This window comes from Littorina saxatilis, linkage group LG9 (genome assembly GCF_037325665.1).
Source record: "Littorina saxatilis isolate snail1 linkage group LG9, US_GU_Lsax_2.0, whole genome shotgun sequence".
Classification (NCBI taxonomy): domain Eukaryota; kingdom Metazoa; phylum Mollusca; class Gastropoda; order Littorinimorpha; family Littorinidae; genus Littorina; species Littorina saxatilis.
Window position 1 is genome coordinate 25,405,559 of NC_090253.1, and position 72,089 is coordinate 25,477,647.

The 72,089-nt window shown below is 43.0% G+C and overlaps 2 protein-coding genes across 4 annotated transcripts in view; one reads left to right on the forward strand and one right to left on the reverse strand.

The window, feature by feature from the left end:
- Positions 1–5,046: 5,046 nt before the first annotated feature.
- LOC138975694 (sphingomyelin phosphodiesterase 4-like) lies at positions 5,047–43,082 on the forward strand. Of its 3 annotated transcripts, none has more exons than XM_070348434.1 (18): positions 5,047–5,085; positions 7,045–7,128; positions 7,675–7,890; positions 8,240–8,336; positions 9,906–10,128; positions 12,467–12,626; positions 13,007–13,078; positions 20,218–20,268; positions 22,723–22,871; positions 29,449–29,539; positions 30,993–31,117; positions 31,576–31,699; positions 35,862–35,901; positions 36,961–37,139; positions 38,837–39,034; positions 39,948–40,088; positions 40,704–40,832; positions 42,409–43,082. In XM_070348434.1, exons 1-18 carry the CDS (start codon positions 5,056–5,058, stop codon positions 42,724–42,726), a joined length of 2,427 nt encoding a protein of 808 aa, XP_070204535.1. In that variant the 5' UTR covers positions 5,047–5,055; the 3' UTR covers positions 42,727–43,082. The 3 variants fall into 3 exon arrangements, with proteins under 3 accessions (XP_070204535.1, XP_070204536.1, XP_070204537.1); XM_070348435.1 differs by having other exon boundaries at positions 20,221–20,268; XM_070348436.1 differs by lacking the exon at positions 20,218–20,268.
- A 16,674-nt stretch (positions 43,083–59,756) lies between these two features.
- The window catches only part of LOC138975692 (squamous cell carcinoma antigen recognized by T-cells 3-like), a 51,320-nt gene continuing 38,987 nt past the window's right edge, over positions 59,757–72,089 (reverse strand). The window contains exons 15-22 of the mRNA XM_070348433.1: positions 71,982–72,081; positions 71,568–71,686; positions 70,538–70,621; positions 68,820–68,930; positions 67,740–67,829; positions 67,326–67,409; positions 65,815–65,963; positions 59,757–62,417 (exon numbers count right to left, since the gene is read on the reverse strand). Coding sequence (XP_070204534.1) covers positions 62,243–62,417; positions 65,815–65,963; positions 67,326–67,409; positions 67,740–67,829; positions 68,820–68,930; positions 70,538–70,621; positions 71,568–71,686; positions 71,982–72,081 — 912 coding nt within the window. The 3' untranslated portion in view covers positions 59,757–62,242. The remainder of the gene's footprint in view (positions 62,418–65,814; positions 65,964–67,325; positions 67,410–67,739; positions 67,830–68,819; positions 68,931–70,537; positions 70,622–71,567; positions 71,687–71,981; positions 72,082–72,089) is intronic.

Here is a 72,089-nt window from a genome sequence, read left to right on the forward strand (position 1 = left end):
TAAATTGATTTCGAAAAAAAAAATTTGATAATAATTTTTATATATTTAATTTTCAGAGCTTGTTTTTAATCCGAATATAACATATTTATATGTTTTTGGAATCAGCAAATGATGGAGAATAAGATAAACGTAAATTTGGATCGTTTTATAAATTTATATTTTTTTTTACAATTTTCCGATTTTTAATGACCAAAGTCATTAATTAATTTTTAAGCCACCAAGCTGAAGTGCAATACCGAAGCCCGGGCTTCGTCGAAGAGTACTTGACCAAAATTTCAACCAATTTGGTTGAAAACTGAGGGCGTGACAGTGCCGCCTCAACTTTCACGAAAAGCCGGATATGACGTCATCAAAGACATTTATCAAAAAAATGAAAAAAACGTTCGGGGATTTCATACCCAGGAACTCTCATGTCAAATTTCATAAAGATCGGTCCAGTAGTTTAGTCTGAATCGCTCTACACACACACACACACACACACAGACACACACACACACGCACACACACACGCACATACACCACGACCCTCGTTTCGATTCCCCCTCGATGTTAAAATATTTAGTCAAAACTTGACTAAATATAACAAGTCGCGTAAGGCGAAAATACAATATTTAGTCAAGTAGCTGTCGAACTCACAGAACTTGAACTGAACGCAATGCCATTTTTCAGCAAGACCGTAACTATACTCGTAGCATCGTCAGTCCACCGCTCATGGCAAAGGCAGTGAAATTGACAAGAAGAGCGGGGTAGTAGTTGCGCTAAGAAGGATAGCACGCTTTTCTGTACCTCTCTTCGTTTTAACTTTCTGAGCGTGTTTTTAATCCAAACATATCATATCTATATGTTTTTGGAATCAGGAACCGACAAGGAATAAGATGAAAGTGTTTTTAAATTGATTTCGACAATTTAATTTTGATAATAATTTTTATATATTTAATTTTCAGAGCTTGTTTTTAATCCAAATATAACATATTTATATGTTTTTGGAATCAGCAAATGATGGAGAATAAGATAAACGTAAATTTGGATCGTTTTATAAAAGAAATATTTTTTTTACAATTTTCAGATTTTTAATGACCAAAGTCATTAATTAATTTTTAAGCCACCAAGCTGAAATGCAATACCGAAGTCCGGGCTTTGTCGAAGATTACTTGACCAAAATTTCAACCAATTTGGTTGAAAAATGAGGGCGTGACAGTGCCGCCTCAACTTTCACGAAAAGCCGGATATGACGTCATCAAAGACATTTATCAAAAAAATGAAAACAACGTATGGGGATATCAATCCCAGGAACTCTCATGTCAAATTTCATAAAGATCGGTCCAGTAGTTTGGTCTGAATCGCTCTACACGCACGCACACACACACACATACACACACACACACACACACACACATACACACACACATACACCACACCCTCGTTTCGATTCCCCCTCGATGTTAAAATATTTAGTCAAAACTTGACTAAATATAAAAAACAAGACCGAAAATTGGCAACACTTGCTGGGTCGTTAACCTTGTTTGTTTCTTCTCCTGCGCGAAGTTACAGAAATGAAATATGTGCACATGAGAGAAAAAGTGAGCATGAAATCAAATTTGTTTTAGAAATAAAATTACAAATAGATAAACCTTCCATGACCTCATAAGACATCATTCCGAGCTTGCACTATGCTAATTCTGCTCGGCTATGTGTTTATGTGTTTGTTTTCTATTTGTGTATTTGGTTGTCTTGGTTTGTTTGTTACAGCAATAGAGGCAACAAAATACAGTTAGTACAGCGGATCTCCCCTTTCAAGGCCTCTCAAGACGAGAAAACCAGGTCTTAAAAGTAAAAGGGATTGGAGTCTTAAAATAAAGATCTTCTTCTTCTTCTGCGTTCGTGGGCTGAAACTCCCACGTACACTCGTGTTTTTTTGCACGAGTGGAATTTCACGTGTATGACAGTTTTTTTACCCCGCCATTTAGGCAGCCATACGCCGTTTTCGGAGGAAGCATGCTGGGTATTTTTGTGTTTCTATAACCCACCGAACTCTGACATGGATTACAGGATCTTTTTTGTGCGCACTTGGTCTTGTGCTTGCGTGTACACACGAGGGTGTTCGGACACCGAGGAGAGTCTGCACACAAAGTTGACTCTGAAAAATAAATCTCTCGCCGAACGTGGGGACGAACTCACGCTGGCAGCGGCCAACTGGATACAAATCCAGCGCGCTACCGACTGAGCTACATCCCCGCCCAAAATAAAGATAATTTTATAGACATTATAAAAAAAACATCTGCAAAGAGAAGGTTTGAAAAGGAGGGAGGTACGTCTTATAAAAACTGGAGGGTTTTAAAAACAGGGTTCCATTGTATCAGTGTATGACAAGCAGCCAAACAGCAAAATATCTCCAGCAAATACATTTGATTACATGCATTAACAGGCCTCCGCACAATTAAGCCATTCGAAAGCAAGTAAATATTTTCTGTGCAAACAGGTTTTTGTATAAACATATAATCTCCTCATTAATCTTACGAGGACATATTATTATATCCCTCAGTCTAGCCGCTGCGGCTGACAAGGTTTTGGAAAATGCAGTTTAAACTATTTTCTTATACATCTTATATCAATCTGTCCTTACCTTGACACTCAATCAATCAATCAATATGAGGCTTATATCGCGCGTATTCCGTGGGTACAGTTCTAAGTGCAGGGATTTATTTATTTTATTAATTTTATTTTATGCAATTTATATCGCGCACATATTCAAGGCGCAGGGATTTATTTATGCCGTGTGAGATGGAATTTTTTACACAATACATCACGCATTCACATCGGCCAGCAGATCGCAGCCATTTCGGCGCATATCCTACTTTTCACGGCCTATTGTTCCAAGTCAAACGGGTATTTTGGTGGACATTTTTATCATGCCTATACAATTTTGCCAGGAAAGACCCTTTTGTCAATCGTGGGATCTTTAACGTGCACACCCCAATGTAGTGTACACGAAGGGACCTCGGTTTTTCGTCTCATCCGAAAGACTAGCACTTAAACCCACCACCTAGGTTAGGAAAGGGGGGAGAAATTTGCTAACGCCCTGACCCATGGTCGAACTCGCAACCTCTCGTTTGTGTGTGTTTATTACTGCTCGTTTTTGTCTTTAAACAAAAAAGTGGGCGTTTTTGAATATGTCTTTGACTTGTTCTTCGTCATTTGACGATATTGGTTGTGATTGTGATAACGATTATTATGTAATCAATGACTGAGAAGTGCGATGAGGTGGGTTTGTCGGGGCTGATGGTTGCTGTTGTTATTGTTGTTGTAGTTGCTTTGGTTGTTGCTGATGTTGTTGTTGCCGGTGTTTTTGTTATTGACGCTGTTGTTGTCGGCGTAGCCTCGGTCGGTTTTGTTGTATCTTCATTGTTCATAAGGGTAGGATTTCTGATTTTGTTACTAGATTTTTGGTGGAAGCGTCAGTGGGCAGTGTCATGACTGTTCGGTCGGGGAGCTCGATTGCGTAAGAGCACATGACTGTGCCCAGACTAGACAGGGGGAGGTTACTGCAGCTTCGAAGTTTTTAACAGCCGGGGTGTCTACACAGGCACCAGACATTGCCAGTTTAAAAAAACCAAAAGTTTTTACTCCCAGTAATGTTAATGAAAATGTACCTGCAAAACAACCCAACTGGCAGTGTATGGTGTGTTACGCCGTTTTCTTGTTGTCGGAAATACTCTAGAAAGATGGAACATTTTCCTCTTCCGACATTCATGTGCCGAGTTCAATATCGGGTGCCTTTGCCTCTGGCCCGTGTAGCTGCACATCATATCAGGGCCGGACCCAGGGGGGGGTTCCAGGGGTTCCGGAACCCCACCCCTGGAAAAAGCATGTACCTTGCTTTTTTTTAAAAAAAATTTTTTTAATAGTTTTAGCACCAAAACAATGCTGCTCTTAACCCTCAAAACAAGGCCCAGAATGCACCAGATTGCACAGATTTTAACCGTTTTTCAAAAATTTTCCGGGGGAGCATGCCCCCGGACCCCCCTAGTTCGCGCGCCTGCAAAGCAGGCGCGCGCTTGTGGCTTCGCCACTTCGCTGATTTGCCCCCCCAAAAAAGGAGGAACCCCCCCCTTACAACTCATTTGGTCCGGCCCTGCATATTGAAAGTTACCTGTAGGCGAAGCGAGCGATTCCTCTTTCTTCTCAGTGTTGGTTCCGGGTCACTGGCCACTAAGCAGTCTATCCCAGGGATGCATCATTACGAATTTTATTACCAGAATCCGCGGCCCGCTTATCATGAAGCCGGAATCGGTTTGATGATCAGTGTATAGTCAAGAGCGCATGTATCCAGGCTGCCGCGGCTCAGAGCGCTGTTCATTTTGGAGAAACAAAACCCCACCCACAAAGCATAACATTGTTTACAGTGAATTCTGCCACTGACGGCAGCGGTGGCAAAACATGATGTTTTCTCAGTATCTGTCAATCAGTCAGTCCTTGATTTTGCAAAACTGACCGTCCCTACTCGGACTGGTATATTCCGTTAAGTACTGACTCCATACACCCTTTTCTGCGTCGGAAACTGCGTGACGTGACACTTGCACAGGCAGTCAGTGACTCGCTGAGTGGTAGTAGTACTAAGAACGTCATTGCTGACAGAGAATGTGTATGGCTTGGCATATGATATGGCTTCAATCCTTTTTTTTCCGGCCCGGTTTTCATATTTCAGTGTATTACGTTTTTCCTCAGTTGTCACGTGCACAGCCTGTTTGTCCTTTTCCGACCTTTCCTTTCAGTCGGTCTCAACTTAGCCTGAGTTTCTCGTGGTCATTCTTCTGTTTTTTTTCTTGATTGAAAAATAAACAAAAGTTCCATCTTTTACTATTTGTAATCGAGTGTTGTTCAATGGACCAAACTGTAAGCTGTAACTGTGTCTGTACCAATACGGCACTGGCTCTGTGGCACACGGAAGGCATCCCAATACTGAAACCAGAACCAGAACCAGAAATGTGGAAGGGAGTTAACTCTGCTGCTCTTTTTATTTAGAAGACACGTTTAGTTCAGGCGTACGAAACCCAAATGGCGGCTTTCGGGCCTTCTTCCCTCATGGTAAATTGATTCTGACTATCGTTGAATGCTGACGTACACATTGGATCGATTTATGTCAGTTGAATGTTATTAAGCCTGATCGCTGTTCTTGATCCATAGATTGCTGTATTACCCCATTTTCATTCAATGATTCACCTGGTCGACAACTTCAAATGTTCCCTGTTCGGGGGAACAGCGTCAGCGGTGTTTCACTGTTTGTGTTGTTTCGTTTCAAATGCAGTGAGACAAGGTTGCGCCCACAGCAAACTGCATTTCACATAACTTTTTGCATGCTGTAATTTTGTTTCTTTTTGGTCACGATCATTATGTGAAAATTATGAAATTCGAGCGGCTAAAACTAGAGTCCTACGACTATCTACTGGCCGTATAAAATTTCATCTCACACGGCATCACTGCAGAGCGCCTAGAACTGTACCCACGGAATATGCGCGATATAAGCGTCATTGATTGATTGATTGATATATATAGCCGATAAGCTCTTGTAATTTCAGTTTAAAATTCAAGAGAACCGTTAAAAGTTATCCATGTCAGTGACTCAGTTAACAGAATTATGATCAGTATTAGTAATAATCACTAGCAGGCACGTTAAACAATTTTCAGAGGTTTTACTTTTAGAATCTGATTTGAGATGACCAGAAGGGTTTTGTATGATACAGTATTACTATTAGAAACTACTACTAATACTAGTACTGTACAGTACACCCATGCCTTTATGGTTGCACTAACTGACTAAGTAGACCCACTGCATACAGATAAACCTGAACACTGAATCATGGAGAAATCATGTTGGCAATGTTACAATTTACAACTGACCCAAAGCTGGTTAAATGATAAACAGCTAGGTGTCATTGGCACTGTGATGGGTGTGAGACTATGACCTCAGAGCAGTTGCACTTGCACTAATTGCAGACTGCAACAGTGTGAGGAAAAAACAGCAGCCCCCTACCCCCTTTAAGATATATATTAGAAAATCAAGTTTTAAAAGGAAAGAATTATAAATAAAAATGATTCCTTACACAAAGGTTTATAAATTTTTTCCTTATGGTGAAGAGCTGTCAGTATGATCTGATTTTGAGATGAAGCTTGTGGTTGTATCAATCTGTACTGTACAAACACAAGGTAACAGATGGGAGGCTGTCATTGTTGATTTTAGTTGTTCAAATGTTACTAAAGCAGTAAAGGGATTCAGTGGAAACCCCCTTTTAAAACAACCAGAAATCTAAGCAAATCATGTCTTAAAATAATGAAAAAGAGGGAGCTTAAAATGGGGTTAACTTTACAGTGGCTTAATAATGAACAGAAATTGGGTCTTACTCTTAACAGGGAGAGAGTGTTAAATTTGGAGGTCTTAATAAAACTAAGGGGGGTTCCACTTCCACTGTATCTCACTCTCTCATAACATTTGCTTTACAAATTCAGCTGCTATGGAGATAAATTGACGCTTGAACTTGAACTAGTTGAAGTTAATGTTAAAGACTGAGAAGTGTTCCTTGGTGATGAAACTCGCAATATGAATAGTACCTTTTAATGGCTGAATTGGGTGGTACTGATGTGACAGTGGTTTGACTTTAAACATGTTTCTTAACTATTTCAGTATTTGCATAGTCTTTAATAACTGGAAGAAAACAATATTTTTAGGAAGCTTTCAGTAACAAACTGTGGCATTCACATGTTCACTTTTGTTACTGTTAGTGTTAGACATGCGCACATACACGCACACTTCACAACTTAAAGTTAAAAGGTTCTAATTTGTACAGCCAAGATCTCGATCTATTGTGTCATTGGTTGCTTAATAAATCCGTAGCGAGATTCCGTAAGTACTTGTGCTGACTGAGCAACTGGTAACACTCGTGAGAAGGCCGAGTGGTATTAGAACAAAATACTGAAGGGTTGAGTGGTTCAAATTGACCATTATGTTTTAAAAATATATTGAAAATGCTGTATTCTGTTTGTTACCAGTATCAAATTCAGGGCCTACAGACAAAAACTGTGGTCCAGAAATGCAGAGAGACAGAAGACATACTAAAAAGGACAAGTACAAAGGTAAGAGTAAAAGACTAACAGTTCTTCTTGAGCCTTCGGGGCAAACTTCAGTAAAATGATTGGTTCTGCAGAACTACCTCTTAGTCTTAGCTTGTCAAAATAAGTGACGTATACATACACGTGTTTGTAACTAGGAGCACAGAATTATTTGCATAGAGTAAATTGTGTTGAGTCAAAATAGATGTTGTATGAGTGGGCACTCATGAGCATGCATGCATACATTGTGAAGCTTGTCGTTTTTCATCACAAAACTTTGGGCAATGATTGATATCAGAATGTGAAATAAGATTGACAGTAGAAGAGTCGATGTGATCAAGCATTGTCTTCACAAAGCTTTTTGCTTTTACTTTTGCTTTTTGGTTTCCTTTTTTTTGTGTGTCCTGAAGAAGCATCCATAGGCCAACATTTTGACTTTACATAATTTGTGATGTTCTTGTCTTGGTGAGTACAGAATTCTTTCGTTTTTCAACGGCCTGTGTCTCGCCCACAGTCATTTTCTTGTTTAGATTTGTCTTCACTGTACACATCTTCCTCTTTCTTCCCCAGGAGCTGCGTCTGGTGTTCCCAGCCCTCCTGCAGAGCATCTTTGGAGAGGAGGGGGAGCCTGGCTGGGGTGTGGACAAACTGTCGCGCTCGCAGCATGCCTATGACTTTGAGGATCTGCTCAAATTTCTGGGGCCTGAGGGGCCTCTGCTTCAGGCTGTCTACAGTCTGCAGGCCGACCCCTTCACTGCCTACGAGTTCCCCTTCAAGAACCTGCCTGTGAGGAAGTTTTGACGTTCATAGTGCACTTCCATCGAATTGCTTCTTTGTATACAAAGTATTATTCATATTTTATTGGAGACCCCATCCTCGGGTATTACTCAGGCGACACTGTTTGTGTGCTTAGTGTGTTTAACATGTTGCTCATTACAATGTGGAACCCAACACAATTTTATGACTGTAAAACATTCCAAACCATCCTTTTAGTTACAAACAGATGCATCTGACTAACATAACTGCAAGTCCACTGGTTAGCCATTGTTTATCTTGGAACTTTAAAAGAGCATGGATTTTTAGAATCATTGATTGAAGTAGCAGCTAGGTATACTATTTGTTTCTGATGTTGCAGGGTCCCTCTCGTCACTTGATAGAGGAAGGAGGGGTGCCCGTGTTCTACGTCAACAAACTGCAGACCCATGGATTCTCTATGCCCACTGTGTCACTCAGTATCCTGATAATGTGTTCAGTTTATTAAGTTAACTGTGCAGTGCTTGTTTATTCTGCCATTTGATTTATATGAGTATTTCACTATTTGGTACATGTTTCAAAAAAAGTTGTCTTTCAGATTTGTGTACCGTACTTTCCGGGTCATAAGGCGCGACTTTTTTCCTCGAGTTCGACCCCTGCGTCTTGTATAACGAAGCGCCTAATCCGTGTATGAAATACGAAAAAAATCAAAGAGACCGCTTGAGTACCAGTCAAACAACTTGTGATAATGCATGTTTCAGCTACTAGGTACTGCCCTGCCTTTGATCTGGCCGCACACACAGATTTCCACTCTGTTAAACTCTGTCACTGACCGGTCACTGACCCCCGTGCAGGAAGTGTTTCCTCTCTCAGATATGACAGGGGAACCACCTCTCATGGCAAAAACTGGGTCATTGACCCCTGGGAAGAAGGTCGTGTCTATAAACAAGGCCACCCAGCTATCACAATGCCTTTGATCTGGCCGCACACACAGAGCACACATATTTTCACTCAGTTAAAGTCGGTCACTGACCCCGGTGCAGGAAGTGTTTCCTCTCTCAGCTATGACAGGGGAACCACCTCTCATGGCAAAAACTGGGTCATTTTGGTGCGCCCTATCGGGCCCCCTGCGTCCAATGGGTGACTGGATTACAATTTTTTTTAAAAAGAAGGGGGTGCGTCTTGTATAACGAAGCGTCTTGTCACCCGGAAAGTACGGTACTTTTATGAGCAGTTTTAAGCTTTTCTTTTTCTCTTTTTCATTGTGTTTTACAGGCATGAGTATATCACTGCTATCATTTAGCCCATTTTGCCTAAACTTGAGTGTATCTGGATTTTTAATGTGTAAGGTGTGCATTTAGAGCAGTTCTTTTAGAAGGTATTGATTTGCTCTTCCAATTAGTATAACCTCTCTATTAAGTATTATCGCTGAACGAGGCATAAACCGATGTGGACAATGTGTTTCAAAGGTAAACTGTGGGTGTGGGAATGGAGATTTGCTGTTGTGCCCATCCGGTACGTACAGGCAGTTACAGCAGTTAAAGGTATGATACTTTAATACCTATTAACAGTTCTGAAGTTTGAAACTCTTGCTGTTCTGTCCATCCGGTACGTACAAGCAGTTACAGCAGTTAAAGGTATGATACTTTAATACCTATTAACAGTTCTGAAGTTTGAAACTCTTGCTGTTCTGTCCATTCGGTACGTACAGGCAGTTACAGCAGTTAAAGGTATGATACTTTAATACCTATTAACAGTTCTGAAGTTTGAAACTCTTGCTGTTCTGTCCATCCGGTACGTACAGGCAGTTACAGCAGTTAAAGGTATGATACTTTAATACCTATTAACAGTTCTGAAGTTTGAAACTCTTGCTGTTGAACTAGGACCCCATCTTAACTCATTCATTTTAATATTAATTAATTTTATACTGTGTTAACTGTTATCCCTTAGCTGAGAAATTCTGGTTGTTTCCTATATCGAAGACTAGATTAGTGTAGGGACATAGGACTTGGCTAAACTGCTATCTCTGTGTTCCTTAACCAAGTCAGATGCCTTTGAGATGTACATGTTCCACTTTGCCTACGCCCTGGTGAGCCCAGCATGGCAGCAGGGGGGCACTGGGTGGTCGTCACGGATGTACGACACGCTCTACCCGACACTGGTAGACGAGTACCTCAACTACTTCCTGCCGCTTGACCGCAAGGAACTGCCCGCCATGCCGCACGTGCCGTCGCCTGTCCGCAGTCCAGTGGCCCAGCTCCCCATGTCAGGGTGGGCCTTTAAAGCAAACACCTGAAATGTCTAACACCACAGCATTATCACCCCTAGTCATACACTCTGACATCAAGAACAAACACACACACACGTGCACACATTTCCATCAGAGCAGTTGGTAAGGCAACCAAAACAATATAGAATTAACTGCCATGTTTTGTTAAAGATGTCTTTTTTTCTGACATAAACTGTCCAGTCACCCATCACAAATCTGTCCACTCTTTTACATACATGGGAAAAGAGCATCCTTCCTCTTAGATGCATACCAAATATCAAGAGCGTGGCTGCTTTTTGACTCACATGCGAAGCAAAAGTGAGTCTATGTACTCACCCGAGTCGTCCGTCCGTCCCGGCGTCCGTCCGTCCGTCCGGAAAACTTTAACGTTGGATATTTCTTGGACACTATTCAGTCTATCAGTACCAAATTTGGCAAGATGGTGTATGATGACAAGGCCCAAAAAACATACATAGCATCTTGACCTTGCGTCAAGGTCGCAGGGGCCATAAATGTTGTCTAAAAAACAGCTATTTTTCCCATTTTCTCTGAAGTTTTTGAGATTTAATACCTCACCTATATATGATATATAGGGCAAAGTAAGCCCCATCTTTTGATACCAGTTTGGTTTACCTTGCTTCAAGGTCAAGGTCACAGGAGCTCTTCAAAGTTGGATTGTATACATATTTTGAAGTGACCTTGACCCTGAACTATGGAAGATAACTGTTTCAAACTTAAAAATTATGTGGGGCACATGTTATGCTTTCATCATGAGACACATTTGGTCACATATGATCAAGGTCAAGGTCACTTTGACCCTTATGAAATGTGACCAAAATAAGGTAGTGAACCACTAAAAGTGACCATATCTCATGGTAGAAAGAGCCAATAAGCACTATTGTACTTCCTATGTCTTGAATTAACAGCTTTGTGTTGCATGACCTTGGATGACCTTGACCTTGGGTCAAGGTCACATGTGTTTTGGTAGGAAAAATGTGTAAAGCAGTTCTTAGTGTATGCATGATGTCATTGCTAGGTTTAGCTGAAGCTCAAGGTCATGTAAAGGTCAAGGTCAAGCATGTGAGTCGTTTGGGCTTTGCCCTTCTTGTTCAGTTCTTGTGATGAATGTGGATTTTTTTTCTGAATTAATTGCGCATATTGGCTTTGGTGTCAGTGCTGTCATAAGTTTTGTGTGTGCTGAATTTATTTGTAATAAGAAGGATGCACTGCAGGCAGTTGATTGTTGATTTTTGGTGTGGTTCAAGTTGGTGGATGCTGTCAGAACTTGTAAAATCCCAGACCAATCTTTGATTGTTTTCATGATGGTTTTTGCAGAAAGGAGAGAACCTTTGACGTTTAAATTTGTCATTGATTGTTAATGTTAGTCTTGATTCCTTAGCATTGGAACTCTTGGATCAGCCATTTTCAGATTTGGCGGACTCGGATTTCAAAGACTGAAATTAAGTTGTTTCGTTGAAAGGGTAATTTTGTAAAGCTTGTGAAGTATTCTTGTGTAGCATGTAAGGGAATTATACCATGATGTAGATAAAACCCGAAAGGCTGAAATTAATTTTGTGAGTATGTTATTGCTGTCTAACTACATGACTGAAGCACGGTCAGGTAGGACAGGGGCAGTTCAATGTTACTTTTAAAATGAGTAAGGAGGTAGACTATTTATACCCTGGAACCCCCCTTTTAGGACACCACCACCCCCACCCCACCCCCCAATGTAAGACTTCTTCCCTTTTTAGACCCTGTTATGGGGCGGGGATGTAGCTCAGTCGGTAGCGCGCTGGATTTGTATCCAGTTGGCCGCTGTCAGCGGGAGTTCGTCCCCACGTTCGACGAGAGATTTATTTCTCAGAGTCAACTTTGTGTGCAGACTCTCCTCGGTGTCCGAACACCCCCGTGTGTACACGCAAGCACAAGACCAAGTGCGCACGAAAAAGATCCTGTAATCCATGTCAGAGTTTGGTGGGTTATAGAAACACGAAAATACCCAGCATGCTTCCTCCGAAAACGGCGTATGGCTGCCTAAATGGCGGGGTAAAAAACGGTCATACACGTAAAATTCCACTCGTGCAAAAAACACGAGTGTACATGTGAGTTTCAGCCCACGAACGCAGAAGAAGAAGAAGAAGAAGAAGACCTTGTTATCTCAGACTTTCTGTTGATAACCTGTGTAAATTGTACCCCCATTTTAAGACTCCCTCGTTGTAAGACCTGATTTACTCAGTGTTTTGGAGGCCTTTAAGGGAGGGTACCACTGTACTCATTTGTATTTTTTTATGAGCAGTTATTTTCTGACGTTGTGTTGCTAGATCAGATGCTATTGTGCAGGCGGCCAGTGCAGCGCTGTGCCCCCTACTCCCCGCCACGCTCACAGCACCCCAGTCTCTTCCAGCCAAGCTTTACATTGGCTCAAAAACTGCATGCTCACGCATCGCCCGTCTTTGACAGCACTGAAGCAGAAACGTGGCGCTCCGAAACTATGCTGCAGGTTTGTTTTCATAGTTTACCTTGGAGAGATGTTAGTACATTGAGCTGAAAACATTATTCCGTGAAATATGAGTGAAAGTACATTATTCATTTAGGCATGATAGTTTTGAAAACCAATCCTTGAAAGTATGAAAAACAAATTTAATTTCTTTTTTTGTTCACTTTGTAGTTGCACTAGACTTGAGTGTGTTGGTTGACCAAAATTTGAATATGTATGAGCCTACATTTAAATGTATTTTATTGTTCTGAAGCAGGTTTATTTATGCAAGTGACACTACATATATATCGTAAACATTGGGTATGAAGGATTGCTTTGCTGCAACTTTTTTGTCTCCTTTGATAATTTTTTTTCTATTTTCAATTTCTTTCCCTGGGCTGCAGGTTTTTGTGGAGTTTTGGCTGAATCAGAACTCACTGGTGACAGATATTCCAACCTTTGCTCATGGCGCTGTGGTGAGTTAGGTTTCTTTTCTCTTTTCCTCCTCCTCCTGTTTCAGAGCGTTTTTCTTGCACTAAATACAGTTGTGAGACTTTGGTATGAGAGAGACATTTCTTGAACCTAAACGGGAGGATAAATCAACAATGTGTATACAGTGAGGACAGGATTCTTCAGGCATGGGAATTGTCCGCCGAAAGGCAAATTTCCGCCGAATTTTGTTTTTGTTCCGCCGAAAAAGCAAAAGTGTCCACCGAAAAAATAAATGGGGGAGGCAAAAATGGTTCTAAAAACAGAATTGGCAAACTTGGAGCTCGGATGACACCAAATTGCCCCATTTGGGTTCTTTGGAGAAACAAATTCCGGTGGGGGGGGGGGGGGGGGGGGGGGGGGGGGGGGGGGGGGGGGGGTGGCATGCCCCCAAACCCCCCTAGTAAGGCTAGGCGCAAAGCGCCATCGACTTTGCTATAACTTCAACTTTTTCCGCCTTTTTGACTTTTTTTTTATTCCCCATGCCTGAATACAGTTGTTAGACTTTGGTATGAGAGAGACATTTCTTGAACCTAGTTGACATGTAGGGCAGCAAGGACAGGATTCTTGATACTGTCTAAACTTTCAGGTTGTCCGTCTCCTTTGTCTGACTGCTTTTACAGAATTTTTGCAGTGGAGATATATGCTTTTTGACTTCTTAAATATACTGAAAGCAGATAAAAGTGAGGAAAAGTGTTTCCGCTATTCAGAATTATTGTTTACCTGTGTATGTTTGTTTGCGTGCATGTGTGTGTTAGTACTGTCACTGTATCTGTGTTTTTGTGCGTCTGGATGTCTTGTGCGTGTGTGTGTGTGTGGGGGGGGAGGGGGGGGGTGTACAAGATAAACTCAAAAAGGCAATGTGAAGGAGATTTTTCAAGCTTTGATGTTGAATTAAAACCCCTAGTCTTGGTTTTTTTTTTAATCTTATATATGGTGCTTCATTTGTCAAAGATTAATGTTATATATATTTGCTTTGTACATTAATTGTCTTTATAATGAAAAGGCAAGTACACTGTCAGAGATGAGCGCTGCATTATGATCTTTGAATACTATTTCATTTGGAAAACAAGGGTTTTGTGTTACTTTCCGATGCACGTCATTGGCCAGGATATAAAATCCAGGTTTTGATTAAAGATGTTTCTTCTAAGCCTTTTGTATTTTCTCTTCGTGTTTGAAAAGTCCCCAAAATGACAAGCACTATTGGAAAGACTTTAAGCATTCATTTCTTTCATATTAATAGTCCTGTTCTTCATAAAATAAAATTACAATTCAAGTACACTACATTGGGGTGTGCACGTTAAAGATCCCACGATTGACAAAAGGGTCTTTCCTGGCAAAATTGTATAGGCATAGATAAAAAAATGTCCACCAAATACCCGTGTGACTTGGAATAATAGGCCGTTAAAAGTAAATATTCGCTGTAATTGCTTGAGATTTACTGGCCGATGTGAATGCGTGATATATTGTGAAAAAAATTTCATCTCACACGGCAGAAATTAATATGTAAAGCGCTTACTTAGAGAACCTCAAGCGCTATATAAATCTCCCACATAAATAAATAAACTACTAATCTGTCTGAGTGAAAATCAGTTAAAAAGTGGATTTTTTTCAAAAACATTTGACACTGCAAAAAATTCTTTCTAAACTACCAGGGTCAGTCAGTTTCGTACTTCACAGTATCAACAACATATATATAACTTATAAAATCTCTTCCTAGCTCACGTCTTCTCGCCACCCCCTCCTCAGTTCTCTCTCTGTTTTTTGATCCCACAAGCCAGAATTGATTTTGTTCCCTGTACAGTAAACACTGCGAACAATTCTAACTAAAACTTTTGTGTCAGTCATTTAAGTACTTCACAGTTTCAGTAGCATATATGTAACTTGTAAAACCTCTATCTAACTCGTTTTTATATTTAGTCAAGTTTTGACTAAATATTTTAACATCGAGGGGGAATCGAAACGAGGGTCGTGGTGTATGTGCGTGTGTGTGTCTGTGTGTGTGTCTGTGTGTGTGTGTGTGTAGAGCGATTCAGACTAAACTACTGGACCGATCTTTATGAAATTTGACATGAGAGTTCCTGGGTATGAAATCCCCGAACGTTTTTTTCATTTTTTTGATAAATGTCTTTGATGACGTCATATCCGGCTTTTCGTGAAAGTTGAGGCGGCACTGTCACGCCCTCATTTTTCAACCAAATTGGTTGAAATTTTGGTCAAGTACTCTTCGACGAAGCCCGGGGTTCGGTATTGCATTTCAGCTTGGTGGCTTAAAAATTAATTAATGACTTTGGTCATTAAAAATCTGAAAATTGTAAAAAAAATTAAAAATTTATAAAACGATCCAAATTTACGTTTATCTTATTCTCCATCATTTGCTGATTCCAAAAACATATCAATATGTTATATTTGGATTAAAAACAAGCTCTGAAAATTAAATATATAAAAATTATTATCAAATTTATTTTTTCGAAATCAATTTAAAAACACTTTCATCGTATTCCTTGTCGGTTCCTGATTCCAAAAATATATAGATATGATATGTTTGGATTAAAAACACGCTCAGAAAGTTAAAACGAAGAGAGGTACAGAAAAGCGTGCTATCCTTCTTAGCGCAACGAATACCCCGCTCTTCTTGTCAATTCCACGGGCACTGCCTTTGCCACGGGCGGTGGAGTGACGATGCTACGAGTATACGGTCTTGCTGCGTTCAGTTTCATTCTGTGAGTTCGACAGCTACTTGACTAAATATTGTATTTTCGCCTTACGCGACTTGTTTCTTTTCACCCCCTCCTCTGATCTCTCTGTATTCAAATTGCACAAGCCAGAATCAATATTGTCCCCTGTACAATAATTAGCTAACTGAAACTTTTGGGTTGGTCATTTTAGTACTTCACCGTTTCAGTAGCATACATGTTACTTATAAAATGTCTCTCTCTCACTCACTTCTCTCCCCCCCCCCCCCCCCCCCCCATATTGTCCCCTGTACAATAATTAGCACTGCTAAAAATTCTAACTGAAACTTTTGGGTTGGTCATTTTAGTACTTCACCGTTTCAGTAGCATACATGTTACTTATAAAATGTCTCTCTCTCACTCACTTCTCTCTCTCTCTCCCCCCCCCCCCCCCCCCCTGCCTGTTCTCTCTGTATTTTAGTAGCACGAACCAGAATTGATTTTTTTCCCCTGTACTATAAACACTGCAAACAATTCTAACTGAAACTTTAGGGTTAGTCATTTTTAGTACTTCACATAGCATACATGTGTAACTTATATAAACTTTCTCTCTCACTCACTCTAAACCCTCTAATTTCTAAACTTTCAGGGTCAGTTATTTTAGTACTTGACAGTATCAGTAGCATATGTAACTTATAAAATCTCTATCTCACTCATTTCTTCTGCCAACCCCCTCCTCAGCTCTCTGTGACTATTTTGATTGCACAAGTCAGAATTGATTTTGTCCCCTGTTCAGTGAAATGAGTTTTCTCAAGCAAGCTGTGACTGGAGTGGATCCATGGTTTGTCCGCAGTTCTGTCTGTCCGGCATGTGTCTCTTTTGTAAGACCATTGATCCGTCCAGATGTCACACTTTGATTTTCCCCCACTGTAGAACAAATCATCTTGTTGACTGCATTCCTACAGCATTTCTCCCCTCATTGTCATACCGCTACATTTTTACGCAGTGGATTATATATAATATATATATACATGCGTATATAACAGTTTTGCGTTTTTGTTTTGTTTTTTGAGTCACTTGAGAAAAAGTGACTCTATGTAATCGGTCAGTGTTAGTCTGTCCGGCCGGCCGGCCGGCCGTAGACACCACCTTAACGTTGGACTTTTCTCGGAAACTATCAAAGCGATCCGGCTCATATTTTGTTTAGTCGTGACCTCCAATGACCTCTACACTTTAACGATGGTTTCGTTGACCTTTGACCTTTTTCAAGGTCACAGGTCAGCGTCAAAGGAAAAATTAGACATTTTATATCTTTGACAAAGTTCATCGGATGTGATTGAAACTTTGTAGGATTATTCTTTACATCAAAGTATTTACATCTGTAGCCTTTTACGAACGTTATCAGAAAAACAAGGGAGATAACTAGCCTTTTCTGTTCGGCAACACACAACTTAACGTTGGGCTTTTCTCGGAAACTATAAAAGTGACCGGGCTCAAATTTTATGTGAACGTGACTCCCAGTGACCTCTACACTTTGACGTCTGCTTTGGTGACCTTTGACCTTTTTCAAGGTCACAGGTATGTCTTGAAGGAAAAAAATTGAAATATCATATCTCTGAAACTATTCATCGGATTTGATTCAAACTTTATAGGATTATTCTTTACATCAAATTATTTACATCTGTATTGTGTTGTGAATAGCAATTTCTTCCTGTCCATCTGATGCCTCATATAATATTCAGAACTGCGAAAGTGACTCGATCGAGCGTTTGCTCTTCTTGTTTAAGTAAAGAATTGGTTTAGGTGTATGATGATCATGCGTTTATGATACTTTTTTTCTTTGTAGAATCGTTTTGAGCTTGAATTTTTTACTTGACCATCTTTGTGAGGGCAAAGCCCTACTGTGATGTCTTTTTGAAGAAGTTCATGTACATGATTTGCATACTAGTTCTGTTAAATTCATGAAATGCATGCATAATTTTAGCTGACTCAGAAGTGTCTGTCGCTAGTACTGCTCTTTTATTTTTTTATGTTATATAATCTGAAATCTGAATTTTTAAAAATAATGGTTTTTTTTGTGGGTTTTTTTTTTTGGGGGGGGGGGGGGGTTCTTGTTTTTTGTTTGCTTTGAATTATGGTAGATGGGTTGTTTAAGACAGATCTGAGAATTTGATAAATCATTTTTAGAAATTCTGGTCTTATTGACTTGTTTTTAAAATAAATTATTGTTTTTGAGGCACTTAAAGGCATTCTCTGAAATAGCATTCTGGAAATGGAAGACCTGTCTGAGAAAGGTAACTAGATAAGTTCTCTGGTGGATAATACTGATGTGACTCCGTCTGGGATGACTTCTTCCATCGGTGTGTAAGCAAACATCAGGCACTGGAATTGTCAGGTGACACTGACAGGCAATTTTTGAGGTTGTAGAGTTAGATTTCATATTACGTGGACATTGTTCCCAAATGCTGATTCATGTTTTTGCTTACAACTACAGCTCATGCATGCTTTCATCAGTGCACAGTCACTGTGTGCAGATAAACCCAGAAGCTCTTAGAATACATTGTATTTAAAATACAATCAGATAAATATAAGTAGGTACCAGACTTAAAACTTTTGAAGCAAAGAATATATTTGACAAGAATTCTCAGGAGAGAGAAAAAATGACTATGAAAATGTGAAGTCACATTGCAGCAGGGTTAGGCCAAACAAAAATATATGTTGGTTTAGGGTAACCCGACCGACCCTATTTTTTTCACGCCGACTCTAACACTTCTTTTTCATTTCTCAAAATAAAAATCAACTTTTGGCACATTTTGCGAACCATACCAAGACTAAGGGAAGTAACCTCCTTTAAACTCGACTAAATCTTTAAATAAAAAAATAAAATTTTTTAAAAAACGACCTACTCACCCTATCTTTTTTGGTCATGTTACCCTAAACCAACATATATTTTTGTTTGGCCTTAGAGTATTACTGTTCAATTTATTTCATATCTACCTCGACTTGCAGTCACACAAGTACAGTGTAGTACAGTTATTGACCAACTCAGTCGCACTTCTCTGCACACATACTTTATCAATTGGGAGACAAAGAAAGGACCCCTGATCTTTTGAGCAGATGGAGAAGAGTCTCAACACAATTCAGAAGTTTAGTGCAAGTGAAACCGAAGATATTAGTCAGTGAGCAATTGTGCGATGGATGACAAAGCAAAAGAAGGATATCATATAGTCACCCCTGCAAGAATTACTGTTAACACAAAAAATACAGTATTAGACAAAATATAATAATTTGATTATTATGCTGACAGATCTACTGGCTTTTAAAAGATTTTAACGAAAATGTAAGTTTTTTTGTGTGGTTTTCAATAGCAGACACATTTTTGACTCACATGCGAAGCAAAAGTGAGTCTATGTACTCACCCGAGTCGTCCGTCCGTCCGGCCGGCCGGCCGGCCGGAAAACTTTAACGTTGGATATTTCTTGGACACTATTCAGTCTATCAGTACCAAATTTGGCAAGATGGTGTATGATGACAAGGCCCCAAAAAACATACATAGCATCTTGACCTTGCTTCAAGGTCAAGGTCGCAGGGGCCATAAATGTTGTCTAAAAAACAGGTATTTTTCACATTTTTCCCATTTTCTCTGAAGTTTTTGAGATTGAATACCTCACCTATATATGATATATAGGGCAAAGTAAGCCCCATCTTTTGATACCAGTTTGGTTTACCTTGCTTCAAGGTCAAGGTCACAGGAGCTCTTCAAAGTTGGATTGTATACATATTTTGAAGTGACCTTGACCCTGAACTATGGAAGATAACTGTTTCAAACTTAAAAATTATGTGGGGCACATGTTATGCTTTCATCATGAGACACATTTGCTCACATATGATCAAGGTCAAGGTCACTTTGACCCTTATGAAATGTGACCAAAATAAGGTAGTGAACCACTAAAAGTGACCATATCTCATGGTAGAAAGGGCCAATAAGCACCATTGTACTTCCTATGTCTTGAATTAACAGCTTTGTGTTGCATGACCTTGGATGACCTTGACCTTGGGTCAAGGTCACATGTATTTTGGTAGGAAAAATGTGTAAAGCAGTTCTTAGTGTATGATGTCATTGCTAGGTTTAGTTATTTGACCTTGACCCTGAAGGTCAAGGTCATGTAAATGTCAAGGTCATGTAAAGGTCAAGGTCAAGCATGTGAGTCGTATGGGCTTTGCCCTTCTTGTTGCAGGTTATTCTGATGTGTAAGATATGATTATTTGTGTCAGAATGTCTTTTGGTGTATTTTGATCTTTCTCCTGTCTGTCTATACATTAGCACACAGTAAATATGTTAACTGTTAGAGCTGCAGGGTTAATTTGTTTTGTCTCCTTGTAGCTTTCAGCATCACAAAAGAGCTAAGCAATAAGTTTCTAAAGTATGTTGATGATGTTTGTGTTTCAAGCAGTCCTCCATGTACTTTGGTCAGAGGGCAGGTGCCTTTAACTACCTGTTTGTGAGTATCACCTGAAAGACTAGCACCTGCAGAGGCCTGGTTTGAATAAGATGCTAGATTTTGGACTGAGTTGTAATGGATTGTGGCTTTGTCTGTTACCTGACTGGTGTTGTCCTGGCTAATGCTTCACCTTGTTGTTGTGAACAACAATGATGGAACAACTACAGCAACAGAATCTATACAAATGAAATATGCACACATGCTCACACACACAAAAGTACACCCATGCAGACACACACACAAGCGGACGAGCGCAGACGCACACTTGCTCATAGTCATACACACACACTCACACACAGACTCAAACTCACAGTGTGACACATACACACACACACACACGCACACGCACACACACGCACACGCACACACACACGCACGCACACAGCCAAAGGCATGGGCTACTGCAGTTATAGTAATCATGAAATCATAATCATCATGGCTGCATTTGTTCTGCTCCTCCATTGCTGCAAAACTTGTCTCACAGCATCCAACTCTGGCGTGGTCTGCTGCCTTCATTGTCTATTTAACATGTGTGCATCCACCAGTCCATTATTTGTTACTACCGTTTTCATTTGTATGTTGCTAACCCCCAAGAGGTGTGTCCACCCCATGCTCTCTTCATTATTTAGGATTATTGTACTATTTGTTTGTTGCCAAAAATTAATACTTACAAGTTTTGAGCATCTTTTTCAATTTCAAACCATCTTTACTTTGAAGCTTGATATTAGTGTGGTTTTACAATTATTTGCATGGCTGTAGTGATGTCCATACATATCCACTGAGAGTGCAGGACAACACTTTGCAAGCAGTCTGATAGCTTAGCAACACTCATTGTTTATTAGCTGTGTAGTGTGTATATGGAACTCTGTGCATTTGCCTTATTTTTTTCTCTATCTGTTAATAATCCTGTGGATGCCTTGGGTGTCATGGTGACATATCATTTACACTTATTCATTGTTTGTTTTTTCGTCGGTAAAGTGTATTTGTGGATATGGTTTTGAATCAGCTTGCTTTGTGTATATCAAGTTTCATGTTTTAAAGGAAGCATTATCCTGTTTTTGCTTGATGTATGAATGTTGTTGAAAGTTTGGGACTGGACTATCTAGGCATGAGACCAAGGGTAGGGCGGATGCTGGCGAGAGAGGTGAAGGGACGGGGAATGTTTACAGTGCCGTGAGCCGGGCTGTGAGCAGTGCCCAGCAATGTTTAGCTTAGGCACCGTCGCGGCAGACGCGCCTTAGTTCAATGCAGCAAATGCAGCGCGCTATTGTGGCCGTCTGGCTGACTGTCGTCCCCATCTCTAAGGCAGACTGATACCAAGAGGTGTAAGTTACACCCGCCTTCAGGCTCAGGCATTTTAAAACGCTCGACTCAAGACTGAATCAGCATTGTCATTTATATCAGCCCTGTTCCTTTGTACAGGAGTAGAATTAGAATATTTATGTATTGGGACTGGGATGTCCTTGCTTTGTAGTTCAATGTAGTACACAAACACTTTAGTTTTTTTGTGTTCTTCATTTACACAAGCATGAACTTGAAGTTGGCTACAAATTCTTTTGATGTATTTGAATGAGTTGAATATATATCATATTTACATTATTTTGTTATGTTATGTAAGTGTAACTCGCAAGAATTCAAAAAGAAGTGTCTGAAAGAGTACTACATCTGCCCACATTTCACGTTGTTATCCTGTTTCCGTTTCCTGAGCATCAGCATATTGGCATGTTGCTCGCATGCTTTGTATGTCTGCTGCAGACATGATTGTCTGGATTTATAGTTATTAATACAGTAACATTATTAGCTTGGAGTGGTTCTTCACAGTTCTATTTTTTTTTGTTTTTTTGTGTGTGTATTTTACAGTTCATTGTGCATTGCTTAAATTACGTTTGATTTCAGTGCCAATGTGTGTTGTATTTCAGTATACACTCTAATTGTAATTTACGTCAGTTGTGCATGGTGGAGATGTGTGTCTACGAAGAGAAGTTAGAGTGGCGTGTTGGGTTCTGTATGCTTTAGTTAAATTACTATTTCCTGTGATTATTTGTGTGTACATGTGTGTGTTTTAAGTGTGTACATTTGTAGATGCGCGTAAGTAAAGAAGTTCACAATAAACATAAAAGTTAATTGAAACAGACTAAGCAAATGAACAAACAAATATCTTGTCAGCACTACAAACGCACTGTAAGTCTGCTGTCACTATGATCTAAGGATACAAGCATACAGTGGAACTCCCCATTTAAGACCAAAACACATCTGAGAAAATCAGGTCTTAAAAAGGAGGAAGTCTTGAAATAGGGGTAAATTTACAGAGGTTATATGAAGAGAAAATGTGAAAAAGCCGGGTCATTCGGGGGTCTTATAATGGGGGTTCCTCTGTAGCAAATCATGTTTGTCACCAAAGCTGATACCACATTCAGGCCAACTAATGATGTGACTGTTGGCTGTGTGGAACAGGAGCACTTCATGCCGTCGCTGAACCAGGTGATGGTGGTCAGAATGCTGGTCAAGTATCTGCACTACTTCACCAACAGCGCCGCCACCGTCATCACCTCCCCCTACATGTACCAGCAACGTGTGGAATCGCCGCTTGACCATTTCAAGAGGTAACACTAACACGCATGTCCCTACTCTTCTCTCACTGACACTAACTTTTCATCTTCATTTATATTTGTGGTGGTGTTCCACCCTTATGTATACCCCCCGCGGGTTAGGGGGAAGAATTTACCCGATGCTCCCCAGCATGTTGTAAGAGGCGACTAACGGATTCTGTTTCTCTTTTTACCCTTGTTAAGTGTTTCTTGTATAGAATATAGTCAATTTTTGTAAAGATTTTAGTCAAGCAGTATGTAAGAAATGTTAAGTCCTTTGTACTGGAAACTTGCATTCTCCCAGTAAGGTAATACATTGTACTACGTTGCAAGCCCCTGGAGCAAATTTTTGATTAGTGCTTTTGTGAACAAGAAACAATTGACAAGTGGCTCTATCCCATCTCCCCCCTTTCCCCGTCGCGATATAACCTTCGTGGTTGAAAACGACGTTAAACATCAAATAAAGAAAGAAAGACCCTTATGTATGGGCTGAGGTATGAAATACAGTTGAACCTGCCTCTGCGACCACCTCTCCATGACGACAACCTTCCCATCATGACCCCCTAAGAGAATCCTGACAAGGGTTAATTTAATATAATTCACCTTTACATATCGACCACCTGTCTATAACCACTTTTGGTTGGACCCTTGGGTGGTCATTTTGACAGGTAAAACAAAACCCTAAACCCTAACCCTAAGTATAATCCTGAGTCCTTCTCCCTCCTGCCATCAGCTGCCACCATAGTCTTCTTGTCATGGGCTTCGTGGTTGTTTATTTTACCCTTCCGCATGGGCAGCTTGGTGATTTCTTTGAGGGTGTGCAAGCTAGGTGTCTGTGTGTTTCCAAGTCTTCTTCTTCTTCTTCTGTAGAGGACTGGATTCTTGCGAACGTCTCAGCGTCCTGCGACTTTTGCTGGAAAGTTGAGGATCTTAAACAATGTGTTACAGTCTTTTTGCAAGCGCATGAGGGATGTACCATTGTGTTCTGTCCTGAATGTTGACTCGGGGGAAATACAGAAAAATCCCCTGCCCCAAATGGGCCTGAATCCCACGCCCAGAGCTACAAACTAGTTACAGTGTCACCCAAGTCAAAAACGTGCACCTTCTCTCTCTACCTTGATGTCATTTTGTGTAACTTAACCCTTTCGCTGCCAATCAAAACTTCCTGACTGCCAGGGAATATTGGAGTTCGGGGTGTAATAATTCACAAAAAATTCTAGCTCCAAACTGGCAGTAGGTAGAAAAGTAAAACCTATGTTATTTTTAAAAGAAATTCAACCAAGAATCTGTTTTTAGTATCTAATCATGGAAATAATTCACAAGTGCAGGACGGGTATACCGGTCCTAAGGCAGTCAAAGGGTTAATTTTAATGATTTAATGGTCCCTGAGCGAAACTGGCCGATTAACGTAACAGTCCAATAATGCTGATATAAGTTGTGAAATGGGAAGTATGATATATCATGAAGTAACTTTTACTTTTTAGGGTCTGGAGATGGAAAACAAACTCAGGTTTCAATTATAGACATTTTTTTTCTCATTTTTTACATAATTGAAATTGTTGTTTTTAATTGTTAGAATCTGAGTGTAGGAATACTGAATATACATGTACTTTGTTCTGTTTTATAATCTGAATATATGTAAATGTGGCAGACGTACATAATACGCTGTGTGTACGTAAGAGTATGAGGACAGTTATGTATCTAGTGAAGATGGAGGTGAGAAGAGGTCAATAGTTCAACAGCTGTCAGTCTAGCTGCACAGCGCCACACCATGAGTGTCCCCGGCCAATCCATTTTACGTATGTCAAAATTGAATTAGGCATTTGATTTAAATATTGAACCGCCCCAGTCCAAGTATTGATTAGGTTTGCACATTCAGCAGTTCTGGAGACAGAAAGAGAAATCTAGGTTAGGTAAGAAACAAGTCGCGTAAGGCGAAATTACTACATTTAGTCAAGCTGTGGAACTCACAGAATGAAACTGAACGCACTGCATTTTTTCACAATGACCGTAGTCCGCTGCTTGTGCAAAACGGAGTGAAACTGACGAGCCTGTTCAGCGCGGTAGTGGTTTCGCTGTGCTGCATAGCACGCTTTTCTGTACCTCTCTTCGTTTTAACTTTCTGAGCGTGTTTTTAATCCAAACATATCATATCTATATGTTTTTGGAATCAGGAACCGACAAGGAATAAGATGAAATTGTTTTTAAATCGATTTCGGAAATTTAATTTTGATCATAATTTTTATATTTTTGATTTTCAGAGCTTGTTTTTAATCCTAATATAACATATTTATATATTTTTGGAATCAGGAAATGATGTAAAATAAGATGAACGTAAATTTGGATCGTTTTATATTAAAAAAAAATTTGTTACAATTTTCTGATTTTTAATGACCGTCCAAAGTCATCAATTAATTTTTAAGCCACCAAGCTGAAATGCAATACCGAAGTCCGGCCTTTGTCGAAGATTGCTTTACAAAAATTTCAATCAATTTGATTGAAAAATGAGGGTGTGACAGTGCCGCCTCAACTTTTACAAAAATCCGGATATGACGTCATAAAAGACATTTATCGAAAAAATGAAAAAAAACGTCCGGGGATATCATTCCCGGGAACTCTCATGTCAAATTTCATAAAGATCGGTCCAGTAGTTTGGTCTGAATCGCTCTACACACACACACGTACAGACAGGCAGACAGACACACACACACATACACCACGACCCTCGTCTCGATTCCCCCTCTATGTTAAAACATTTAGTCAAAACTTGACTAAATGTGAAAAGGTGTAGGTGGAACACTGTTTACCAAACCAGAAAGGCTTGTTTGATAACATCGAACTATCACATACAGTGGAACCCCACTTTGACAACCTACACAAAAATATGAGAAAATCGGGTCTCAAAAAAAGGAGGGAGTTTTAAAACGGAGGTAAATTTACAAAGGTTATGTACATAAAATCTGAAAAAGCAAGCATGGTCAAAAGGGAGGAAGTCCTAAATTGGGGGGGGGGGGGGGGGGGGGGGTGTCAGCTGTATATTTAGTTGTAAGTCAATTAGAGGGAATAAAGAATGACTTGATAAGATATTAAATAGGACTACCTTCTGTGGTTAACAATGGTGGACCAGAATGCTGATAAGTTGCTTTTATCTGTTACAGAAAAAATGTGATCTTTAATTAGCACTCCTCAATCTCTCCCCCCCCCCCCCCCACCAAACCTCCCCCCTCCCCACAAACAAACAAAGCATAACCTTGAACCAAACCAAACTTCAACTCAACTCAGACCAATTCAAAGCAAGCAAAAACCAGAGAAAGGACATCTCTGGGTTATATACAGATTGTAGAACATGGAAATCAGACTTTCTGCAAACAAATAATACATTTTTGTGCCTTATAGTTATAGTACTGCATGGGAGACCGAGATATATATGCAGCATATGTTCTTGTTCAGACTTTTTTGCCCAGGCGTGACTGGACTAGTGGGGTTGAACATTACAACAGATGGTCCACGGGAATGCGGCATGAAGGGTAACGTAGCGACTTTTAATTGGGTACACATGTGTACGTGTGATTCCCTCAGACGAACTAAACTCTGATTGGCTGTAGGCATGCACAGAGTTGTCAGATGAAACAGATGACATATTTGATTGACAGGACTCAGTGGGTTTTGCTTACCATATTAGGCATACACTATGGAGTGAAAATAAAGGGGAGATCGAGTGACAAGTATACGGCTGAGGGGGGAGGTGTATACTTTTTGTATTATTGTAATTTTGCAACATTTTTTCTGCCAAGATTTTGTCTTTCAATTTCATAGGGTGTCAAAAGGGTATTGATGTGATTGTACTGTGAGGCTTGGTGGAGCCATATTAGGTTGTTCTTCCTCCTGCACATCTGATACACGCTGACGTCACTGGCCCCCTCCTCTTCTCTTACCTCCGACCAGCACTCTTACTCAATCTGATGCGTTTTTGACGTAGAAGATTTTTTTTGTTTTTTTGTTTTTGTTATGCAAATTGCAACAATTCATTCCTCATGCTGTCAGTTTTTCATCCTGTCTCTCACTTTTCGCATTATTTCTATTCAATAGTGTAATTAACTTTGACTCCCGTGAACATTTTGTTCCTGGTCTAAGAGTAAGATGGAGGTTTAACTCATTCGCTGCGCGTCGGAACTGGAATTCCGACACCTGTGTTTAGCGTTGGCTGCGTGCCGGCACTTGAGTTCCGACGGATATCACGAATTTTTAACGGTGTAAACGGTCCTGCTGACCAAGGGAAACAACCCCTGCAATGAACTTCTATCTGTCTACAGTGGTACCATTCACTGTAAACAGTTCCTTCCCTTAAATTGTTGGGATTAATAAAAATTTTGTTGACGGTGTGCGACCCACGTGTTTTGACTTTTCCAAGATGGCGGATCGTTCTGCTGAGACGTAGTAACTTGAAAAGAGTGCTAGAACGTGTTATTCAGTACGGTTCTGATCTTGACCTCAGTGATGATGATAGTGGAGATGATATTTTAGATTCTGGTGACGATTTTGTGCCAATGAACGATCATTTGGGTGATGATTCGGGCAATGCAAGTGTCGATCATGACATTGTGTATGATGAACCCATGACGTAGAAAGTTTTTTTGTTTTGCTTCAAATTGGATATTTTGCGTGGATATGAAGACAACAAAAGGTATGTACTTTCAAATGTTTCATATATTTTCTAAAAGAGTAAGTTTCAAACTTTGCAAAAACATAAGGTATGTAAGGTTATCTTGTGTTGTTGATTTTTAATATTTTTTTCAAAATGGCTCTAAATCGCGCGTTGGCAGGGAACACAGGGGAAATTTAGCTGCGCAGCGAATGAGTTAACTCCAAAGTGACCTAGAGATTGAGTAAAACTACTGTTCGGAAGATCAATCAATCAATATGAGGCTTATATTGCGCATATTCCGTGGGTACAGTTCTAAGCCCAGGGATTTATTTTGTTTTTAAAAATTTTTATGCAATTTATATTGCGCACATATTCAAGGCGCAGGGATTTATTTATGCCGTGTGAGATGGAAATTTTTACACAATACATCACGCATTCACATCGACCAGCAGATCGCAGCCATTTCGGTGCATATCCTACTTTTCACGGCCTATTATTCCAAGTCACACAGGTATTTTGGTGGACATTTTTATCTATGCCCATACTATTTTGCCAGGAAAGACCCTTTTGTCAATCGTGGGATCTTTAACGTGCACACCCCAATGTGGTGTACACGAAGGGACCTCGGTTTTTCGTCTCATCCGAAAGACTAGCACTTGAACCCACCACCTAGGTTAGGAAAGGGGGGAGAAAATTGCTAACGCCCTGACCCAGGGTCGAACTCGCAACCTCTCGCTTCCGAGCGCAAGTGCATTACCACTCGGCCACCCAGTCCACCCACCAGAAATGAAAGAAGTGATGTAATTTCCTCTGATCCTTTCACACCTTAACCAGACAACTTAATTTCTGTTGAGCTGGTCAGCTTGCTGCATGCAGTGCGTGCCAAAAGAATGGGTAGTGCCTCTGATAATTATTAGTAGTTTATTGTTTGACAAAAAAATTGTATGGGACTTTTGATAAAGATGACAGTACAAAACATACACATTATCACAAGTGCAGTACAACCTGTTGGTCTTTTGAAGTGAGTGGACAGACAAATGATGATGAGAAAATGAAGACCTAGCTTATGACCTAGAAACGATGGCAGCAGCAAGTTATATTTACAGTTTTATGTTGGTTAGTCTCCTTTTTGCTGTCCCACTACAGGTTGTAAACTCCCCACCACTCAGAATTGATTAGCCCAAATGCAACCCCCAAGCTCGCTAGATGAAACAGTCTTTACTCTTATATGACACACTAGATGATTACCCGCTTCGCCGGGAAGAAGTAGAGCCGAATACCAGGCTGCGTCTGGGAAAGCCGCTGGCGCACGAAGGAAAGGAGATAAACGCGCAAAACACTGGAGACCTTCTAAAAATAGTAACGTGCAGTGACCTTCTAAAAATAGTAACGTAGTAACGGGAATATGGATTGACGCCACACGGAGGAAGGGAGATAATCGCGGCTGAAAACACTGGAGAAGATAAGGAAGAGTTACTGGTAGTGGATCCCGACAACAACAAAAACAAAAACAAAAAAATCGGTTGAGCGCGCACAGCGCTGCGCGCTCAGAGCATGTGTTGAAATATCATCGATGAGGTTGTGTCCGGGGTGTAGCTGAATAAGGTGTCCAAATTTGAAAAAGATCCACCGAGAACTTTGGCCGTGCATCGCGAACAGACAGACAGACAGACACTAGTCGTAAAAATATATAGATGCCCAAACTTTGTTTGTACTTAGACTTCCTCAAGCTTGCATGCCTAAGTTTTTTGCATCCTAATTATTGAATTAATTCGTATTGATCTATGCCACAACAGGGATTACTACTGTTAGCTATATAGCTGTATAGATAGCCATAACATTTTAGACAGCATTGGTTTTATTGTCAGTCACTCTTCCTTAAATTCATTCACAGAAAGTGTTATTCCATGCTTTTGCTGATCATATTTTTGTTCTTCCTTGGAACAGAACTGTGGTACCTCAGACAGTGCAGAAGAAGTTGTACTGGTTTCTGCGTCATGCCTTTGACCGCTGGCCTATGGACTGCTACTTCAGAATGGTGAGTTAATGTACAGTGGAATCCCCTTTTATGGTGTAAACAAAATCTAAGAAAATATCAGTTACAGAAAAACTTGAAAACTTGAAATGTGTCAAGAAAAGTTTGTCTGCAAGCTCATTACTGAACAATTTCTCTACCCCCCCCCCCCCCCTCCCCCCACACACATTTTTTTAAAAATCGATTGAACCTTGTATTTTCCTTCTTTGAGTCATGGACATCAGAGTCCGACTAAAACTCATATTGACGCTGTTGGCCAAGACTTCAAAAGAGTGCATGCTAGTGTTCCTTAACCACTTGACTGCCTTAGGACGGGTATACCCATCATGCGCTTGTGCAGCCGCAGCGCCTTAGGATGGGTTAACCCGTCTTCTCCGTTCCGGGATTTTCCAGAAATGCTACGTCACTGCTGACACACAAATAGCAGCCAATGGCTTGGTAGGATACCTCATTCTCATGAATAAACATAAATGGTGACGCGGTTTTGCGTCTGAAGGCTATTTTCGGCCTTGGCGACAGGGTAGGGGAGAGAAATCTCGACTCGTCAAAATGGCTAACGGTGACAGTCGACCGGGCCCCAGTAGGGAAAAACAAAGCCGGACTGACGCTACAGGCGGTGCAAATGATTATGGATACTGACAGGGGAAGGGGGAGATTCTTCTTTCGGACGATTCGTTGGAAACAGGTAGATGATAGTGATTATAATCCTTTCTTGGAGCAAGCAAAACAGCCACCTGTGTTTGATCCACAGGCACCGGAAGATCCGCTGGACTGATTTTTCAAAAGTTCATATTTAAACATCATTATAAGCCAAACTAATTATTATTTCCATGATTAGACACTAAAAACAGATTCTTGGTTCAGTTTCCCTTAAAAATAACATAGGTTTTACTTACCTACCTACTGCCAGTTTGGAGCTAGAATTTTTTGTGAATTATTACACCCCGAACTCTAATATTCCCTGGCAGTCAGGAATGCACATACGCAAGTTTTGATTGGCAGCGAAAGGGTTAAATGGTTAAAGGAGTTCCAACTAAAATGGATCGAATTGCGCAACATAAATGTTATTTGTATTTTTGATCAAAATATGACGTTTGACACAGATCTCGACAGACATTGTTCACCTCGACAAACTGGCACAGTCTCAGAGGAACACTGACTCAGTGATTGTCTCGATCTGTCTAAAATGTCATATTTTGATAAATAATTAAATACACAAATAACGTTAATTGTCAATACTTATGAAATATACAAAGCAAGGCAAGGCAAATGATTTATTCAAGAAATTCCATGGGGGTACATCACAAAACAAAACAAAAATAAAGGAAAATGAAAGAAATGCCAACTGTTTCAACATATTCATAAACTCCTTCCGATAAAAAAAAAGTAAGGATTTCATAACTCAAAAAAAGAAATTCGCTGGTTATGAAATGCACTGTGTGTTGTGATGTTTCAGGTGCTGGAGACCTGGCTTAGCTACGTACAGCCGTGGCGCTACACTGACGTCCAGCAATACTACAGCGGCAAGAAGAGCAGATACCACGAGACAGAGACCAGGGAAAGACGTGTGGAAGACAAGTGGTCAGTTAGGACATCAGTCTTTGTCTTTGTTTGAGTGTGCAGTGGAATTCCCCTTTGAAGATCTAAAAAAATAGGTGTGTGCGAGTCTTTAAATGGGGGTGAATTTACAGATGTTATGAACAGAAAATGTGAGAAAACAGGGTCTCAAAAAACTCTCATGAGGGAGGGAGTGTTAAATTAGGGAATCTGATTATCTTTAAAAATAAAAAAAAGGGGGGGAGGGGTCCACTCTATCTGGGTTTTACACTGTGAATTTTAAGCTCTGTAAGGGGAGAAAATGTTGAAGGGGAAAAAAAACTGGCTTTATTTGTAAATGCCCACTCGTGAAAAAAAAAAAAGTGGGTGCACTGGGTAGTTGAAGCTAATAACAGCAGAAGAAGGTGAAACAAGAGACTGTCATGTTTAAACAGATAGCTATAAAAAACTTGAGGTTTGAATGATTGTATTGTTTGTTACAGGGACCGGTTCATAGAAGACAACTTGCTGTTCTACACAGTGCTGTTCCAGGAGCTGTTGCCACGGTTACACCGCATGGACTTCTCTTCTCCGCAGAGCGCCTACATGCTCTATAGGCTTACAAAGGTGTGACTGCCAAATATGTATGTGCGCACATATGCGAGCATGCCAATAGACGTTTTCCTGATATAACATTGATTTGACAGAAACACCATAGATTCTTGTGAATTGAAAATGGTCAGAAATAGATCTGTCAAGATTTTCAAACGTAAGCGGCCCAGACATTGAGGCAAGCCAGTCGAAGCGACAGCATGCTGCTTGCCGGCTTAGACCGGCCATCGCGGCTAACAACTGACTCTGATGTGTATGTTATGCAGTGTGTGATTAATATGATACAGTGGAACCCCCCTTATAAGACCTCAAACAATCTATGAAATCTGGTCATAAAAACCAGGGAGCCGTAAAATGGGGGTACATTTACAGAGGTTATGAACAGAAAATCTGAGAAAACTGGGTCTTAAAGCCGCAGTTTTAAAAGAATGTCTGCTATGTGCTTCAGCGACTCGTTCCTCCAAGTCTGTTATCATTAGTTATCAACACCCAGCTTCCCTATGCCCACAGGCTAATTTACAGGCCATCTCCAATTTCACACGAAGACACGAAAGTGAACGAAACAATGACTTCCCCTTTTTTCTCGGTCCAGTAATCAGAGATACCACCATACTACTGCTTATCTAAACAGTTCCAGAGACTTGTTGGATAGGGGGTGTGAGTGTCAGTTGCGCATCTGGAGGTCAGTAATCAAATCTTCGTACTCGCAGAAAAATTCCTCCCGATCTTCGCCTTTAAAGGAAGGGAGTCTGAATAGGGGGGGTTCCACTGTATCCTTTCCTTTCGACGACATAAGTATTGAAGTTCACGATTCGTTACAGCAATGATTGCTGGCCCGCACAAAACACTGACAACTTGTTTTGACTGACGTCACTTGGGTTTGGCTCAAAGTCAGGTGATTTTAAGGAAACCTGTGCGCTTAGCATGCAATGGGCAGAGAATCGTATTTTTGAAAGGAAAGGGTATCACATTCAGCGCACACTGCATAACATACACATCAGAGTTAGTTGTTCGCTGCGATGGCAGGTGTACACTGGCCAGCAGAATTATTTCACTTCGCCTCGCTTTGACTGGCTAATTGCCTCCCTGCCTGGGGTGCTTACTCTGCCACACAACTTGAACGTTGAAAAGCCTGACAGAGTTATTTCCCAACATCGTCTGTTTACTTCTTCTTCTTCTTCTGCGTTCGTGGGCTGAAACTCCCACGTACACGTGTTATTTGCACGACTGAGTGGAATTTTACGTGTATGACCATTTTTACCCCGCCATTAAGGCAGCCATACGCCGCTTTCGGAGGAAGCATGCTGGATATGTTCGTGTTTCTATAACCCACCGAACTCTGACATGGATTACAGGATCTTTTCCGTGCGCACTTGGTCTTGTGCTTGCGTGTACACACGAAGGGGGATAAGCCACTAGCAGGTCTGCACATAAGTTGACCTGGGAGATCGGAAAAATCTCCACACTTAACCCACCAGGCGGCCGCGACCGGGATTCTTCTTCTTCTTCTTGTCGTTCGCCCTCGAACCCTCGACCTTCCGATTAAGAGGCCGGCGTCTTACCACCCCGCCACAGAGCCCGTCCGTCTGTTTACAAGAATATATGGTGCTTTTGTGAAACTAATGTTACTGCACATGTTTGTGTGTGTGTGTGTGTGTGTGTGTGTGTGCCAATTTAGAGAATCTGAGGTGTGGTTGGTCTGGGTTGCACAAGAAAGGATAGCTGCATTACTCATGCCTTGAAATGGGGCCATTCACTTCTTTTCATGGAACATTATTAACTGATCACCTGTTTAAACATTGCACTCGAATTCCAGTCAATTCATTCATGAAATTATATACAGATCTGGGAACCCATACGATTTCACCGTATTTTGTACGCATGATTGTCGAGAATACGCTCAGTACGGTCAGTGGGAAAAAAATACGACGAGAAAAATTCCTAGACTACTTTTCTTCACAGCCCATCCTGAAGCCAGTATTTTGGCACATGATTACGTCACTATATTAGCCGCTGTCGAAAAAAATATAATCGGATCGTGTCAATCAATCAAAACAACCAGGCAAACGAAAGTACGGTATTTGGCGAAATCGGCTCCGAGAATAAACAAATGAAACAAAGAAGAAAAGTGAAAAAGTTTGAAGAAAAATATCACACACACACACACAATTTGTAACCAACACACACATGTAGTCCCGCCCGGAATAAGCTTTTTTGGGATGATTTACGACTTTTGCGCACATTTCGAGCAGATGAAAACACAACATGGTGGCTCTCGCTCCTCCAACTATCGCGAGACACAAAAAAACTAAACCTCGTGTGCGCGAGATCCTGATACATCCGGTGTTTCTCTGTACGCTTGTCACGACGACTTGTTGACAAACGAAGATTGGCGAATGAAAGAGAAAAGCGCCGAGTCTTGAGAAGAGAGCTAATAAAGTACCGGTAATCGCTAATCGAGCGAAATGAAAATCTGCGGCGACTTCCATTAGGTGAATGCTATTCAAGTTTAGGTAACGTTTTAGCCGCATCTTTTTATGAGCCGCAATGCGATGTTTTGTTTTTAAAGTCGCGGCTTGTAGTCCGTCAAATACGGTACAGTTTTTGTCAGTAAAAATTGAAAAAAGCATTTGTTTTAAATGTATAGGTAAACTTAATTAACGGTGTGACGGACGCGCATGAGGCATGTTTTAATCATGGATGTGCAAACGCTGTGTGGAGTACGCTCATTTTTTGGAAAATACACCAAGTTTGTTTGAGAATACTCAAAGTGCAAAACAGGGGTTCCCAGGTCTGTATATATATATCGAAGAACAGATGTACCCGTTTGCATTTTGCAGGTTGCAATGACCAATGTAGTTACAAGTTAAAATCACAGAAGAGTTGTCTGTGTTAGATTCAGGCATGGGAATTGTCCGCCGAACGGCGGATTTCCGCCTATTTTTTTTTTTTCCCGCCGAAAAAGCAAAAGTGTCCGCCGAAACAATAAAGGGGGGAGGCACACACAAAAAGCACCGGTTACTTTTGCCTTTGCACAAAAGCCCGCAAACACTTTCCGTACTTTGTTCACGCACTGCTACCGCCCGCCTCAGTTACTTGAACATTTATGTTTGAAAGTAAACCAGATTGCACAGATTGTGTTACAAGTTACATTTTCCTGTTTGTCTCAACAGATCAATTTTTTAACAAATTTAAACCATATAATACATGTATATATTTTTTTTCTTCAAAAAAGCAAAAATTGGTACTAAAAACTGATTCTAAAAACAAAATTTAATGGCCAACTTGGAGCTCAAATGACACCAGATTGCACCATCTGGGTTCTTTGGAGAAAAATTTTTCCGGGGGGGCATGCCCCCGGACCCCCTAGTAAGACTAGGCGCTTCGCGCCGTCGACTTGACGCTTCGCGTCTTCAGTTATAAATGTTCAGCCTTTTTTACAATTTTCAATTCCCATGCCTGTAGATTAGTGCAGCTGGTGAAGTGAAATGTACATGGAACATGTTTATTTTTATTATATTACCTTCTCTAGGCTGAAGGCGTGAGTGTGTCAGTTTTCTGTTTAACGTAATTTTTTGTTTTTGAAATTTCAGCATGGACTTTATTTTTGCATTGGGTGTTGTTGTTTTTTTACAAAATGAACTACAGTGAAACACCCCTTTTAAAACCTCAACAAATCTTAAACAAATTAGGCCTCAAAAGGGAGGGAGTCATAAAATGGGGGTACATTTATTATTATTATTATTATTATTATCATATGAAGTCTTATATCGCCCGCGTATCTCCAGACTCGGACTCAAGGCGCAGGGATCTATTTATGCCGTGTGAGATGGAATTTTTTTTTACACAATACATCACGCATTCACATCGACCAGCAGATCGCAGCCATTTCGGCGCATATCCTACTTTTCACGGCCTATTATTCCTAGTCACACGGGTATTTTGGTGGACATTTTTTATCTATGCCTATACAATTTTGCCAGGAAAGACCCTTTTGTCAATCGTGGGATCTTTAACGTGCACACCCCAATGTAGTGTACACAGAGGCTATGAACAGAAAGTCTGAAAAAACAGGGTCTTAAAAGGGAGGAAGTCTTAAAAAGGGGGGTTCCACTGTAAAGGGATTTTTGTTGTTATCGCAATATTGATTGGTGAGAGTGGATGTTTTCTGTGTCAGGTGTACAGCTCCCCACACCTGGCGGAACTCGTCTCCAACGGTGAGTTTTGATGTGAAATTATAAAACCAGACAGCTAAGGAGTGCTTTAGGTCATGTCTTGATTTCAGCAGGGTTGGTTTGTTTTGCTGTGTAGGATTAATTTTCTGTAGAAAAGTTTGTGACTTTGGTTTAATTCACAACAAGTGACTGTCTATTTTTTTTTCACATGCGTAAATCTGTTGTAATTTTTAGGCTGCCTTGGAAACAATGCAAAGAACAATAAAATAAAAGCTGATTAGTGCCTGGGACTGGGGGTGTCTTTGGGTTTTTTGTCCTTTTTGGATAGGTACCATAATTCTCATGGAAGCAATCCGATACAGCACAACAGAACATCCTTCACTTGAACACATACCAAAGATCAATAGCTGGCTGAATTCTGTGCAGAGTGGGAATTTTTTGCTGAATTAATTTAGCAAATCAACACAGGTGTCATATAATAGGAAATCGGTTCAACAAAAACAATTCCACTCTGCACAGGTAGCAAGCAGCCAGACTGTTGAATGTTTAGCTAGTCTTCAAGTTGAAGGATATTTATACCCTTGTGTAGAAGCCGGAACAGATCTTTGGTGGTGAACATGATCTTAACTTACTTACTGCCCGTTACGCCAGTTGGCATGCAGGGCAGCATTTGTTGCTGTTTTCGTAACAATCTTTTTTGTTTTACGAGACTGGGTTGTTAGCCCAGTGCCCAACCCCCAACCTGGAGGACCAGTGGATTGCGCTTTGTCAGACCTCTACCCTTCGACCTGTCCGGCTTGGGTGGCCCTACCAGGAGACGGATCTCCCGCCGGCATAGCTCTATGGGTCACTGAGGCACGCAAGCCCCCCGACCACGTCAAGGTGGCAATCCATCGGGCACCCTTAACAGGCGGTCAAGACGGGTTACAGCTTAAGCCTGATATTAGTTGGGCAAAGACCACAAAGTTTTTGGCACTAAATTTTCCGTAAAAAGTCTAGGCAAAGTAAACTTTGGGTTCAATGAAAGACAGCCTTTACACAAGGAGTGTACCTGTACGGTTTTGCAGCAGTCATCCATTGACAAGATGTTTGGTGTTTCAGCGGAGCAAGAAGTATGCGGATTGGGAATGTCCCTCAATCACACGGCAGAGCTGGGGGGTAGCTACCTGTCTGCCAGCCGCATGCAGCCCCCTGCACCCACCCTCCCCCCTCACCTGTCTGACATGGAGGTGGCAGGCTTCCAGTATCAACCCCTCTTCTGTGACCGCACGCGTTATGTGGTGAGTCTGCTTCCTTTCTGTCTGAGTTTGGCCATAGACCATTTATCCTGGACCGCCAACTAGCTCTCTCTCCGTTCTTTCTCTCTATTACGAGGTAGCGGCCTCTCGCATTTAGGAACCTACGCTTACATGGCCTTTCAGAAATCAGGGGGATGTCATATCCGGTGTCGATTGTAAACATGGATGAAGTTGCCGAGGTAAGTTCTGAAAATGCTAAAATAAACTCAGCTAAAGTGCATAATTTTATGGAACATGTTTTTCGATGAGTTTTGTTAAGTTTAGTTTGGAGTTTCGGAAAATCCAGTTCATTGTCACCTCCCATTGTCACAAATAACTGGAGCGTGCTTTCTTTTCACTGTCTTCGAATCGCTGGCCTTTCAAACCGGACACTAAGCGCCCCTGAAAGTCGAGCGTCGTAACCTCGAAGGGTCACGTGACGAGTTGGCGGTCCAGGCTATTTGGTCTATGATTTGGCGTACTGCTTTTCTTAATTTAAACGGAGTTATGTTAGATTCATGGTCAAAGGAAACAAAATTGCGTCGTTCCTGTAATAGCCAAATAGGTTGAAGGGACATGAAAAACCATGTGGACTGGGTGGCCGAGTGGTAACGCACTTGCGCTCGGAAGCGAGAGGTTGCGAGTTCGACCCTGGGTCAGGGCGTTAGCAATTTTCTCCCCCCTTTCCTAACCTAGGTGGTGGGTTCAAGTGCTAGTCTTTCGGATGAGACGAAAAACCGAGGTCCCTTCGTGTACACTACATTGGGGTGTGCACGTTAAAGATCCCACGATTGACAAAAGGGTCTTTCCTGGCAAAATTGTATTGGCATAGATAAAAATGTCCACCAAAATACCCGTGTGACTTGGAATAATAGGCCGTGAAAAGTAGGATATGCGCCGAAATGGCTGCGATCTGCTGGCCGATGTGAATGCGTGATGTATTGTGTAAAAAAATTCCATCTCACACGGCATAAATAAATCCCTGCGCCTTGAATATGTGCGCAATATAAATTGCATAAAAATAAAAATAAAAATAAAAAATAAATCCCTGCGCTTAGAACTGTACCCACGGAATTATGCGCGATATAAGCCTCATATTGATTGATTGATGTTGGATAGGTCGAAGTACACCCACTTCGGCCTAACATGCAGACGACACAAGGGAAATAACTCCCGCTTTGTAAGGTTAACTTCGGGCAATAAAGATGGCTACACCAAGTTCCTCAACTGTCCTGTCTGCTTTGTGACCACGCAATACCACAATTGATTGATGAAATGCAGTCTTTGCTTACGTCAGTACTGCAACTCTGATGTCCAGCTGGCAAATCATTTTGAGTTTAACAGAAAAGGTTCCAACATATTATAAATACCCTCAGTAAAATAGAGATTTGAGAATCCCATGTCTCTTTCCTGTAGTATTCTCAATTGTATATATATGTGTTCTGGTGCAGATTTTGTTCCGTGATGCAAAAAAAACCCAAAAAAACAAATCAAAACATCCTGATAGTGTTATTCTGAGTTAAATAGTACATGTTCTAGTGTAGATGGTGGTCATAATGCAGAAAGCAGAACAGACACAGGCAGTGGTCACATCAGGCTGTCTTCAGTAATTTCACATCAATAAGTATGACAAATCAGAATAAAAAGAATAAAATCCTGAAAGTGTTATTCTGACATAAATGATCTGTGTTCTGGTGCAGATGGCGGTGGTAATGCAGAAAGCAGCACAGGCACACGCGGTAGCCACTGCCCCACGGTCAGTGACATCCAAAGCGGGTGGAGTGTTTTCATGGTTCTGGTCGCTGTTTGAAGACGATGGGAACCAGGGTGGGGTGGACTCGCATCGCACACCCGCACACTTGGAGCAAGCCGTCAAAAACATCGCTTTCATCTTCACTGTAAGTGTGTGTGTGTGTGTGTGTGTGTGTGTGTGTGTGTGTCTCTCTCTCTCTCTCTCTCTCTCTCTCTGAGTGTATGTGTGTTTGTGTGTTGTTTGTGTGAGTGTGTTGTGTGTGTGTACGTGTGTGTGAGTGCATGTGTGTGTGTGGTGCACATGAATATGTGGAAGAATAGGTATGCGTCCATATTATGGTGGTGGTATGTTTTTGTGCAAGGCAACTTTACAAAACAAGGATGACAAACAGTTACTTAGTTTTTCAAACAGTGATTCGGTGAAAAGTCTTTTGGGCCAACTTTTTGGAGAACCAAAATTTCCGTACAGTCAGACCAGTCTAGAACCACCACCCAAGAGACCAACCAAATGTGATAATTACCGATGGGTGGTTTCTAGGGAAAGGTCTTCTTCTTCTGCGTTTGTGGGCTGAAACTCCCACGTACACTCGTGTTTTTTGCACGAGTGGAATTTTACGTGTATGACCGTTTTTTACCCCGCCATTTAGGCAGCCATACGCCGTTTTCGGAGGAAGCATGCTGGGTATTTTCGTGTTTCTATAACCCACCGAACTCTGACATGGATTACAGGATCTTTTTCGTGCGCACTTGGTCTTGTGCTTGCGTGTACACACGGGGGTGTTCGGACACCGAGGAGAGTCTGCACACAAAGTTGACTCTGAGAAATAAATCTCTCGCCGAACATGGGGACGAACTCATGCTGACAGCGGCCAACTGGATACAAATCCAGCGCGCTACCGACTGAGCTACATCCCCGCCCCCTAGGGAAAGGTGAATTCCATATAAATAAATAGAAAAGTTTGGAATCCTTTTGGGTGGTTGCTGTGGGCAGCGTTGGGTTATGGTGAGGAGGTCTCCAGGGCTGTGATTGTATCATGCTGTATTTTTGTCCATGCCCAGCTGCAAGTGCCAGAGGGGATCTCAAGCCAGCGCACAAAAGACATTGTCAACGAGTCCACCATGATAGAGGAGGATGAGACTTTGCCAGACTGTGTCTACACACCTGAGGGACCCAAACTGACAGATCGGGGCAAATACCAGGTAGGTCATGATACAGGGGAACCTCCTTTGAAGACCTGCAAAATCTGATCAAATCAGGTCTGAAAGGGAGTCTTAAAATGGGGGTCAATTTACAGGAGTTTTGAAAAGAAAGTCTGAGAAAACAGGGTCTTAAAAGGGAGGGAGTCTTAAATTGGGCGGTCTTGAAAAGGAGGTTCCACTGTACACACATGGTGATGTCAGGCCTAAAACTAACATGTTGTGTTTCTGGTTCGCTGACATTCCCTATGTTTTCCTCCCAACCCTAGAACTTATTTTCTTTTTTTTTTTTAGGGTAAGAAAAAGACAAAACTTAAGCAGACTTTATGAGGAAAACGATTCTTCTCTGACTTCCTGGGGACACAGTTCGCATGAGTTCCGGACAATAAAAAGGCTACCTGTATTTTAGTACATAGGACTGAAGATGATTTGTTTTTCACATAGGATTGGTGTTTTCTATTATAGGGTGGATTTGGCATAGCCAACCTCATTAACACAATTTAGAGACTGGGGAATCTTGTGCAATACTAATGTTTTCGCCCAGATAACAACGGTTGTATGTTTTACAGCTGTAAACTGTGTTTGGAAGAAGGAAAGACTTACAATTTTTTTTTGCAGATCATCAACAATTTGCGACACTTTGACAACTGGCAGACAGGTGACCCTGACCTTCAGCCCATCCGCAGTTTTGAGAACGCCACTCTCGTCCGCGTCCTATACAAAGTGTGCGCTGCCGTCAATTCACATGTGAGGATTGTTGTTTGCTCCTTTAGAAACTGTGCCTGTTGTTTCTTGTTTATGGTCTCTTCCTCCTCAGCTAGGGCTAATAATATTAAAAGCAACAATATCTTAATACGGGTGAGGGATTTTCTCTTCCAAGAAGGGTAAAGGGACTCTGGTTAAGGTCATTGTTGGTCTCTTGTCATTATATCTACTACATAAAAAGATTTAAAAAAATAGTCGCATCTCTAGTGGTAAAAGTTTTCAGTTACATCTTAGACTAAATAGAAGAAGAAAAATTATATAGCGAAGCTTCTTCTTCCAACAGTTATTTAGGAGACATTTGTTATCAGTGAGAATTTGCTGTACGGTGGAACCCCCCTTTAATCACCTTCAAAAATGTATGAGGATCAGGTCTTAGAAGGGCGGGGATGTAGCTCAGTCAGGGCGGGGATGTAGCTCAGTCAGGGCGGGGATGTAGCTCAGTCAGGGCGGGGATGTAGCTCAGTCAGGGCGGGGATGTAGCTCAGTCAGGGCGGGGATGTAGCTCAGTCAGGGCGGGGATATAGCTCAGTCAGGGCGGGGATGTAGCTCAGTCAGGGCGGGGATGTAGCTCAGTCGGTAGCGCGCTGGATTTGTATCCAGTTGGCCGCTGTCAGCGTGAGTTCGTCCCCACGTTCGGCGAGAGATTTATTTCTCAGAGTCAACTTTGTGTGCAGACTCTCCTTGGTGTCCGAACACCCACGTGTGTACACGCAAGTGCGCACGAAAAAGATCCATGTAATCCATGTCAGAGTTCGGTGGGTTATAGAAACACGAAAATACCCAGCATTCTTCCTCCGAAAGCGGCGTATGGCTGCCTAAATGGCGGGGTGAAAACGGTCATACACGTAAAAGCCGTGGGAGTTTCAGCCCATGAACGAACAAACAAAAGGTCTTAAAAGGGAGGGGGTCAATATAGAGCTAAAAGTACAGAGACTAAGAACAGAACATCTAAGAAAGGAGCATCTTAAAAAGGAGGAAGTCTTAAATTTGGTGAGGGAGGGGGGGAGGAGTCTTAGAAGGGGGGGTCCACTGTAACTTATTACCAATGGTGAATCCTATAAGCATTTGCTTTCGTTCCCCCCCTGCGGGTTAGGGGGAAGAATTTACCCGATGCTCCCCAGCATGTCGTAAGAGGCGACTAAAGGATTCTGCTTCTCTTTTTACCCTTGTTAAGTGTTTCTTGTATAGAATATAGTCAATTTTTGTAAAGATTTTAGTCAAGCAGTATGTAAGAAATGTTAAGTCCTTTGTAATGGAAACTTGCATTCTCCCACTAAGGTAATACATTGTACTACGTTGCAAGCCCCTGGAGCAAATTTTTGATTAGTGCTCTTGTGAACAAGAAACAATTGACAAGTGGCTCTATCCCATCTCCCCCCTTTCCCCGTCACGATATAACCTTCGTGGTTGAAAACGACGTTAAACACCAAATAAAGAAAGAAAGAAAGATGCTTTCGTTCAGTTACATCCTAGACTAACAAGAACAAAATATTATGTAGTGAATCTTCTACTTTTGTTATCAGTGACAACGTGCTTGATGTCTTTATTTTCTGAACAGTTTTCTAGTCAGATCTGGGGTCTGTACCAGCGCCAGGACTTGATGGGGCGGCTGGCCAAGGTGTACCTGTCCCCTCCTCTCTCCCCTGCCCAGCGCATCCAGACCCCAGTCACACCCGAGACCGCACAGCGACTGCGCCAACCGCGACTCAGCCTGCGCATGCTGGCGTCGTACCAGACTATTGCCGTGCTGGTGGTGCTGTACCTGCTGCTTCACGCCTGGCTGAACACCGGCCCCGTCTCCTTCTCGCTTCTGCTGGTGTTGGGGCTGCTGCTGTATGGCATGGTGTGTGCTATGTTCATGCCTGTTAAGTGTTAGAGGACTCATCTGTACAATTAGCGTCAATGACACTGTGCGGCTGTGTGGTGTGTGTTATGAACTATTTATGCTGTACGGTGAGAGAGGACCAGTGAAGACTGTTCTGTACTGTTAAGGCCTGGCCACAATTGCGTTACATTTTAAGGCTTTCGCAGTTAATTCGAGAGCTGACCGCATAAACATTGTAACGCAGTTTCAGCTAATTTTACAGGAGAGCCATCTGAAAGTTCGACATCTAAAATGAAATATTTCCTTGCTTCTATTGCCCAACAAATTAGTGTCTTTGGAAACAGTGTTCGTTTCTCTGCATGTTTATGTAACTTTTGTAATCACAAATACTGTTTTATAAACAAGAATGGATGATTTGTGTGCTATATATTGATTAAGACATTGATGCACTCCGGCACAAAGCATACTCTAAATGAATAGAGGTCTGCATAAACCACGTACAAGCATTTCCGCTGTTTATCCAGGCCAAATGCATGACATGTCATGGTAAATTACCATGAGCATGCAAGGTTTACCTGTAAGGTGCAGCTTGCTCTGGATTTATCCGAGATATGCATCAGGAGCGTTTATGTCAAGTAATAGAACGGCCCGCATGCGCAGAACTCACACTTCAGAGAACGAATGTACACTATTAACTGATATAAACAATGCTTGGTCAAGCATGACAAGAAAGGGAGGGAAAATTAAGGGAGGGACTTGACATAAACACTCCTGATGCATATATCTCGGATAAATCCAGAGCAAGCTGCACCTTACAGGTAAGCCTTGCATGCTCGTGGTAATTTAACCTCGACATGCAGTAGCGTTTACGTCAAGAAAACTGTCCCAACATAAAGTCTTGGTTAGAATAAACTTCAATCCAGCACTTATTTTAGTTCTTCTTCAGGAAAGAATCCAACAACTTTTGACCCATGTTGACAGCGTGTGGCTTCTTGTAAAACCTTCCAAAGGTTGACTCCGAAGACCAGCCTGCATCCTTAATGATTGTAGCAATGAGAACACCCCTTGCAGCCGCTGCTGATGTACTAGCAGCCCTCGTGCTATGAGCACCAAACACTGATGTGTCAATACCTGCTCTGTTCAATATGTCTTTAATCCAGCGTGACACAGTATCCTTAGAAACAGCACCATGAGGCTTCTGGTAACTGATGAACAGTTTCTTTAAGTCTCCCCTCAAACTCTGAGTCCTTTTAATGTACTCCTTCAGTACATTGACTATACACAGGCTTCCATTCTGAGGATAAGCAAGAAATTCCAGAGGCTCTTGATGTACACCTTTCCGTGAATGTTTCAGCTTTTCACTTATTTTGAACACACAACGATTATTCTCCATAGTTAAATCATCCAAAGACAGACTATATACAGTTTGGCAACGTTGGCCAGACAAAATAACAAGCATTGTTGCAAGTTTGCTGGACAGTTCCTTAAGAGTAAGTTTATTGTGAGGCTGAAGATTCTCCAAATAGTTCAACACTATATCTACATTCCAGGTAACACTGTACTTGGGGAAAAGCAGGCCGAAGCTCGAACACACCCTTGATGAATCTTCTCACTAGTTTATGAATCCAGACTGAAAAAGTTCTGCTAAGAAGTTAACAGCTTCACTCACAGATGAATGAACGGAATTGATGCCCTTTTTGCGAGCATACACTTTCCACTTTTGTATGTAGTGTGCATACTGTCTAGATGTGCCAGATCTCCACGAAGCACAGATGAGTTGTGAAGCTTGCTGCGAAAACCCTGACTGTCTGAGTCTTTTCCTGATACTTTGCACAAAATCAGCTGCAGTGTTCTTGCCAGTCGATGCTGACACTCCTTTCCTGGTAAGCCGATTAGATCTGTCCTTGCCGACATCAGTACTGGTATTTCTGTGAGCATGTTGGCAATCCTGGCGTACCAAGGTTGGCTTGGCCAGAAAGGTACCACCACTATTCCTTCTGCCTGGTCTCTCTGAATTTTCTGCAGCACTCTGGAGATAAGGCAAAAGGGAGGGAAAGCATAAAACTTTATGTTGCCCCAAAACAAGTGAAATGCATTCACAGCATAAGCTCCTGGGTCTGGCCTGTATGCCACATATATAGGCAACTGATGATTCAGTCTAGAAGCAAACAAATCTACCTCAGGTTCAAATTTGACTCTACCAAGAGCTTCAGACAACAGATCTGATCTAAGCTTCCATTCAGTGTCAGTATTAGTTTTCCTAGATTCGGAGTCTGCAATAACACTGTCCTTCCCTGGCACATACTCAGCAGAGAGCCAAATGTCTCTTGCTATGCAAAAACTCCAAATGTCTCTTGTCACTTTATTACAACTAACAGAATGACTGGTGCCCATATTGTTAATGCATGCAACTGCAGTAGTGTTATCCATTTTTATCCTGACATGAATGGCACACTGATTTGCAAGATATAACTGCAAAGCAAACAGACCTGCCTTGAGTTCTAAAACGTTAATATGTTCTTGAGATTCCAGGGCATTCCAATGCCCCCCTGACCGACCTAGATCACACGAATAGCCCCAACCACTCAAAGAAGCATCAGAAACAAGAAATTCCTCCGATAGGAACTACACCCCCGTCAAAGGGAAATAACCTTCTCAGTTGGTGGCAGTGAGAATGGTTATTTCCCTTTGACCAACGGGGGTGTCCGTCTATACCAGGCCTTGTATAATTTTAATCCACCAATAACTCCCTAACCGTGTGTTTGACTGGTCCCAATTTTTGTAAGGACCGTCTCAGGAATGTATAGAACCTGTTCACCAAGTTTGGTGACGATCGGTCCGTTCATTCTTGAGATCTACTTGCGAACACAAACACATCGAGTGAAACCTATACACACCCCTATACCGGGGGTGTAAAGATGACAAAATCTGGTTCCCCATGTGAAACATCTATCACATTGTAGGATGCACTGACATTCTCTATCCACCCTTTCATTTCTTCTCGTGCTTCAACAGAAATCTGCACTGTAGCATCATAATCTCCATGATTTTCTCTGAGGCCTCGAATCTTGTCATTCTCCAATGCCCTGTACCACAGTGGACCATACATAACTCCTTGAAAACTAGCAACCAAAGTGCCTATCAGTTTTGCCAGCTTCCTGATGGAGTCTTCTTTCTTCGAAAGCATGTCAGAGATCAAGTCCAAAATCTTTTGCTTTCTCTCTGGAGTAAGCGTTACAGTCATCTTTTGAGAGTCTATCACAAATCCTAGATATCTGACTGACTGGGTGGGCTTGAATACTGCTTTTTCTGGATGAACCACAAAACCTAGTTTTCGAAAAATCTCCAAAGATGCTTTGACATTTTGTACACATTCCAGTTGTGAGTCTCCAAACAGTAGCGTGTCATCTATGAAAATGGTTGAAATAAAGCCCATCTGATGCAGATAAGTCATAACAGGCTTTAGCATCTTAGTGAATCATCTGGGGCAACATGCTAGTCCATTGAACTTGAACATTCTGTTGTTCCACCAAAATTTCAAAAAGTTTTGAGACTTCATTTATGCGCATTGAGTAATAAACATCTTTTAAGTCCAATGAAGCAAACCAACAGCCAGGTGTCACAAGAGAGAGAGCTTCTCTAAGATTCTCCATTTTGAAATGGTGGTATTCAACGCTTTTATTCAACTGTTTCAAATTTAGAATCATTCTGATCCTACCATCTTTTTTGGGGCGTGCAAAGATAAAGGATACATATTCCTGGTCAGAATGAGTGCATTCAGTAATGACGCCTTTCTGTAACAGTTCTTCAATTTCAGCTGCCACAGCTTCTGTTTCTTTCTCTGAAAACTGTGCTTCATGAGCTGGCTTTTCCTGACGTGGTTTATCATTAAACTCAATGTCCACACCTTTAACCATATCCAAAATGATATTATCACTAGTGACTGAACCCCAGTCCTTGACATGTTCACTCATCTGTCCTGCCCTGAAATCCTTCACATCTTCACTAAGCGACCATTTAATGCTGTCTAACTGTAGGTAGAAGTCTCTCACCTCATCTTGTTCACCATCTTTGTTTACATTCTCCCTCGTGATGCTCCCGACCTCTGACCTCGGTATGACGTTTTCATTGCGTGGTAGGGATTCCCTCCCCGCTGATAGGCTGGCCGGGAGCCTCGTCCTAAAAAAGGCCTGTTTGTAAGGCTTCTTTTTAAGCCTACTGTCTATATGATACTTACCGAGACAGTACTATTCTTGCACATTATCTATTATAGGCCGAAAAAATTGGACAAAACGCTGCGTGGGTACAATTATCTCCCATAACCATGCGCCACCGTGGATCCCAAGCACTGTCTGAGTGCTTCCCCCTTACAGGATGTAGGTGGCGCGTCCTCTTTCTTTATGAGCTGCAGACCCTCAAAAAGCCCATAACATATCAAGAGGGGAGGCGGGAGGGAAACTCTAATAGTACTGTCTCGGTAAGTATCATATAGACAGTAGGCTTAAAAAGAAGCCTTACAGTCAATATAACACTTACCTCGACAGTACTATTCTTGCACAGAATACCAGAGTGGTGTGAGGGTGATATGTAGAGTATTAAACTCCTTAATCAAAATCACTTAAATCCAAGGATTAAGATACCCAGGCAATTTTCGAACAGTACTACTGTAAAAGAAAATATACCCAAGAAAAATACCTTAGACTGACGTGACCATGCTGGCAACCACTGCTTTGGCAATGCCATACGACTGGTCAAGCCTGAGACTGGAAAAGTCTCGCATATAGTGGTTAATAAACGTGGCTGGAGTCTTCCAGAACGCGACCGCCATTATGCTTTGGAGCGAGGCACCCCGCACGTGCGCCAACGAGGAGCCGATAGCCCGAATCTCGTGTGCCCTGATGTCAGGGACCACATCCACTTGAGCATGAACATAAGCCTGTTTGATAAGCAAGGTCAGCCAACGAGCTAAAGTTTGTCTAGAAATATCCGATTGGTACTTCGGATTAAGCGAGACAAACAGTGACCGCTTAGAAGACCGAAAGCTACGTGTTCTATCCAGGTACACTCTAAGGGCACGTACTGGGCAGAGGAAGCGATCAGGGTCATCATGTTCAAGAGTGGGAGCCAAGGCTTGAATGACTACTGGTTTGGACAACTCCGAGGCATTCTGATTCTTGGCTCGAAAGTCTGGTAGGAAAGCCAACGTCACCTGATGTGTGGTGAACTCAATGTCAAATTCCAGGCCACTCAAAGCTTGAATACCACTGAGTCTACGGCAAGTGGCTAAAGCGATGAGGAACACAGTCTTAAAAGTCAGGAACTTGATACTAATGCCTGCCAGGGGTTCAAACTCCTTGCTACGCAGGAGTTTGAGAACCAGGAAGACATCCCACTTGGGAAATGAAACCCGAGGTTTAGACACCGCTGCATTGCTAATACCCGAAAGGACATTAGCAATGAGGGAGGAACTGATCACGTGTTCAGGTCTGCGACCAGTAGCAGCCGCAATCGTGGAAGTGATGGCAGATTTGTATCCAAGAAGAGTCTTAGAAGAAAGACTCTTCTTTTGATACACTTCCACCAGGAAGTTGGCCAAGTCCTGTGTTGAGGGATAAAGCGGCTTTATCCCCTTGGACAAGGCGAAGGAGGCCCAAGCTCTCCAGCGTAAGTCATAGAGCTGATTAGTTGATCGCCTCTTAGCGTTCAAGGAAAACTCTACTGAACTCTTGTGCAATCCTAGTGCAAGCAGTTTGGAGCGCACAAGAGCCATGCGGTCAAGCACAGACTCTCTGGACGTGGATGAGGGAGGCCTGATCGAGGCTGGAGCAGACTTCCCCCGTCCAGATTCAGAGGTAGAGGGTCTACGTGGGTGAGACCGCGAAGATCTGGAAACCACGGAGCTGTTGGCCAGTAAGGCGCGACCAAAATCAGTCTTGGCCGTTCCTGCAGATACTTTGCCAGTACCCTCGGAATCAGAGATGTCGGGGGATAGGCGTAAGCATCGAGGAGCCTCCACGAGAGAGTGAATGCGTCCACGTGGAACGCATTCGTGTCTCGAAAGGGGCTGACGTACCTGGGAAGCCGAGCGCTGAATCGAGTTGCGAACAGATCGATCAGAGGACGGTCCCACCTTGCCCACAGACGCCGTAGAACGTTGTGAGCGATGGTCCATTCTGTGGGGAGAACCTGATCGCCCCGACTGAGAATGTCGGCCAGGGCGTTCAGTTTCCCCGGAACGAATTGGACTGACATCCGGACCTGATTGGTCTGGCACCAGAGCAGAATCTCCTCCGCTAACAGGGAGAGGGACCGAGAATTGGTGCCCCCCTGGTGGCGAAGGTAAGCTAGGCATGTGGTGTTGTCCCCGTGGACCAACACATCCTGATCCCGAATCAGGAGGCGAAACTCCAGCAGAGCCCGACGAACCGCCTCCAACTCTAGAAAGTTGATGTGTAGGAGGGACTCCTCCTGGGTCCAGACCCCCTGGGCCTCGTGCAGGTCCAGGTGGGCCCCCCAACCCCGCGTAGAAGCGTCGGTGTACAGGAAGAGAGACGGCCGTCTCGGTTGGATAGGCACCGCAGAGTTGAGCCAGATCGGGTCCAGCCATTGGACTACAGCCTCGTGAAACCAAGGCCCGATCTGGACCAACTCGGTGTAATCGAGAGGCCTGGAAGTCCGATCTGCTACTGCCCGTTGCAGGGGACGTTTGTGTAGCCTTGCAAGGGGCAGCAGCAGAGCGACAGACTCCATGGAACCCAACAGTTCCGCCAGCCGCCTGTGAGGAACAGCGCGGCAAGCCTGAATGGAGAGGATCTTTCGCCTCAGGGAGAGGATTCTGTCCGGGGAGGGAGACACAGTGTAAAGCACTGTGTCGAACGCCATCCCCAAGTAGCAAAACTGCTGGGCTGGCACGAGGTCTGACTTGTGCCACTGTATCTGGAACCCCAAAGCATGGGTCCGTTCCAGGACCTGCCGGGTGTGTTGGAGGCATTGATCGCGAGACTGGGCCAGGGTGAGCCAATCGTCCAAATATTGACGCAGACGCACACCCTGAGCTCTGACCAACGCCGCCAGCTCCTTGACCACCTTTGTAAAAATCAGCGGGGCCAAGGACAGGCCGAATGGGAGGGCCCGAAACTCGAACACTGTGCCCTCCCAAACAAACCGGAGCAGATGTTGGTACCCCGGGGCCACCAGGATGTGGAAGTAAGCATCCTGGAGGTCCACAGACGTGGCCCAATCGTTTGGCCGGATGGCCAACCGGACCGACGAAGGGGTTTCCATCTTGAACTTGCACCTGCGAAGGTACAAGTTCAAGGTGGAGAGGTCCAACACCGGCCTGAACCTGCCGTCCTTTTTGGGGACGGTGAACAGGCGGGAGTAGAACCCCGGAGAAGGCTGAGAAAGGGGGTAGACAGCCTTCTTCTCGACCAACGAGTTCACCTCGTCTTGAAGAGCCTGCCATCTGGCAGGGTCTCGAGGAGGGGGGAACGTCAAAGGTAGAGCGGACAATGGAGGTTGTGACGACAGCGGTAGAGAAAACCCCGACCCCACCACCCTCAAGATAAACTGGTTGGAGACCAGTCTGCCCCACATGTCGCGGGCCCGAAAAAGGGAACCGACGGACGAAAGAGGGGCAACTTGAGGGGGCGTCAACGTAGGGCCGGGACTCACTGAAAATTCTGCTGGCGGGCAGGCGCAGGCTTGCGACCACCCCCCTGGTGGTGCTGCTTACCCTTACCTGTCTGAGCACCCTTCTTCTTACGCTTGGGAGCACGAGAAGCCGGGGCCGCAGGGGGGAACGCGACAGGCGCCTGAGAGGAGGAAGAAGGAGGCAGTGAAACTGGCTTCTTCTTCTTCTTCTTCTGAGGCTGGGAGCTGGAGGTGACTGTAGCACTTCTCTTACTCCCCGCCGACGTCGCCGAAGCAGCGAGGCCAACCATCAGAGAATCAGTGTTCCTCTGGCGTGTGGACTCCACCACAGAACGGACAGTGCCCGGATGAAAAAGGGAAGAAGGCTGAGGAAACGTGTTCCTCAGACTCTTCCTCATATCCGGAGGCACTAAAGAAGTAGCCAGAAAATGATCACGGAACAGGGCCAACAAGTGGACCCGTGTTCCAATGGCCAATTCTGCCGCAGTCGTCACGCACGATCGCACGGCATGCAAAGCCCGATCCACTCGAACCGTGTCAAGGACCCGAGTGGAATCGGACTCTGCCCGATCGGGAGGGTCCAACAGTGTGGACAGCGTGCTCATCCATGTCAAGGCCTGTGATTGGGCCTCGACAATGGAAGAAACGGTGGCCTCAAGATTGTGGAACGAAGCAGAGCTCAGTTCCACCTTCTTGACCGAAGGCACCTCCCCAACGAACACATCACCGTCAGCCCCACCCTGAACACTCGAAGTCTGGAAAGGGAGAGTTCGAGAGTCAAAGGGAAAAGGGAGGGACGAAACAGATTGGACACGAGGAAACAGTGGAGGTGCGCCTCCCGAAGGAAAGCACGGCACTGAATCCGCGTCCTCCCGAGGAACATAGGTCGCGTTCGCACGTGAATCTGTACTCCTCAGGCGATGTGCTGCCGCTTCCACCGTGGCACTAAGACTAGGGTGGAACGCGAATTGCTGGCGGCCGGATCGTTCATAAAACGAGCCGCCGGCAGACGCGGCGTGTGCCTCCCGCGCCCGGGCCGAAGCGGACTCCAAGGACGAGAGGGCGTCGGAGGGAAGGACGTCCTGAAACTGTTCAAACGTCCTTCTAGCTGTGCGAGGGAGAGCCTCCTGCCTCTCGTCCTCAGACTCCACGTCCTGTGTGTCAACCGAAGGGTTGGGAACACTAGACGACAGACGCTTAAGAGAGGCATCCGTGGCGTCAAGACGCCGCGTGATGTCTGTCATGTACTGTTGGAAAGTACGAAGCATAGCTTCGGAAGTTCCATCAGAAACCGGCAAGGGTAGAGGATCAGTGTTAACCTCAGGGCGACCCTGATCCTCCTCCCCATCGTCCTCTGACTCACTCTCCTCTTCACTTCCCGACAACTCCTCAACAGCAGGAGTGTAGGAAGCTTGAGGGGGAGGAGCCGAAAGTGATGAAGTAGACTGTGACGAAACGCCCACTGAAGCAAGAGGCCGCGAAGACCCCTGCCCCAAAGACGAAACGTCTCCAGCAGCCGAAGGGAGAGAACAACAAAAACCCTGCGACTGTTGGGTCAGTCCAGCCAACGAACCCCCGCCATTTATAGACTGAACAGGGACCCATCGGGTCTGATCAGAAAAGAAATGGTCCGGTCCGGTCGGGGGTGCCGATCCGGTCCGGTCGGGTGGTCCGGTGTTCCGGTGGTCCGGTCCGGTCGAGTGGTCCGGTGTTCCGGTGGTCCGGTCCGGTCCGGTGGTCCGGTCCGGTCCCGTACCATCCGGAGGTCCCGTTCGGCACAGAACCATCCGTACCCACAAAAGTGTTCGGGTGGTTCGGTCCGGACGTGGAAACACCGTACCATCCGGACCCGTAGGTCCGGTGGTCCGGTGTGTTCCGGTTCGGTGCCAGACCACCCGGACCAACAGAGGTGGTCGGGTGGTCCGGTCCCGACCGGACCACTGGTCCCGTACCGTACCATCCGGACCCGTAGGTCCGGTGGTCCGGTGTGTTCCGGTTCGGTGCCAGACCACCCGGACCAACAGAGGTGGTCGGGTGGTCCGGTCCCGACCGGACCACTGGTCCCGTACCGTACCATCCGGACCCGTAGGTCCGGGGGTCCGGCAAGGGCCAGAGGTACTGTCCCGCACCGGACCCTAAGGTCCGGTACGGTCCCGTACCATGGGTCCCGTCCGGACCAAACCCGGAGGTCAAGTCCAGTCGGGACCCGTGGGTCCGGTTCGATCCCGACCCGTAAGCCTGGACCGTTCCGGACCCTTGGTCCGGACCATCCGTCACCCGAACACCAGACGCTAAGGAATGGCGTGGGGTCAAGACGGTCCGGTCGGAGGTGTCGGTTTGAGCAACAGAAACAATGTTCCCGTCGCCCTGACCATTCGACAGAAGTACCACGTTCTGTCGAACACCTCCACGTCCAGTAACTAGTCGGCCGGAGCGTTTCATAGAGGGACAGCCACCAGTCACACGGACGTCAGAGGGAACCGTAGTAGCAGTGGTCGTAGGCACGATGCCTGAAACCCCTGCCCCCACAGGACCGCCCTGAACGGGGTCAATTCGCATCCCAACCCCAGCGGGGAGGGAATTCATAGACCCCGTCATCTCCTCCGATCTCCCCCCCCATGAGTCCGAGACTACTGTCGAAACAGCAGTAGACGACCCAGCGAGGGAGTTCAGAGGAGGACCCGTGTCCCTCCTGGCTTCCACAGCGGTGGAAACCGAGGAGGGCACAGGAGAGGCACCGGAAAAGAAAGAAGTCGAAACCTGAGTCTCTCCCGTAGCCCCTAGATCAGATTCACCAACCCCCAAAGAGGGTTGGGAATCGACCCGCCCCCGGATTCGAGCCAGGGAGGAGAAGGAAACCTTCCCCCCAGGCTTGAAACCGGGAGGAGCTGAAGCCTGAGACTGAGGGCCGGACAACGGCGTCGAAGGGGGGGAAGCGTGTTCCACGGAAGGAGAAGGAGAAAGACGCTTTTTCTTTCCCCTCGACCTTCCCCGAACCTTCGACGGCGCAGCCCCGCCCGAAGTCCCAGGTTCAAGCCCAGCCTGTTTGAGCAAGCTCGCATTGAGCTTGCTCAAACAGGCTTTCTCCGCCCTCCCTCGCCGCAAACGCAAAGCGTTTGGGGAGGGAGAGTCGGAGCGCCGAAAGGTCCCCCTGTCCGTGCGCAAAACATGACGCTGTGCGCCCGGAGAAGGGTTGCCCCCGGCAGACTCTGGTTCCGTAGAACCAGAGCCCAAAACAAGACGAGACATCCTACCTCGCCCTGTACGTACCCTTAAAAAATCGAGAATTAACAAAATTCAAAGAAAATTAGGTCAATACTCAAGTGAATGAGGCGAAACGAGAAGCAGACGACCGGTCACCACGAAGTAGGACGGTAGGCACGCCGAGTCCGCCACACAACAACGGAGGCACAAGTTGGAAGAAAAACAACGTAGCCTCAAGCCAGAAGTGGAATAACACACAAAAATCCAACAGGTGGTAATCCACACAGAAAAGAAGACTCTAGAATCCAAAATAATCCGGGAGCGCAGCAGAAACACAGCCTACTGTCACGCGCGAAAAAAGAAAGAGGACGCGCCACCTACATCCTGTAAGGGGGAAGCACTCAGACAGTGCTTGGGATCCACGGTGGCGCATGGTTATGGGAGATAATTGTACCCACGCAGCGTTTTGTCCAATTTTTTCGGCCTATAATAGATAATGTGCAAGAATAGTACTGTCGAGGTAAGTGTTATATTGACTGACTGTGAACCACGCCTGTACGGATGGAAACGACTGGCACTTTCACGTGAAGTGTTCCTGATTTTAAAAGTTTCCTTGGCTGATCGTATCGCTTTCTCAACATCGTCACCAAAAAGTTTGTCTGTAATGGGTATGGTATCGTTGCCACAGATAGATGCAAAGTCTTTTGGCAAAGCACTCTGCAGTTGGAATCTCCTACGAATCGAAAGTTCTTGCTGAGCGGCTCCCAAAAAGGCTATGACGTTTCCGCTCGCCGCGAGCATTTGGTTTGCGATTTCTGCGAACTGTCTGTTAGTCTCGGCGCACACCGTGCACGCATTGCCACTGGCGTGATGTTGGCTAGCAGTCGCTGGCTTTCTCTCTGTCATCTGTACAACTGCCGAATGTAATGTGTCCGCCGCTGTAACCAACGCGTCAGCTGCTTTCCCCACAAGCTTCTGAACATTAAAGAGTCATGTCGACCTTTTTTGCCATCTTATCAATGTTCCCCTTCTCAATGACTTCCTCATTCAAACGGGGGGGTCTTGTTTCCAAGCAGTTTCCTGGTGTTAAAACCGCACTCATCTTCTCTTTAAGTTTAGGTTCCGGCATTCGCACAGTAAACCTACTTTTGGTAATATTTGCCAACTTCTCATTCACAGGCATACCCACTGGCTCAACCACTTCCAGATCCGCTTCCATCTGGGAAAACACATCACTATCCTGACTGTCCAGCACTACGCAAAAGCCACTCTCACTCTCATCGTCAACATGTTGCGTATTGCTAGGTTCACTAGCCTTCTCTCTTTGAATCTGAGTGCTGTTACTGTTAGATTCACCAACAGTCTGAGTGCCGGATTCACCGGCGAGAGAAGTTTGCTGGTTACGAATTTTCACACCACTTCCCGTGGCACAGTCATCGGCCTCGACCGCCGTGTCAGATTCTTCATTTGTGTCATCACACATTTGCGCTTTAGCAGCCAGTTCGTTGTAGTTTTCCTCTAAAGAAACTACTTTGTTCATCATTTGGCTCATCATGGTTTGCATGGATTTTAGAATGTCTGTCTGTGTCAAAGAGTCCTCCAACTTTGCAGTACTCGTACTGGCGGTAGCGTCACCTTCTGCCGCCATTGTCCCCACACGGCTCGCACGAACAATTAAAATCCGAAGAAAAAGTGCACCTCACCTGACCATCGATGTCCGAATTGCCCACACTGAATTCCAATCTCAAAGAGAAATCACACACACAGAATATAATCCGTCTAAAAGAGAAAGAGATCTCTTATTTTACACAAATTCTACCAACAGTAAATTCCCTGAAGTTGCGATCCAAGCGCGCGAAACCAAAAGTGTGGCCGGCTCCTTCCTTGGCGTTCTTTCCCAGCGAAGGTGCCATTCGTGCTATTCTTCAAAGCATGATCAACATAGGTTTCACTAAGATTCAAGGTCGCCAAAAAGAATTTCTTGCAGACGTGTTGCTCTTGGCCATCAACAATAAAGAAGAATATGCGGCATCGCTGACGTTTCTTGGGCACTGGGTTATTGTCTGCGCCCAAAATAGTGATCATTTCTCTGTCTCTAACATTGGCACAAACAAAGTCTTTCTGGCGTTCGTAAGTGTCCAAGGCGTAGAATGCATGGAAAAGCTCCTGCCGATGATCTTCTGAGACGCGAAAATTGCAATCATATCGGCATTTGCTGCAGTCAATCTGTTGAACACATTTGGCTGGGACAGTCTTGCCAGTCTGAGATACGTACTCTTTGCCGCAGGTGCAATGATTTTCTCACATTTTGTGACCACGCTTCCGGGTTTGCCTTTTTCTTCCTTGACAGATGTTTCTTGGGTGGAGTTTGAAAGGATCCTTGTTTCCTTGGAGTGATGTTTATTTTGTCCCTTGACTGATCTTTGATTGGTGTTTTCAAACTGTCACCCTGGGTAGTGGGAAAACTCGGGCCTTCCCCCGTGCTATCCCCATGGGTCTGGTTTTGGTCTTTATTTGGCGTCGACTGATGTGTTGGTTGGAAGTCATCGGTCTCAGAGACGATATGGACTTCATGCTGGGTCCCAGAATGGTCCGGTCTGTGGCAAGCATCATAGTGAGTTGGCTCATGGATGATGTAGGCCAGTGTGATGCATTTTCTCTGATAATAAATTGGCACCAAAATAATTGTTATATTTTTAATTTTCAGAGCTTATTTATATGTTTTTGGAATCAGGAAATGATGAAGAATAAGATGAATGTAAATTTGGATCGTTTTATAAAATTTTCTTTTTTTTTTTTTACAATTTTCAGATTTTTAATGACCAAAGTCATTCATTAATTTTTAAGCCACCAAGCTGAAATGCAATACCAAAGTCCGGCCTTCGTCGAAGATTGCTTGGCCAAAATTTCAATCAATTAGATTGAAAAATGAGGGTGTGACAGTGCCGCCTCAACTTTTACAAAAAGCCGGATATGACGTCATGAAAGACATTTATCGAAAAAAAGACAAAAACGTCCGGGGATATCATTCCCAGGAACTCTCATGTAAAATTTCATAAAGATCGGTCCAGTAGTTTAGTCTGAATTGCTCTACACACGCACAGACAGACAGACAGACACACACATACACCACGACCCTCGTCTCGATTCCCCCTCTATGTTAAAACATTTAGTCAAAACTTGACTAAATGTAAAAAAAAGAAAGAAAAAGAAGCCTCAGGCCCTTGGCCCTGCTGCCGTGGACCCTGGCCTTTCAGGTTTTTCACTTTTTGTGTGTGTTAGCCCTGCAGGTGCTATCATTAACATTTTAACGTAAGCCCATGCGCAAGGCACTACATAAGAGATTCATGATGGGTAAACACAAGTGTGGCCAGGCCTTCAGCGTCAGTGACACTGTGTGTTGTGTGCAATGAACTATTTGTGCTGTAATACTGGGCGGGGATATAGCTCAGTTGGTAGCGCGCTGGATTTGTATTCGGTTGGCCGCTGTCAGCGTGAGTTCGATCCCAGGTTCGGCGGAAATTTATTTCAGAGTCAACTTTGTGTGCAGACTCTCTTCGGTGTCCGAACCCTCCCCCCGTGTACACTACATTGGGTGTGCACGTTAAAGATCCCACGATTGACAAAAGGGTCTTTCCTGGCAAAATTGCTTAGGCACAGTTAATAATTGTCTACCTATACCCGTGTGACTTGGAATAATAGGCCGCGAAAGGTAAATATGCGCCGAAATGGCTGCAATCTACTGGCCGTATAAAATTTCATCTCACACGGCATCACTGCAGAGCGCCTAGAACTGTACCCACGGAATATGCGCGATATAAGCCTCATTGATTGATTGATTGATTATGACTGTTGTATCATCTGCTACGGTGCTACCTGTCACGAAATGGAACTCTTTGGACCGGCCAAAAGTGTCCCTGTGTTGCAGGTGTATTTTAACATTTTGAGTACAGAATTCTTTTGTTTTTCAACTTTGTTCATCTCACCAGGGCGGGGATGTAGCTCAGTCGGTAGCGCGCTGGATTTGTATCCAGTTGGCCGCTGTCAGCGTGAGTTCGTCCCCACGTTCGGCGAGAGATTTATTTCTCAGAGTCAACTTTGTGTGCAGACTCTCCTCGGTGTCCGAACACCCCCCGTGTGTACACGCAAGCACAAGACCAAGTGCGCACAAAAAAGATCCTGTAATCCATGTCAGAGTTCGGTGGGTTATAGAAACACAAAAATACCCAGCATGCTTTCCCCGAAAGTGGCGTATGGCTGCCTAAATGGCGGGGTAAAAACGGTCATACACGTAAAATTCCACTTGTGCAAAAAACACGTAGTGTACGTGGGAGTTTCAGCCCACGAACGCAGAAGAAGAAGAAGAAGTTCATCTCACCACAGTCACTTTGATGTTTAGATTTAGGTGTATTTTAGTCAAAACAATAAGAGAGCAGGACAAGAGACATGAGAGGTGCCTCACATCGCAGGTACCACTGTTATTACATGTGACCCTCCACAACGAAATGAGTCGCATGTCACCTCGCGCGGTTCTGCGCTGGGCTTAATATAAGTCCGGGGAGTGTCTGGTAACAGTGTGTGGGTCACCTTAGTCACTGGCTTATAACTCAAACAGTTTTCGCTCTTTTCTAAAACGGTTTTCACCACTGGATAGAGCATAAAAAGCTCTTTATGAAAATGTAAAAAATATGAAAATCATGCAAAGGTGACATGTGACTCATTCCGTGGTGGAGGGTCACATATTGCAGGTTTTATGGAAACAATGATGTAAGAATGACTGTGTAAGCTTTGTTCCAACTGAAGTGAAAGTGTCCTGTTTCAAGACGTTGTGCACCGTGTATTCATATGCATAGTTTCACACTGTGGATTTATTTTATTTTAAATATTCACATGTGTATATTAACCCCAGGCGGGTTAGGGGGAAGAATTTACCCGATGCTCCCCAGCATGTCGTAAGAGGCGACTAACGGATTCTGTTTCTCCTTTTACCCTTGTTAAGTGTTTCTTGTATAGAATATAGTCAATGTTTGTAAAGATTTTAGTCAAGCAGTATGTAAGAAATGTTAAGTCCTTTGTACTGGAAACTTGCATTCTCCCAGTAAGGTAATACATTGTACTACGTTGCAAGCCCCTGGAGCAAATTTTTGATTAGTGCTTTTGTGAACAAGAAACAATTGACAAGTGGCTCTATCCCATCTCCCCCCTTTCCCCGTCGCGATATAACCTTCGTGGTTGAAAACGACGTTAAACACCAAATAAAGAAAGAAAGATGTGTATACTCAAGGTGTTCAAAGGTAATGGTTCAGTTGATGGTTGCCATACTGAATAGCAGTGTTGAAGGTGAATGCAGGAAGGAGTAGGTTTGTCATGTAGCTGACAAGCTCTTAGACCTGCAAGGCACATTTGATTCTGACCTTTCAGCTTATATTGGCATGAAGAGACGAAGAATAACATAGTATATCAAGAGTTTCCAGGTATGAGATCAAGAAAGGCTAAAAGAATGCACACCCCCCCTCCCCCTTTACAAATATTTGAGGAAATGATCCAAAAATGTGCAATTTGATATTCTTGAGCTTTGAAAATCCCAGAAATGGGCCAATTGATGGGAAAATGTCATGCCTGATAAGTCAAAAGCGTGTGTGTGTCTGCGCCCACGGAATGCATTTTTTGTAATGGTAAGGGTAAGGATAAGGATAGGATTTCATATAGTCCTGTGAGGTTACCTTCATGCAAATTCGGGCTGCTTTATCGCTGGGGACAGCAAGCGGCATACAATACGGCATGTGTGTTTGATCCTTTTGTACGAGTTCATAATTTGAACAATGAAGTAATATAAGAATATTAATGAAAAAGCTTGTTCATGAATGAATGACATTGATGCAGGGTTGCTTTTAAGCTTGAGAGCATGCTACATGCATGTATTTTAAGTGGCAGGGCTGTTAGCCCCTGTTGATTACTTGGTACACTGGTATGTGTAGCAATTAATTGCACATACCGAGTCATACTTTGCTTATTGCCAAAACACCTTGGGGTTGACTGGATCACACCCAAGACCCTGTTGGTTGACTTTTTTGTACATGTACACTGGTATTAACTATCAGACATATTTTGTTCTTGTGTTGTGTCAGACTGTTTACACTGTGTCTTGCATGTATTTTGGAGAGAGAGCGAGAGAGATTGTATAGGAGGTGGTGTAAATAAACACTATCTTCCACACAGACACATTATGCTTGGGCAAACAAAACAACCATTTTTGTTTTGTTGCTTTTTATTGCCATTATATGACAAAGCATGAAAAAAACATACAAGACTTCAGATAACATGCATTTCCCTTGCATATCTTTTATATTTCACAGCTCCACAACTAAAATACTTTTTCATGCAAATCTCTTGCATTATTTCATCTTGTAAAACAAATTCATTTCATTTATTTCAAATTGGATCAACAGATATTCACTCAAACATTCACACGCAACAACAAAAAACAAACTAACTCATAAGATCTAACTTTCAAGCTGTCTCATTCTCTTTACCTGTCAAGCGGGACAAAGTAGAGTATTTTCAGGCTAGATGATTCGAGGAGACCAATATATGACGTTTGTATCGGTTGTGAAAAAATTAATACTCTTCAAGCTTTTATGTGCTCCTTGTCCATGTTTTTCAGACATCCCACGTTAGTGATTGGCCTATAATGTCACATGGGAAAGCTTGCCTCACTAAAAGCAAGAGTATTCACTCTTTCACAACCCATACAAAGCCCACAGAAATATTTCTGAACATTGTCTATTCTCCAGCCTGTATTTTACTGCACAACAGTAAGCATAAGACAAGCAGTTTACTTTCACTGCATTTCTCTTTCCTTTACAGTGTGCGTTCAAAAGTAAACACCATTTTCCTCTGTTTGAGGGACATCACTAACTTGATGGAACCAAATCAAACGTACATGTAGTTAATGTCAAACCATTGATTGTTTTCAAAGAAATAAAATGATAATTTTAGCACAAGTTCCCTTGCTGTTGTAAAAAAACACAACTTGAATCAAGCGAGTTACATGATTTGGTGTATTAGCTAACTTTCTGGTATACTTGTTTAGATGATGCTACTCCTGTTCAAACGTGATTTTGTAATCCTTGTCATAAGTCGCTGAGATTTTAACCCATTCGGTCGGACCTGTAGTATGGAAATTAACTCCGCTAATTTCAAACTTGACAAAAATTGTAAGTACTGCGAGTTTTCAGCAATTATAATGCTCAAACATCACAGGAAGCCAGTAGAAATTGATGAAAGAGATCTGCGTCATTGTGTAGTGGGCACTTCAGGGATCTTTTTCTTCTTCGTTCATGGGCTGAAACTCCCACGTTCACTCATGTTTTTGCACGAGTGGACTGTTTTACCCCGCCATTCAGGCAGCATACACCGATTTCGGGAGAAGCATGCTGGGGATTCTCGTGTTTCTATAACCCACTGAACTCTGATATAGATTACAGGATCTTTTTCATGCGCACATAAGTTGACCTGGGAGATCGGAAAAATCACCACCCTAAACCCACCACGCTGCCGCGGCCGGGACTTGGACTCGTGACTACGAGACGTATGTCTTATCCACTACGCCACTGCGGATCTACAAGCAGGTGCTTGAGTGTTGGGAGCTCTGGAGGGACAAGGGCTGACCAAATCTTGAAAATAAGCAGAAAACACCTGCTCCACATGTTTTGTCTTTCCAGCTGAGTGACAGTTGCTACAGTCCAGACTCCAGGGTAACCCCCCCTTAAATACCTAAAAAAATCTTATCACAAAAAATCCACAGGTCTTAAAAAGTAGGTTGACTTAAAAATAGAGGTACATACAAACCCTTCTTTTAAAGACCTCCAACAAATTAATCTGAGAAACTCGCGTATTAAAAAGGAGGGAGTCTTAAAATTGGGGGTACATGTACAGATGTTATCAACAAAATCAACAGGGTCTTAAAAGGGATTGGTGGGTCATAAAAAGGGGTTCAGAGGTTACAAACGGAAAATCTAAGAAAGTTAGGTCAACAAAAAAAAAGAAGTCTTAAATTGCTGGTGGTGGGGGGGAAGTGTATACAAAAGGGGGGTTCCACTGTCCACAGAGCTGGTTCAAAATATCACCATGGGGGTACTGGCTATGGCTGATGTTGCAGTTCCAGCAGTTTGACCAGTGTTCCAACAGGCAGTCAGCCTGCAGAAAACATTACGGTACTTAACAGCAATGATTATCCAATAGTGTTGGCGATTCCGAAAAAAACTGTTCACTTTTTTGATTTCCCAAATGCACTCATTGGTGTTACATAGAGGGTCTTCTCCTTTTGCAGATCTTGCATGTTAAGTACCACATCTAGTTACAGGCAACTTTCTCATCGATCATCTTACATGTCTGAGCTAACTGGCTGAACATAGAAGTCCTTGTCAACTCGTCACAACAAAGTCACCCAACTGTCATCATATCTGGACTCTTCTTACTCTGTATGATATCAGAGAACAGCTGATCAGGGCTGAGATGCACGAAAAAGCTACCAACCGGGTGGGAGCCAACTGAGGGGTTGGATTGGTTTGAATCACAAACAAACCTCAATTTCAACCAAACCGACCATGCGGCTGGCTCCCACTAGGTTGGTAACTTTCTCGTGCACATCACCCCTGGACGCAAAACCCAACAAGACTGTAACACCAGGAAGAGTCAAGACTGGACTTCATTTGAGCAGCATTTTCCTGAAGTCTTCGTTGCTCATCTTTTCTGTGGTGGTGGCGTCCCCGGATTTCTGTGCTGGGTTGCTAGCTGCTGTAGCAGAAGGTTTGCTGGGCGCAGCACCAGGTCGCTTCACAGCTCTGGGCACCAGGGCCACTTGTGTTCTTGCCCTGCCACGTCTACAACACACAGAGAAATGAAGATGTCAACACAGTGTCAAATAACACTGAATTCTGCATAGTCCAACCGAGGGGCTAGCGGAGGACGTTTTTAATTATTTAAAAAAAAATCTAAACAACTTTTGTATAGTGCTTAAGAAGAAAAGTTGTTCAAGACGATTAGTACTATCTTGTGTTGAAAGTACTAACACTGCTCATTTTTTGCTCTATGCTGGTACATTTTTGAGTGGTACAACCAGAAAATGTGACATTGAATGTGGGGCTTGTTTTGGGTATGAATGTGAGGGTTTTTCCTCTTGATTTGTAAAAATGTACGTGTGCAGAGCTTTTACTACCTTCTTCTTCTTCGTTCATGGGCTTAGACTACCATGTTCACTCATGTTTTTAGCACGAGTGAATTTTTACGTGTATGACCGTTTTTACCCCACCATTCAGGCAGCATACGCCGATTTTGGGGGAGGCATGCTGGGTATTTTCGTGTTTCCATAAGGCATAACATAACCCACCGAACTCTGACATGGATTACAGGATCATTTCCGTGCACACTTGGTCTTGTGCTTGCGTGTACACACGAAGGGGGTTAGGTCACTAGCAGGTCTGCACATAAGTTGACCTGGGAGATCGGAAAAATCTCCACTCTTAACCCACCAGGCGGCAACGACCGGGATTCGAACTCACGACCTCCCGATTAGGAGGCCGACGTCTTACCACCGCGCCACTACAGTAAAACCTGAGTCTAGCGGACCCTTGTTGTAACGGCCACCTGCTACATACGGACAGTTTATCATGGCACGAACACGATTTCAACAATAACTAACCTTTAACGGGCGGACACCTGCCACTTACGGACGCGGACACGATTTTTCGGACCGTAGGAAGTGTAAACACTGTCACAAACGGACACAACGTACATAAAAACGCAACTTCGAAAACTCGACTGTTATGCAGACAGTGCTCGGCAGCCGTAGCCGTAGCACAAATGGTTGTTGATTGGTTGTCCTGTCCCTTTTCTGACCAATCAGTGGCTTGTTTAGATGGAGACCCACTTTCGCTCACTCACTTTCGCTTTTCCGCATTGTGGATACAGTCACAATCAAAAGCAACAGTAGACTACTGTGTTTGAAAATGGAATCTCCAGCAGGAAAAAGAAAAGCGTTGACTTTAGAGCAGCGTGTCGCTGCCTTGAAAAAACTAGATAGCGGCCAATCATGCCAAGATGTGGCGAAGGAGATGGGATGTGGTAAAACACAGATCGCGAGGATCAAATCGGAAAAAGAAGACGTGATGATCTCTCTCTCTTTGTAAGCAATCGTTCGAAGGAAACAATAGTTAACACAGCTAAATTTTTGTTCCATGCATTTATGCTGAGACTAGAAAAACTGAATGAAACAAGAGCTGACCCAATTTGGTCGAGACACACTGCGGAATTTCCCGTTGAATGACTGATGAAGAGTCAGCTATTTTTAGCTTTGTGACGTCCGACTTGCGTAAGTTTGATGCACAGTGTGTGTTGGGAACGGGTTAGGTGGGGGGGGGGGGGGGGGGGGGGGGGGGGGGGGGGGGGGTGTTGTTGTTGTTGTTGTTTGCTACATGTATCATTTGTTTACTCACATTTTCAGTGAGTCTCATGTTCAATCCAATAAATACATACTACAGGACTGACAAAAAGTGTCTTGTTCATTTTACGTGCTCTTTGTAAAATATTGCCCCGGCCCCTCCACCTGTGAAGAAGGGACACCTGTCTAATAGGGACACTATTACCATTCCCCAAGGGTGTCCGTTAGAGACAGGTTTTACTGTACCAAAAGCTGGAAACAAGTTAGTTTAACAGAAGGTAGTACTAATCGTCCTAAACAACTTTTCTTCTTGAGCACTACATATATAAGTTGTATAGATTTTGTTTAAAGAATGAAAAACGTCCTTCACCTGCCCCTCAGCCAGACTATACTCACCAAGAAAAGGACTGCAAAAGAACATTGTCAAAATGTTGGACTGTGGAGGCTTCTTCAGGACACAAATAAAAGTGGACCAAAAAGCAAAAGCAACAAGCAGAGAACCAACAACTGAACGAACGAGAGATCAGAGACAGATCCAAACAGATGTCAATACAGTGAAAACTCCCTTTCAAGATTTTGTCAAATCTGAGAAAATTAGTCTCAAAAAGGAAAGTCTTAAAATTGAGGTAAATTTACAGAGGTTATGGAGGGAAAAAATCAGACAAATCAAGGTGTTAAAAAGGGGGAAGTCATTGGAGGGTCTTAAATGAGGGTTCCATTGCATGTGGCTTTCTAGGTTTCCTTTAGAGAACTAACCGACCAACCAAAACAAGCAACAACCTTAAAACAAAAATCCAAAAAAGAATAAAGCACGTTTCACCTTCAAAAACATCGATCCCTGACAAAAAGACATACACGTTTTGCTGCCCAGTGATCGCTGAGCACGTGCGTTTCCCCAAACTCACATGACACCAAGCCAAAACACATTCTCAGCGATTACTAGTCATGCAAGGGATCATTGCCCCAAGGAATCGTAAACTCTTATGTGCATATTTTCAAAAGAAAAGGGCATCATATCCAGCAAACACTGCATAACGTACCCATCAGAGTGACTCCACCTCGGCAGCGTGTAAAAGGGGCACAACTCTCCCACAGCACATGAAAATCCTGACAAGAGTTATTTCTAGAAAACGCCTATTGACCCCCTAAAAATTGCCCCTTTTAGATAACTATTAACCCTTAGGCTGGTTGTCGCGACATATGTCGCGCTACTTTACGTATACTGTCACGACATATGTCGCGCTACTGGCTCAGTCTGTGTGGTCGGTTCCGATTACCTCCCATGGATGCGAAAACCTACATGACCGGGTTTTTTTTTCTTCTCTCTGTTAAAGGCTTACTAACTCGCTCCCGTGTTTACGATGTGTAGTTTGCCTACAATCGATGTCAAATGCATCATAAGGCCATATAATGACGATATGTCGCAATGCGCGGACCATATACATGCATTACAGCTTGTTCTAGCCTCTGAAAAAGTGAGGATGTCAACAAAGACGCGGAGTTATTTCCCTTGCGTCAACGTTACCTCTGTTGGCAAATCTATAAATAGGACGATCTAGATCAAAATAAAAATTCAAATATCTAAACATTTAAGGGGTCCTAGACCACAATATCTTGCAGGAAACTTAATTTAGCATGTCTCCAGCTGTGGGTAAAGCAATTAGCGTGAATAGTCATCAGCTTTCTATGCCTTTAATTCACCAGTGGCTATGTAACATGTGTTACAGAATTGCACCAGTGTAAGGGTTAACTGGCCCCCGGACCACTGCCCCCTCACCATGAATCCAACAAACACAAAACCACAAATCCACCAACATACTAGGGACTGTTAAGTAACGTACGTTTCTGTTTCTATCTTGCCCCCACCAAGGGAAGGAACCAGCGAATTCAGAGGCTGTTTCCGCTGTGGAGGGTTGCTAATGGCAACCTCTATTTTGTGATCACCGATCTCCAGTCCGTCTGTCTTCAAGACTGCCTGGGAAGCTTCCTCCTGCAAAAAAAAAAAAAAAAAGCTTGTCTGTATTGCTTATACCACAACGCTCATAAAGTTTGATTTGATTTGAAACAACAAAAATCACAATAATTACAGACATTGAGAAATCAACAAATCATCTATCATTTTAGTTCAATACTTTATTTGACACCTTGTTCTCTCTTTGCTTCCCTCTCTGTGTTTAGAACAAAAAAATAGACAGGCACAGACACATTCACACAAGTAGCAGAAAGAGAGAGAGAGAGAGGATGATGATGGAACTTTATTTTAAAAGGATAGAGGTTTAAGGCCACGCTTTTTCTTACAACCTGTCCTTACATCTAATACAAATAGAAATTCTAATACATACATGATAGACAAGTAGAACGTACGGACAAATAAGCAAACAAATACAATGACAAAAAGCAAACAAATACAATGTAATCATAGCATACTCTACAAGAGATCGCCATGAATGTAATACAATGACAAAAAGCAAACAAATACAATGTAATACACTGACAAAAAGCAAACAAATACAATGTAATACAATGACAAAAATAAAACAAATACAATGACAAAAAGAAAACAAATACAATGTAATACAATGACAAAAAGCAAACAAATACAATGACAAAAACAAAACAAATACAATGTAATACAATAACAAAAAGCAAATACAATGTAATACAATCACAAAAAGCAAACAAATACAATGTAATACAATTACAAAAAGCAAACAAATACAATGTAATACAATGGCAAAAAGCAAACAAATACAATGTAATTAATACAATGACAAAAAGCAAACAAATACAATGTAACACAATGACTAAAAGCAAACAAATACAATGTAATACAATGACAAAAAGAAAACAAATACAATGTAATACAATGACAAAAAGAAAACAAATACAATGTAATACAATGACAAAAAGCAAACAAATACAATGACAAAAAGCAAACAAATACAATGTAATACAATGGCAAAAAGCAAACATACAAGGTAATACAATGACAAAAAGCAAACAAATACAATGTAACACAATGACTAAAAGCAAACAAATACAATGTAATACAATGACAAAAAGCAAACAAATACAATGTAATACAATGACAAAAAGCAAACAAACAATTCGCAAACGAAAAAGCAATCGGAGAGGGAGAGAGAGAGGGGAGAAAGAGAGAGAGATGACAACCAGTCCAGAGAGAAGGGATGGAGAGAGAGACAGAGACCAAGAGAGAGACACACACACACAGACACAAACTGCCTTACAGCCACACAGTCCAGTACATACACTGCTGAAATCAGCCTGGTAGGTGTCACAGCTTTCATACTGCTAACAGCCCACAGGCAACAGTGGGACAAAGAACACTGACCTCTGTCTCATACTCCACATAGGCCAGGCCTTTGGGCGCACCACTGCGGTATGTGACCAGTCTCGCCTCCTTCAGCTTGCCATGCTAAGGGGGGAAAAACAAGAGCCACAAATGTCAGTTTGTACTAACAATTTATGTGAAAAAAAGAAAAAAGTTACGCAAAATATATGTCCCCAAAAAATGGGTCTCACAGTTCTATTAGTTTAAAAAAACACAAAATTCTGAATGATAATCCACTCAATATTTAGAGTACAAAATCAGAATTCAATTTCTCTGATAAAGCTGGAATCAATTTGCAGTGCGTCGAAGGGCGCACTGAGATTACGTACCACTGCGCCACCCCATGCACACTTTTCATGGGAGTACAGTGTTCAGAAAGACCTAAGCAAAATCGCGCGCCAAGCACAAACTTACCTCTCCAAATATTTTCTCCAGAGCCTCCACTGAGCAGGTGAAGGGCAGGTTCTTGATGAAGAGTTTGTTCTTCTCCAGACTGGTAGCGTACTGCAAGGCAAACAGTCAACAACACCTGTCATCTCAATGTCACACATGTTGCTGTATCATACAGCAAATCAAACTGAAGGGTGAAAGCAAAAACGTTGGTCCAACATAAAGAGGAACCCCCCTTTTAGTTTCAAGACCCCCAACAATCTGAGAGGTCCTAACAAGGAGGGAGACTTAAAATGGAGGTAACGTTACAGACTGAAAACTGAAAAATCAGTCTTTAAAAAGGGGAAGTTTTCATTATTGGGGGTGTCTCAAAAAGGGTTCTTTAAACCTTATCTATTTTTATTCATACAAACAAATAATTCACACAACAAATTGTTATTTCTATTCTTTTTTTCAAATAAGGATATAAAAGATGAACAAAATAACCATTATATTCTAATTTAGGGTGAGTGTCTCTAGTAAAAACTGCTTTCATTACACATGAAACTCTCCAGTGTAAAACACTCAGGGCTAGAGATGAACGCATGCTAGAGATGAACAATTACTAAAGATGAACACATACTATAGATGAACACATGCTAATACTTGGAGGAATTCAAAGCCACCCCATTCTTTCTTTTCTTTCTTTATTTGGTGTTTAACGTCGTTTTCAACCACGAAGGTTATATCGCGACGGGGAAAGGGGGGGAGATGGGATAGAGCCACTTGTTAATTGTTTCTTGTTCACAAAAGCACTAATAAAAAAAGTGCTCCAGGGGCTTGCAACGTAGTACAATATATGACCTTACTGGGAGAATGCAAGTTTCCAGTACAAAGGACTTAACATTTCTTACACTGCTTGACTAAAATCTTTACAAACATGGACTATATTCTATACAAGAAACACTTAACAAGGGTAAAAGGAGAAACAGAATCCGTTAGTCGCCTCTTACGACATGCTGGGGAGCATCGGGTAAATTCTTCCCCCTAACCCGCGGGGGGAAAAGCACCCCAATATCTTAGCAATGGGATGATAAATATAAATGAAAAATGTGCGAAACTGACCTTGAACTGGTGTGTTTTGCTGCCAGAATTCCTGTCCTCACATCGTGATACAAACACGGGGCGTCCATCGATAGGCTGCCGATCTAACTTCAGCGCTAACAGCACCTCGTTCTGAAAACAACACCTTATGATGTGGTACAGTGGAACCCCCCCCCCCCCCTTTCTAAGAAAATCAGGTTTTGAAAAGGAGGGAGTGTTAAAGTGGAGGTCAATTTACACAGGTTATCAACACAAAGTCTGAACAAGAAGGGCAAAGCCCATACGACTCACATGCTTGACCTTGACCTTTCATGACATCATACACTAAGAACTGCTTTACACATTTTTCCTACCAAAATACATGTGACCTTGACCCAAGGTCAAGGTCATCCAAGGTCATGCAACACAAAGCTGTTAATTCAAGACATAGGAAGTACAATGGTGCTTCTACCATGAGATATGGTCACTTTTAGTGGTTCACTACCTTATTTTGGTCACATTTCATAAGGGTCAAAGTGACCTTGACCTTGATCATATGTGACCAAATGTGTCTCATGATGAAAGCATAACATGTGCCCCACATAATTTTTAAGTTTGAAACAGTTATCTTCCATAGTTCAGGGTCAAGGTCACTTCAAAATATGTATACAATCCAACTTTGAAGAGCTCCTGTGACCTTGACCTTGAAGCAAGGTAAACCAAACTGGTATCAAAAGATGGGGCTTACTTTGCCCTATATATCATATATAGGTGAGGTATTCAATCTCAAAAACTTCAGAGAAAATGGGAAAAATGGGAAAAATAGCTGTTTTTTAGACAACATTTATGGCCCCTGCGACCTTGACCTTGAAGCCTTGTCAAGATGCTATGTATGTTTTTTGGGGCCTTGTCATCATACACCATCTTGCCAAATTTGGTACTGATAGACTGAATAGTGTCCAAGAAATATCCAACGTTAAAGTTTTCCGGACGGACGGACGGACGGACGGACGGACGGACGGACGGACGGACGGACGGACGACTCGGGTGAGTACATAGACTCACTTTTGCTTCGCATGTGAGTCAAAAAAGCTAGGTCTTAAAAGACAGAAAGGGTAAAATTGAAGTCTTAAATGGAGGTTCTACTGTAGAATGCATGCTGCTCGACAAAGTACAAGGCAGTATTCGGTAACATTATTAGATTTAGGCAGACATTACTTGCACTCACAGTAAAAGCAAACGGGCAGTGCGGTTAGACAAGGAGCAAACAGACTGACAGACAGACAGTCATACACCCTAACTACACTCACACTACACCCACTCAATGTTGGCACAAGCCACACTGTGGTACCATGAGCTGATGCCATCTTCGGAAAAAAACGATTTCTATAATTATACAATAATAAAACATTTTTAATCTTATCTTATCTTATCTTATCTCATCTAACTGTAACCGAGTGCCGTAACACTACGATCACCTCGGGAGGCGAAGTGCAATCAAACAGGATTGAAAATGTTAAGGCTAATTTCTTAGCCCTATAAAAACTGTTATGCAAACCCGAAGGTTTCCATGAACATACAGACAATCGGAAACCACCAGACCCCATCACAAACAGAATTCCACAATCCACTGTTGACTTAAAGGCCAACAACTCGGGTGCAGAGTCTGCTGTAAAAGGAGCGGTAGCCTCCCCTGTCACATAACACTAACAAAATAAAGAATGCTCGCAGCGAACTGTAGATTTGCTGGAGTTACTCACAGCGTCGGTGAACTCGACGTAGCCGTAACCTTTGGACATCCCCTTGAAGTTCTTCACCAGTCTCACCTCCACCACCTCCCCACACTGAAACACACACCATCACAAATCGAAAATTTCAATAATAAATTTTCATTTGATTAATATACTTACCCAACTCACGCAGGGGTATAGGGGAGGTAACCATGGCCGTATCATATAGCAGCGGCCCAAAGCGTGTTTTTTTTATGGTTACCTCCCCCTTAGACGGGTAGAGTTTTCGACGCCTTACTTTTTACGTTTAGTCAAGTTTTCAAGAGAGATAAAGAAATAAACTATAATAAAGAGAGAAGGGGGATATGGATATTTTCTGTGGCTGTTCCCTTTCACCCTAAAAGCTGCTACAGTGGAACCCCCCCTTTTAAATCTTCAAAAGGAGGGAGTCTTAAAATGGGGGTAAATTTAAACAGGTTATGAACAAAATATCTGACATAAACAGGATCTTAAGAGGGAGGAAAACTTAAATTGGGGGGGTCTTAACCCTTAGGCTGGTTGTCACGACATATGTCCCGCTACTTTACGTATACTGTCACCTGGTTGTCACGACATATGTCGCGCTACTTTACGTGCACTGTCACCTGGTTGTCGCGCTACTTTACGTATACCGTCACCTGGTTGTCACGACATATGTCGCGCTACTTTACATATACTGTCACCTGGTTGTCACGACATATGTCGCGCTACTTTACGTATACTGTCACCTGGTTGTCACGACATATGTCGCGCTACTTTACGTATACTGTCACCTGGTTGTCACGACATATGTCGCGCTACTTTACGTATACTGTCACCTGGTTGTCACGACATATGTCGCGCTACTGGCTCAGTCCGTTTGGTTGGTTCAGATTACCTCCCATGGATGGGAAAACCTATATGACCGTTTTTCTTTATTTTTCTCTCTGTTAATTCACCAGTGGCTATGTAACATGTGTTACAGAATTGCACCAGTGTAAGGGCTGATAGGGTGATTCCACTGTACTGGAGTGTTTCTCACCTTGTCAAAGAATTCCTTGACTCTGTCCTCAGACATCTGGAAGGCCAGATTGGAGACGAAGGCGGTGACATTGTCTTTGGACGCGTCGTGCTGCACCGACCGTCCATGCTCGTCTTCTTCTGCACACAGTACAACGTCACACTCTTCTTTCTAACATCATCACTATGCAAGGTTCACATCCAAAAACAGATAGACTACAAATGTTCCAAAATCAAATGTTCCAAAATCAAATGTTCCAAAATCAAATGTTCCAAAATCAAGAATCGAAAATCAAGAATGGTAAGGTCTCAGATCTGACCATGCTGTTACAAAGGATAGGAGCATCCCTCTACTAAAATCAAGAGTATTCACTCTTTCAGTTTCACAACCCATTAAACCCGACAGAGTTATTTCCAGAATTCGTCTATTGCACACCTTCTCTTGTTCTCTTCGCTGGGGGTTGCAGGTCTTCTGCAGATACTCCAAATGCTCTTGGATGTGGAGCCTTGAATCCATCCGTCCTTTCTTCGTTCATCTGTCAAC

Excerpts from the sequence above, each read along its gene's own strand:
- LOC138975694 (XM_070348434.1), top strand. The coding sequence starts at position 5,056 with ATGGCGGCTTTCGGGCCTTCTTCCCTCATG. Across the intron at positions 7,129-7,674 it reads TAAAAAGGACAAGTACAAAG|GAGCTGCGTCTGGTGTTCCC; the intron begins GTAAGAGTAAAA and ends TTTCTTCCCCAG. Across the intron at positions 12,627-13,006 it reads GCTCCGAAACTATGCTGCAG|GTTTTTGTGGAGTTTTGGCT; the intron begins GTTTGTTTTCAT and ends CCTGGGCTGCAG.